Source organism: Mytilus galloprovincialis, chromosome 3 (assembly GCF_965363235.1).
Source record: "Mytilus galloprovincialis chromosome 3, xbMytGall1.hap1.1, whole genome shotgun sequence".
Taxonomy (NCBI): Eukaryota; Metazoa; Mollusca; class Bivalvia; order Mytilida; family Mytilidae; genus Mytilus; species Mytilus galloprovincialis.
The window spans coordinates 3,790,683-3,849,922 of record NC_134840.1 but is presented as its reverse complement, the minus strand read 5'-3'; the positions used below and the strand labels follow the sequence as shown (position 1 = coordinate 3,849,922).

The window sequence follows — 59,240 nt, the reverse complement described above, 5'->3', positions numbered from 1 at the left end:
ATTCATACAGACTTCGTCCCCATTTACAGGTAATGCCTGCCTCATATTAGTTGTTATCGACTTGTTTGATGTGTTTGGGCTTTTAATTTTGCCAATTGATTAGAGACTTTCCGTTTTCAATTTTCCTCGGAGTTCAGTATTTTTGTGATATTACTTTTGATAACTTCCCTTGTACTATATCGAACTGCATAACATAGTTATTTTTAGCGTATTTTAAATCACGTGATTGAGGCGTACTCTTTGGAATAGACTATAACTTACAGCATTCCGGAAGCGCATTTAGATCATATGGAGTCGATCAACCAATCAGATTGCTGCTTACAAAACATTTTGAGCAGCAGTTGACCTGAGAATATTGAGGCAAATACGACTCCAAATTTGACGATATTTTCATTAATTAGAAGTATATTGAAAACGTGTTCATATTGAACACTTTTGAAGACTGGAATAGTTTTATTTACAGTGTGCTAGATAGGATTTTGTGATTATCAACCACAGGTATAGACATAGGTATAAGATGTTTTTTTTATGCGAGATTTCTTTCACTTACACAGAATAACATAAATTATCTGATTTGTACTTGAAATTTTTACTGACATACTGTTAATGAGGTGTATCCCAGAATGAATACTATGATTACTGCAAATGCAATGTAGTTTATGGCGTTTGGTGAAAACGTTGTTGTGGTCGGTATTTAAATGGGGGACAATCTCAAAATGCAGAATGTTGAAGCTATTGCAAATCTCTTGTCTAACATGCTGAGTCCAAAGACTTAATAATAGAATAGAATAGAATAGAAACTTGTCAATTCAGTGCTGCCTACCAAACCAGTAAACATTTATGCCTGCCAGTCTTTCAGTGCTACTTCTTCTCTTCTTCTGGTAAGCGGCCACTATCAACTGGTTGCCTATTCTGCCACATTAGAATGTGAGCACATGAAATATTTTTGAAATTTAATCAACAAAAGAATGGGTGCAATTTAATGTATATACAGGAGCAATCAAAAACATGTTATTCAAATTTAATGTATTAAGTATACTAATTCAGGTAAATATTAAAGGGTCCCCTGTCCTCAGTTCCATTGACTTTTTTATAAAGGATACTAGTTTATTCACTTGTGTTGGTGTTAACGTTGATGGGTTAAGTTAAAGTATATCTATATAACTTTGTCATTCTCAGTGAGATTAGCAAATGAATTATTATACGACCGCAAAAAATGAAAATTTTTTGGTCGTATATTAGTATCACGATGGCGTCATCGTCGTCGTCGTCCGAATACTTTTAGTTTTCGCACTCTAACTTTAGTAAAAGTGAATAGAAATCTATGAAATTTTGACACAAGGTTTATGACCACAAAAGAAAGGTTGGGATTGATTTTGGGAGTTTTGGTTCCAACAGTTTAGGAGTTAGGGGTCAAAAAAGGGCCCAAATAAGCATTATTCTTGGTTTTCGTACAATATCTTTAGTATAAGTAAATAGAAATCAATGAAATTTAAACACAAGGTTTATGAACACAAAAGGAAGGTTGGGATTGGTTTTGGGAGTTTTGGTCCCAACAGTTTAGGAATTAGGGGCCAAAAAGGGGCCCAAATAAGCATTATTCTTGGTTTTCGCACCATAACTTTAGTATAACTAAATAGAAATCTATGAAATTTAAACACAAGGTTTATGACCATAAAAGGAAGGTTGGGTTTGATTTTGGGAGGTTTGGTCCCAACAGTTTAGGAATAAGGGGCCCAAAGGGTCAAAAATTGAACTTTGTTTGATTTCATCAAAAATTGAATAATTGGGGTTCTTTGATATGCCGAATCTAACTGTGTATGTAGATTCTTAATTTTTGGTCCCGTTTTCAAATTGGTCTACATTAAAGTCCAAAGGGTCCAAAATTAAACTTAGTTTGATTTTAACAAAAATTGAAACCTTGGGGTTCTTTGATATGCTTTATCTAAAAATGTACTTAGATTTTTGATTATTGGCCCAGTTTTCAAGTTGGTCCAAATCGGGGTCCAAAATTAAACTTTGTTTGATTTCATCAAAAATTGAATAATTGGGGTTCTTTGATATGCCAAATCTAACTGTGTATGTAGATTCTTAATTTTTGGTCCCATTTTCAAATTGGTCTACATTAAAGTCCAAAGGGTCCAAAATTAAACTAAGTTTAATTTTAACAAAAATTGAATTCTTGGGCTTTTTTGATATGCTGAATCTAAACATATACTTAGATTTTTGATTATGGGCCCAGTTTTCAAGTTGGTTCAAATCAGGATCCAAAATTATTATATTAAGTATTCAGCAATAGCAAGAAATCTTCAATTGCACAGTATTGTGCAATAGCACAAATTTTCAATTGCACAGTATTGGGCAATACATTGTAGCAAGAAATCTTCAATTGCACAGTATTGTGCAATAGCAAATATTTTCAATTGCACAGTATTGCGCAATAGCAAGAAATATCTAATTGCACAATATTGTGCAATAGCAAGAAATTTTCAATTGGAGTTATCTTTCTTTGTCCAGAATAGTAGTTGAATCAACTTAAATCATTGTTTTATACAATATACAATGTATATTCACTTTTACTACCATCTGATAAATTAAAACAATCTTTACCATTCAGTGATAACAAGCACTTTATTTTACATTTTAATATTTTATGATGTATTTAAATGAGTAGTTATTGTTGCAAACTCCATTAGGAATTTGAATTGAGATCAGTTTTGGAAAAAGGGAAAGGGGGATGTGAAAAAAAAAATGGGGGTGGGGGTTAAATTTTTCTCATTTCAGATTTCATAAATAAAAAGAAAATTTCTTCAAACATTTTTTTGAGAGGATTAATATTCAACAGCATAGTGAATTGCTCAAAGGCAAAAAAAATATTTTAAGTTCATTAGACCACATTCATTCTGTGTCAGAAACCTATGCTGTGTCAACTATTTAATCACAATCCAAATTTAGAGCTGAATCCAGCTTAAATGTTGTGTCCATACTTGCCCCAACTGTTCAGGGTTCAACCTCTGCGGTCGTGTATAGCTGCGCCCTGCAAGAGCATCTGGTTACGTTTGATTACACATGGTCTCCGGTCTTTTTAATTACATTTACAAAAACTGTACCAAAAAAATTGAAGTGTACCAACACGATGTTGTTAAGATATTTCATAATGACATAAATCTATTTTAATAACTTTATTGATTATGTGAAGTAAACTAAAACATCTTTATAACATTAAAGATATATAATTAATCAGGGAAAAACTTGATAGTCTTTTTGTTTTATAAACAATTGCCGTCATTATTAGAAAATTTAATGTGTCCGTGTTGGTCCACTTTCTTCTGGTTATAAGACAGATCGAGTTATCGGAACTATTGGGACTGGTTTTCATTTCTATTTCACTTCCTCAGGATAACTGTACAATTATCGATCTCGATAGTTTAGACTTCGCAACACATTGATTTGACGATCTTTTCTGCATTACTTGTCAATTTGAACTTCAAATATGGTCAAATTTCAAATAACATAGAAAGGACGTTATATTTCTTACTAGTCAGGTCGGGCTAGCGATAAATAAAATTTACTAGTCTGAGCTGAAAATTACTAGTCTGGGGCATCGGGCTAGTGGTTAACGTCTCAGACTGCTCTTTTTGGTCAGTTTTGGGTTGATTTTCTTGAATTTATGTAAAGTATGATACTTTGATGGGGTTATAAGTTTGTATTTGACTAAAATATATAATCTTCTGCTCATGAAATGTACAAAACCGAAGTGCTATGGGTAGTTTTCTTTTTTTGCGATTTTTCATTAAAGAAATTGCAAATTTGAAGCTTTTGTGACCATTTTGAAAAAATAATGTGAAAATTTGGTATTGTTTATATCGGAATGTTATTTTTTTTCAGCATCTTACTTATCTAAAGAAACTTTAAAACACAAAAAGAAGAATACATGCTGAATTATTTTGATTAAATTTGAGATTCTTTACCTTGACATACCTGGTATTGAAAAATTCAATAAATGGTCAACTAATGAATTACGAAATCTAGATTATAGCTTGATAAAAGATATGAAAACACATTTAGAGTTGTTTGTTATACTCTAAAGACCACTAAAAATACATTCTGATGAATGGAAGCGATAAAGTTATAATTTTGTATCAATTTTTATTGATATTTCTGCCTTTTTTCCAAGAGTTATCTCCCTTTTCAATGCAAATCTCCAAAGAAATTTTAAATGATGATTTTTTAAGTCTTCCTCAAGTAAGATTTTTTGGGACTTTTTTCTGTGTATATTTGGGGTATAATGCTAAAGATTAAAACTTAAAAATCTTCTGTTGCAATTACTTTCAGGTTAGGGTCAAATTTATGCTAGATTGACTGGCCATGGACTAATGGTCTTTCCAACGTGAAGATTAATAAAATAGCCTTAATCCTGCATATGTATTGTTTATGTTATAATTTCCAGCATAAAATCTGATAACTTAAAGGTGATTTATGTTGCAGATAGGATGAGCAGTCAGAGTAGTGGTGAAAAACCTCCAGATGATCCAGGAAAGACTGGTCAACCATTGAGAATTCCATCTAGTAAACCATCCCAAAGTAACGCACCATACCAGGTAACATCTTTGTTTACTGACTCATTAACTTGTCCATACCAAAAGTAACTCACCATACCTTTGATACCAGGTAACAAATATCAACTTATTGCACCCTTTCATTTTGGTGAACATAAAAACATTTACCTAGAATTTTTTTTACAAGAGTTTTCCTTGCATTACTATGAGTCAAAAAGGAAGCTGTGATAAAAACAGAAAGTTTAAAGCATTACATTTACTGAGTTTTTATACGACCGTAAAAATTAAAAAAAGATTGGTCGTACATTGGTATGACGTTGGCGTAATCGTCGTCCGAAGACATTTGGTTTTCGCACTATAACTTTAGTATAAGTAAATAGAAATCTATGAAATTTAAACACAAGGTTTATGACCACAAAAGGAAGGTTGGGATTGATTTTGGGAATTTAAACATGTACTTAGATTTTGATTATGGGCCCGGTTTTCAAGTTGGTCCAAATCAGGGTCCAAAATTAAACTTTGTTTGATTTCAACAAAAATTGAATATATGGGGTTCTTCAATATGCTGAATCTAACCATGTATTTAGATTTTTAACATTTGGGCCCGGTTATCAAATTGGTCCACATTGAGGTCTAAAGGATCTAAAATTGAACATTATTTGATTCATAAAAAATTGAATTCTTGGGGTTCTATGATATGCTGAATCTAACCATGTATTTAGATTTTGGATATTGGACCATAATAGGTAAATGTCCTTAGTGGAGTTGTAGTAATCAATGAGCCTCTAGCGCCATCTGGTTATCTTGTAAATTAGACTACGATTTTAACAGTAGATGCACATTTGTTCAAATGTTGATTTACTTAAAGAAATTCATTCATTCATATGTATGTTTTAATTGCAAGGTTATCATGGTAATTGTATGTATATATTCTATTCCAGACATTATCTAAAACACTAAACAGACCAGTTTTACAGATGCAGAATGTCGGTGGAGTTATTCCCCCTGCTCATTCGGCACAACCTCTCCAGTCTTTTTTACCAGCAGCAGCAGCAGCAGGACTCCCTCAGGGTAAATTTTGTTAAAATCTTTTACATGTTTTAAATATTTCATTTCTTACGCATGTATAGCACAGTCAGAAATGAAAAACGTAGTCCATTTCGGCAAGTACCGAGTCAATTACATGTTTATTTGCTTTGCAAGTTCTCGTTTAAGAATAAAGAAATGTAAACGTATGTAGCAAATCCAATACAAGTCAATACAAAGAGGACCCAATATAATTTTTGATCTGTTCAAGTTTTATGTATAAGTTACATGTACATCATGTTTTATTATACGACCGCAAATTTTGAAAAAATTTTCGTCGTATATTGCTATCACGTTGGCGTCGGCGTCGTCGTCGTCCGGCGTCCGAATACTTTTAGTTTTCGCACTCTAACTTTAGTAAAAGTGAATAGAAATCTATGAAATTTTAACACAAGGTTTATGACCATAAAAGGAAGGTTGGTATTGATTTTGGGAGTTTTGGTCCCAACATTTTAGGAATAAGGGGCCAAAAAGGGCCCAAATAAGCATTTTCTTGGTTTTCGCACCATAACTTTAGTTTAAGTTAATAGAAATCTATGAAATTTTGACACAAGGTTTATGACCACAAAAGAAAGATTGGGATTGATTTTGGGAGTTTTGGTTTCAATAGTTTAGGAATAAGGGGCCAATAAAGGGCCCAAATAAGCATTTTTCTTGGTTTTTGCACAATAACCTTAGGTTAAGTAAATAGAAATCTATGAAATTTAAACACAATGTTTATGACCACAAAAGGAAGGTTGGTATTGATTTTGGGAGTTTAGGACCCAACAGTTTAGGAATTAGGGGCCAAAAAGGGACCCAAATAAGCATTTTTCTTGGTTTTCACACTATAATGTTAGTATAAGTAAATACAAATCTATGAAATTTAAACACAAGGCTTATGACCATAAAAGGAAGGTTGGTATTAATTTTGGGAGTTTTGGTCCCAACAATTTAGGAAAAAGGGGCCCAAAGGGTCCAAAATTAAACTTTGTTTGATTTCATCAAAATTGAATAATTGGGGTTCTTTGATATGCCGAATCTAACTGTATATGTAGATTCTCAACTTTTGGTCCCGTTTTCAAATTGGTCTACATTAAGGTCCAAAGGGTCCAAAATTAAACTAAGTTTGATTTTGACAAAAAATGAATCGGTTGGGTTCTTTGATATGTTGAATCTAAAAATGTACTTAGATTCTTGATTATTGAAGTTTTTTGGTCCAGTTTTCAAATTGGTCTACATTAAGGTCCAAAGGGTCCAAAATTAAACTTTGTTTGATTTCATCAAAAATTGAATCCTTGGGGTTCTTTGATATGCCAAATCTAACTGTGTATGTAGATTCTTCATTTTTGGTCCTGTTTTCAAATTTCAAATTCTACATTAAAGTCCAAAGGGTCCAAAATTAAACTAAGTTTGATTTTAACAAAAAATGAATTCTTGGGCCTCTTTGATATGCTGAATCTAAACATGTACTTAGATTTTTGATTATGGGCCCAGTTTTCAAGTTGGTCCAAATCAGGATCTAAAATTATTATATTAAGTATTGTGCAATAGCAAGTCTTTTCAATTGCACAGTATTGTGCAATGGCAAGAAATATCTAATTGCACAAGATTGTGAAATAGCAAATTTTTTTTTAATTAGAGTTATCTTTCTTTGTCCAGAATAGTAAGCAAGAAATATCCTATTGCACAATGTTGTGCAATAGCAAGAATTTTTTTTAATTGGAGTTATCTTTCTTTGTCCAGAATCAACTTAAATCTTTGTTATATACAATATACAATGTATATACACTTTTTACTACCAACTGATAAATTTAAATAATCTTTACCATTCAGTGATAACAAGCAGTTTTTTTACATCTTAATATTTTATGATGTATTTAAATGAGTAGTTATTGTTGCAAACTCCATTAGAAATTTGAATTGATATCAGTTTTGAAAATGGGAAACAGGGATGTGAAAAAAAAGGGGGGGGGGGTTAAATTTTTCTCATTTCAGATTTCATAAATAAAAAGAAAATTTCTTCAAACATTTTTTTGAGAGGATTAATATTCAACAGCATAGTGATTTGCTCAAAGGCAAAAAAAACCTTTTAAGTTCATTAGACCACATTCATTTTGTGTCAGAAACCTATGCTGTGTCAACTATTTAATTTTAGATTTAAAAAGTTTGAAGAAGAAATCTTTAATTGATTTGTAAAATCTTGGCATTTGTTTTTTGTAAAAAAAAACCATGTAATGTCAAAAATTTGATCACAATCCAAATTCAGAGCTGTATTAATGCTTGAATGTTTTGTCCATACTTGCCCCAACTGTTCAGGGTTCGACCTCTGCGGTCGTATAAAGCTGCGCCCTGCAGAGCACCTGGTTTGTTTATGTACAAAGTTTTGATGACAGATAGTTTAATAATAATCTATCTTCTGTAACTGCAGGTCTTCTGGCTGGAAATATTGATGTGAACAAACCATCACTTACTGCAAACCCTATTAACTTTTCAACTTTGACCCCAGCCTCAACATCCTCCACGTCTATGATGTCCTCAACACAGATTGTAAGAGTGGCCACTCCAGGAACGTCACAGCCTAGTATTGTACAAATTAGTGCTCCAACATCCGTCACATCAACATCACAACATGGAACAGATGGATCCATCTTAAAACCACATATCCAAACTGCTTATCCATCTCACCTTCCTAGAGGTATGTTATCAACTGTAATTGTGAACAATTACATATCTTCTTATATACATCCACCACATCTCATTTTTTCTAACTATAGTGACATTTTTGTCGAGTCAAGCAAAACATAGTGATCATGTATTCAGTCGACGGCAGCATTCACAAATATTCACTCTTTGGTTGAAGTTTTTGAAATTTTGATAACATTCTTAAACTATACTGGATTTCTACCAAACTTGGAAAGAAGCTTGTTTATGATCATAAGCTAGTATCCAGAAGTAAATATTGCTTAAAAAATCCAGTTTTCTGTATTTTACTTTTAAATGGACTTTGTTTTTCCAACATTACATTCACTCTGTGGTAAAGTTTTGAAATTTTAATAACTTTCTTAAACTATCCTTGATTAGAACCAATCTGGACAGAAGCTTGTTTATGATCAAAATCTAGTATCTTTGTTTCAATGTTATACTTCAAAACTGTGTAAAGAGATTACAGCTTTTACATTAATGCTAGCAAGACAAATCTTTGTTTGGCTTGCTTGCTTTGTTTGTATCAATGTTTGCTCAAGCATGGTAATTAAGATAGGCGGGGCTTCAGCTTGTATACATCATACTTAAATTTCATTGGACGTTATGTCAGAGGTTAAGGACACTAAATTTTAAAACATCAAATGACATATTCTCACATGTTTCCTTACCTGTAAAAATACAATACAGACAGGATTCTACTTCGTCGAAATTATTTTCCTATTACGCCAGTTCATTTTCACAATCGTAGAAACGGAATACAATTTTTTTTCAGAGATCCAACTTAAAGACTGTCGTCAAGCACTTTTAGTAAAATAGCTATTCGAACACACCTACTCTGATTTTGTGATCCATTGGATAGGTATTTAACTTGACCCCTATATTTCATCTTTTAGTACTGTGATTTTTTTTATGTTATGAAGTCAACCTGTAGCTTTGCTATATAAAATGATAGAGTCTGAAGCGAGATGATGTATCAAATACTCTTGTTTTGTACATTTTCAAGACAAAATATTCATCTCAAACACACCCTAACATAAAAAAAGGTGCACTCGATTTTCTCTTTTCGATACAATTGTTTCCCATTTTTTGGAATATTTTCTTGAGTTGCATAATCGAAGGACAGACATGGAAATAACTGATTGAACTAATAGATTGATATGTTATAAAAACCATATTAGGTCAATTAATGTTGAAGGCCAGTTTCTCAGCCTCATACAAGAAAAAATTTATATTTTTCTTTCATTGACAAATTATTGTATTTTTACAGATGAGAAAACATGTGAGAATATTTGTCATGTGATGTTTTAAAATTAAGTGTCCTTAACCTCAGACATAACGTCCAATAAAATCTAAGTATGATGTATACAAGCTGAAGCCCCGCCTATCTTAATTACCATGCTTGAGCAAACACTGATACAAACAAAGCAAGCAAGCCAAACAAAGATTTGTCTTGCTAGCATTAATGTAAAAGCTGTAAAGAATTTTCTTTACTTATGAATGTCTTAAACAGTTAACATATTTTACATGTTATTCAGCAAACTTGTATATTGTATTTGTAATTTCTCTAGGTGCAGCGGCAGCAGCCTCTGTTTTAGCAGCACCAAAGTCTAACACAGCTGTTCCAATGTTACGACCCAGTCAACATGCTGTGCCAGCATCAAGTTCCACCACAGGAATCCATGGCGCTAGAGGCTCATTAATTACTACAACTCCACTTAGGACAACTACCCCACCATTGACTAGACCAATATCTCCTGCCATTTCAGTAGCAACCACACTTTCTGAAACCCACAGGTAATTATTGAAAAGTAAACACTTCATACAGTCTACACACTTGATAAAAGATAATTTATGTGCCTAAACATAATATTTACTGGTAATGAATAATTGCAATTCTTTTTTATTAATTTTTATACCACTGAAAACAATTTTTGCATCGTATAATGCTATCATGTCGTCGTCATTGTCGGCCAAAGACGCATTTAGTTTCCGGACAATTACTTTATTTTTAGTGAATGGATCTTTATAAATTTTAACCAGAAGGTTCAATACCTCTTAAGCAAGGTTGGGGTTGATTTTGGGGATTATGGTCCCAATAGTTTTGGAATTAGGGGCCAAAATAAGCATTTTTGTAGTTTTCAAACAATTACTTGTGTTTAAGTGTATGAATCTCTCTGAAATGATACCACAAGTTTCCAAACAATGAAGGGATAGTTAGTATTGACTTTCTGGGGTTATGGCTCAAAATGTTTTGGAATCAAGGGCAGAAAAAGGGGGAAAACTAGGTTTGTCAGGTCAATGGACAACCCATTAAGACAATTTAAAAGCAGTGTAAGGGAGTTACACTGAACATTTAACATACAATTTTGGGTATGTTCAGATTTACCTCCCTTACACTACTTGTAAAGTATGTATAAGGAAAAGTCAGGTTTTTGACTTTTTGCAAAAAAAGGGGGGTGGTAGTAGTTTTCAATTTTTTTTCCAAATTTCAAATTTTTGAAAAGTTTGAATGATAAATCTTTAATTTATTAAAGTATTGTGCAATAGATTTGTAAGATCTTGACATTTGTTTTGTATAAGAAATCCATAGTATGTCAGATCACAATCCAAATCCAGAGCTGTATCAAGCTTGAATGTTGTGTCCATACTAGCCCCTACTGTTCATGGTTCGACCTCTGGGGTCGTATAAAGCTGCGCCCTGCGGAGAACCTGGTTTTTTTTTGTAACATTCTAAAAATTTATGTACCTTAAAATGTACTGTGGATTTATTTTTGTTAGTACCAATTTTCTTTGATGAGATAAACTTGCATCTTCATGGATATTTGATTTCGCGGTTTTCTCAAAGTCTGCACATAACTCTATAGAAAATTTGTAATCCGTCAAACATTTAAATTTGCTGTCTACCTGCATCTATGAAATCCTCCAAAGTTGGAGTCTAACAAATGAAAATGAATCTACAAAATACAGAAAAAAGGAAATTTTAAGTGAATTCTAGAAATAGTTTCAATGTTCTAAAATGTTTGATTTCTTTTGTAGACACATGAAAGCATTGCCAAGTACTACAGCTATGAATACTGCTCCCAGTATACAGATAACACTACAGACAGCAAACAGACCTGACCTAACCCAGAAACAAATCATCACACATCAGCAACCAGTCCAGAAACCAGTTCACCTGTCTCATGGCATGGCATTATCATCGCCTAAAATTTTGATGTCACAACCCTCCGTAACCCAGCATTCTGTATTGTCAAACATATCCAAAACTAACAAGTGTGAGTTTCATTGTAATACATATTTCAAACATATGGCAATGTTCAGATTTTAGACATAAAAAAATAAGAATTAATGTACTGAAGATGTCAACTAACTCAAAACATAATTGATTGATAGATAATTGTTTTAATTCCCCCTGATATCAAGCAAATCACTTATACATGACAGAATAAGAATATTTTGATCAGGTTCAAACAATTAACGTCATAATAAAAAAAATCTATGATAATCTACACCTAAGATATTCAGTTTTATAGAAAAAGAACTCCACCTGTCACTAAAAAAAATTCCTACCATTCAATAGTCATAAGAAACCTATATTGAACATATATATATATGCATTCTTTTTAATTTATGGAAACTTGTTGTTATAAGAAACAGGTATCATAATCAGTTTCTGGGGCATATGCAATTAAAATCATATCATTTTTACACTGCACGTAGTTGCTAAAACAGGTTATTTTATGTGATACTTTTGATTTGAATTTTAGAGAATTTATCAGTTATTTGCTTATCAATATGCGAGACCACACATTTTGTCTTTGTGCAAAAGAATCATATGAAAAGATTTAATAGAAGTCAAAGAATGAATCTCGACATAATAAAGTTTTTAACCACATGGAAATGTAAAACTATCTTGCATTATAAGTCAGTCCAGAGTTACAATGCATGTTAACTGTATGTTAACCTTAATCACATTAATAATGGTTGTTTATCGTATTTCAGCAACAGTCCCAGTATCATCTATAGCCACATTTCCAGCATCAGCAGTTACCCTTAGTAATCTGACGTCTGCTCCTATATCTTCAATAAATGCTTTAAGTGCAGCATCATCAATCATTCCAGTTGGTAAGTAAAACATAATAAAAGAGCTCCATTAAGTGATAACTCTTTTTATGCCCCACCTACGATAGTAGAGGGGCATTATGTTTTCTGGTCTGTGCCTCCGTTCGTCCGTCCGCTTCAGGTTAAAGTTTTTGGTCAAGGTAGTTTTTGAAGAAGTTGAAGTCCAATCAACTTGAAACTTAGTACACTTGTTCCCCATGATATGATCTTTCTAATTTTAATGCCAAATTATAGTTTTGACCCCAATTTCATGGTCCACTGAACATAGAAAATGATAGTGCGAAGTTCAGGTTAAAGTTTTTGGTCAAGGTAGTTTTTGATGAAGTTAAAGTTACATCAACTTGAAACTTAGTACACCTGTTCCCTATGATATGATCTTTCTAATTTTAATTCCAAATTAAAGTTTTGACACCAATTTCATGGTCCACTGAACATAGAAAATGATAGTGCGAAGTTCAGGTTAAAGTTTTTGGTCAAGGTAGTTTTTGATGAAGTTAAAGTTACATCAACTTGAAACTTAGTACACATGTTCCCTATGATATGATCTTTCTAATGTTAATTCCATTTTAAAGTTTTGACCCCAATTTCACGGTCCACTGAACATAGAAAATGATAGTGCGAGTGGGGCATTCGTGTACTATGGACACATTCTTGTTTAGGTATTCCTTCGGGGGACAATAAAAACAAACCCAAAGAAACATTTTTGTTTAAAAAAAATAAATCATAGTTTCAATTAATTTTAATAGAAAACCTCTTTCTTTTAAACTTTTTGTTTTCTCACATAAAGACCACTATGCCTAAATTTAATTTTCATTAAGTCATAAAATATCTCCTTTCAATAAAACAGAAATAAGTTTTGTCAAAAAAAAAGTAATTAATTAAATGAGACAGAATCTCAGAAATATATTATTTTACTGCATCTCAATTGCACATCCTATGCTAGGTTTAGAAATAGAGATGATTTAGATCTTTTACATTAATAATCATTGCCATATTAGGGTTTGCCAACCTTTAAAATTTAGCATATTTTTTATTAATTATTTTTAGCCAAAGTGAATCCTGTTAGGCAACAACAACCATCATCTATATCATCACATTTACCCTCACGTCCAGTGACAACAACACACGACAGAACAGAACCTTTAACACAGGTGCAATCTACTGCAATGTTCATGCCTCAACCTCATCGACCAATTACTTCAACAATGACATTACCAGGGTCAGTCACTGGAGTTGATACAAGGTGAGAGAGGTTATTTATTTATAGGAACAGAAGATGACATGATACAAGGTGAGAGAGGTTATTTATTTATAGGAACGGAGTTGATACAAGGTAAGAGAGGTTATTTATTTATAGGAACGGAGTTGATACAAGGTGAGAGAGGTTATTTATCTATAGGAACAGAAGATGACATGATACAAGGTGAGAGAGGTTATTTATTTATAGGAACGGAGTTGATACAAGGTGAGAGAGGTTATTTATTTATAGGAACAGAGTTGATACAAGGTGAGAGAGGTAATTTATCTATAGGAACGGAGTTGATACAAGGTGAGAGAGGTTATTTATTTATAGGAACAGAGTTGATACAAGGTGAGAGAGGTTATTTATCTATAGGAACGGAGTTGATACAAGGTGAGAGAGGTTATTTATTTATAGGAACAGAGTTGATACAAGGTGAGAGAGGTTATTTATCTATAGGAACGGAGTTGATACAAGGTGAGAGAGGTTATTTATTTATAGGAACAGAAGATGATACAAGGTGAGAGAGGTTATTTATCTATAGGAACAGAAGATGACATGATACAAGGTGAGAGAGGTTATTTATTTATAGGAACAGAGTTGATACAAGGTAAGAGAGGTTATTTATCTATAGGAACGGAGTTGATACAAGGTGAGAGAGGTTATTTATTTATAGGAACGGAGTTGATACAAGGTGAGAGAGGTTATTTATTTATAGGAACAGGAACAGAGTTGATACAAGGTAAGAGAGGTTATTTATTTATAGGAACAGAGTTGATACAAGGTAAGAGAGGTTATTTATCTATAGGAACAGGAACAGAGTTGATACAAGGTGAGAGAGGTTATTTATTTATAGGAACGGAGTTGATACAAGGTAAGAGAGGTTATTTATTTATAGGAACGGAGTTGATACAAGGTGAGAGAGGTTATTTATTTATAGGAACAGAGTTGATACAAGGTGAGAGAGGTTATTTATTTATAGGAACAGGAACAGAGTTGATACAAGGTAAGAGAGGTTATTTATTTATAGGAACAGGAACAGAGTTGATACAAGGTGAGAGAGGTTATTTATTTATAGGAACAGAGTTGATACAAGGTAAGAGAGGTTATTTATTTATAGGAACAGAGTTGATACAAGGTGAGAGAGGTTATTTATTTATAGGAACGGAGTTGATACAAGGTGAGAGAGGTTATTTATTTATAGGAACAGAGTTGATACAAGGTAAGAGAGGTTATTTATTTATAGGAACGGAGTTGATACAAGGTAAGAGAGGTTATTTATTTATAGGAACGGAGTTGATACAAGGTGAGAGAGGTTATTTATTTATAGGAACAGAGTTGATACAAGGTGAGAGAGGTTATTTATTTATAGGAACAGGAACAGAGTTGATACAAGGTGAGAGAGGTTATTTATTTATAGGAACAGAGTTGATACAAGGTAAGAGAGGTTATTTATCTATATGAACAGAGTTGATACAAGGTAAGAGAGGTTATTTATCTATAGGAACGGAGTTGATACAAGGTGAGAGAGGTTATTTATTTATAGGAACGGAGTTGATACAAGGTGAGAGAGGTTATTTATTTATAGGAACAGGAACAGAGTTGATACAAGGTAAGAGAGGTTATTTATTTATAGGAACAGAGTTGATACAAGGTAAGAGAGGTTATTTATTTATAGGAACAGAGTTGATACAAGGTAAGAGAGGTTATTTATTTATAGGAACGGAGTTGATACAAGGTGAGAGAGGTTATTTATTTATAGGAACAGAGTTGATACAAGGTGAGAGAGGTTATTTATTTATAGGAACAGGAACAGAGTTGATACAAGGTGAGAGAGGTTATTTATTTATAGGAACAGAGTTGATACAAGGTAAGAGAGGTTATTTATTTATAGGAACAGAGTTGATACAAGGTAAGAGAGGTTATTTATTTATAGGAACGGAGTTGATACAAGGTGAGAGAGGTTATTTATTTATAGGAACAGAGTTGATACAAGGTAAGAGAGGTTATTTATTTATAGGAACAGAGTTGATACAAGGTAAGAGAGGTTATTTATTTATAGGAACGGAGTTGATACAAGGTGAGAGAGGTTATTTATTTATAGGAACAGAGTTGATACAAGGTGAGAGAGGTTATTTATTTATAGGAACAGGAACAGAGTTGATACAAGGTGAGAGAGGTTATTTATTTATAGGAACAGGCACAGAGTTAATACAAGGTAAGAGAGGTTATTTATTTATAGGAACAGAGTTGATACAAGGTAAGAGAGGTTATTTATCTATAGGAACAGGAACAGAGTTGATACAAGGTGAGAGAGGTTATTTATTTATAGGAACGGAGTTGATACAAGGTAAGAGAGGTTATTTATTTATAGGAACAGAGTTGATACAAGGTAAGAGAGGTTATTTATTTATAGGAACGGAGTTGATACAAGGTGAGAGAGGTTATTTATTTATAGGAACAGAGTTGATACAAGGTGAGAGAGGTTATTTATTTATAGGAACGGAGTTGATACAAGGTGAGAGAGGTTATTTATTTATAGGAACAGGAACAGAGTTGATACAAGGTAAGAGAGGTTATTTATTTATAGGAACAGAGTTGATTCAAGGTAAGAGAGGTTATTTATCTATAGGAACAGGAACAGAGTTGATACAAGGTGAGAGAGGTTATTTATTTATAGGAACGGAGTTGATACAAGGAAAGAGAGGTTATTTATTTATAGGAACGGAGTTGATACAAGGTGAGAGAGGTTATTTATTTATAGGAACAGAGTTGATACAAGGTGAGAGAGGTTATTTATTTATAGGAACAGGAACAGAGTTGATACAAGGTAAGAGAGGTTATTTATTTATAGGAACAGGAACAGAGTTGATACAAGGTGAGAGAGGTTATTTATTTATAGGAACAGAGTTGATACAAGGTAAGAGAGGTTATTTATTTATAGGAACAGAGTTGATACAAGGTGAGAGAGGTTATTTATTTATAGGAAGATGACATGATACAAGGTGAGAGAGGTTATTTATTTATAGGAACAGAGTTGATACAAGGTAAGAGAGGTTATTTATCTATAGGAACAGGAACAGAGTTGATACAAGGTGAGAGAGGTTATTTATTTATAGGAACAGAGTTGATACAAGGTGAGAGAGGTTATTTATTTATAGGAACAGAGTTGATACAAGGTGAGAGAGGTTATTTATTTATAGGAACGGAGTTGATACAAGGTAAGAGAGGTTATTTATTTATAGGAACAGAGTTGATACAAGGTGAGAGAGGTTATTTATTTATAGGAACGGAGTTGATACAAGGTGAGAGAGGTTATTTATTTATAGGAACGGAGTTGATACAAGGTGAGAGAGGTTATTTATTTATAGGAACGGAGTTGATACAAGGTGAGAGAGGTTATTTATTTATAGGAACGGAGTTGATACAAGGTGAGAGAGGTTATTTATTTATAGGAAGATGACATGATACAAGGTGAGAGAGGTTATTTATTTATAGGAACAGAGTTGATACAAGGTAAGAGAGGTTATTTATTTATAGGAACGGAGTTGATACAAGGTAAGAGAGGTTATTTATTTATAGGAACGGAGTTGATACAAGGTGAGAGAGGTTATTTATTTATAGGAACAGAGTTGATACAAGGTGAGAGAGGTTATTTATTTATAGGAACAGAGTTGATACAAGGTGAGAGAGGTTATTTATTTATAGGAACGGAGTTGATACAAGGTGAGAGAGGTTATTTATTTATAGGAACGGAGTTGATACAAGGTGAGAGAGGTTATTTATTTATAGGAACGGAGTTGATACAAGGTGAGAGAGGTTATTTATTTATAGGAACAGAGTTGATACAAGGTGAGAGAGGTTATTTATCTATAGGAACGGAGTTGATACAAGGTGAGAGAGGTTATTTATTTATAGGAACAGAGTTGATACAAGGTGAGAGAGGTTATTTATCTATAGGAACGGAGTTGATACAAGGTGAGAGAGGTTATTTATTTATAGAAACAGAAGATGACATGATACAAGGTGAGAGAGGTTATTTATTTATAGGAACGGAGTTGATACAAAATAAGAGAGGTTATTTATTTATAGGAACAGAAGATGACATGATACAAGGTGAGAGAGGTTATTTATTTATAGGAACAGAGTTGATACAACGTGAGAGAGGTTATTTATTTATAGGAACGGAGTTGATACAAGGTGAGAGAGGTTATTTATTTATAGGAAGATGACATGATACAAGGTGAGAGAGGTTATTTATTTATAGGAACAGAGTTGATACAAGGTAAGAGAGGTTATTTATTTATAGGAACAGAGTTGATACAAGGTGAGAGAGGTTATTTATTTATAGGAACAGAGTTGATACAAGGTGAGAGAGGTTATTTATTTATAGGAACAGAGTTGATACAAGGTGAGAGAGGTTATTTATTTATAGGAACGGAGTTGATACAAGGTGAGAGAGGTTATTTATTTATAGGAACAGAGTTGATACAAGGTGAGAGAGGTTATTTATTTATAGGAACGGAGTTGATACAAGGTGAGAGAGGTTATTTATTTATAGGAAGATGATATGATACAAGGTGAGAGAGGTTATTTATTTATAGGAACAGAGTTGATACAAGGTAAGAGAGGTTATTTATTTATAGGAACGGAGTTGATACAAGGTGAGAGAGGTTATTTATTTATAGGAACAGAGTTGATACAAGGTGAGAGAGGTTATTTATTTATAGGAACAGAGTTGATACAAGGTGAGAGAGGTTATTTATTTATAGGAACGGAGTTGATACAAGGTGAGAGAGGTTATTTATTTATAGGAACGGAGTTGATACAAGGTGAGAGAGGTTATTTATTTATAGGAACGGAGTTGATACAAGGTGAGAGAGGTTATTTATTTATAGGAACGGAGTTGATACAAGGTGAGAGAGGTTATTTATTTATAGGAACGGAGTTGATACAAGGTGAGAGAGGTTATTTATTTATAGGAACGGAGTTGATACAAGGTGAGAGAGGTTATTTATTTATAGGAACGGAGTTGATACAAGGTGAGAGAGGGTATTTATTTATAGGAACGGAGTTGATACAAGGTGAGAGAGGGTATTTATTTATAGGAACGGAGTTGATACAAGGTGAGAGAGGTTATTTATTTATAGGAACGGAGTTGATACAAGGTGAGAGAGGTTATTTATTTATAGGAACGGAGTTGATACAAGGTGAGAGAGGTTATTTATTTATAGGAACGGAGTTGATACAAGGTGAGAGAGGTTATTTACTTATAGGAACGGAGTTGATACAAGGTGAGAGAGGTTATTTATTTATAGGAACGGAGTTGATACAAGGTGAGAGAGGGTATTTATTTATAGGAACAGAGTTGATACAAGGTGAGAGAGGTTATTTATTTATAGGAACAGAGTTGATACAAGGTGAGAGAGGTTATTTATCTATAGGAACGGAGTTGATACAAGGTGAGAGAGGTTATTTATTTATAGAAACAGAAGATGACATGATACAAGGTGAGAGAGGTTATTTATTTATAGGAACGGAGTTGATACAAGGTGAGAGAGGTTATTTATTTATAGGAACGGAGTTGATACAAGGTGAGAGAGGTTATTTATTTATAGGAACAGGAACAGAGTTGATACAAGGTAAGAGAGGTTATTTATTTATAGGAACAGAGTTGATACAAGGTAAGAGAGGTTATTTATTTATAGGAACAGAGTTGATACAAGGTAAGAGAGGTTATTTATTTATAGGAACGGAGTTGATACAAGGTGAGAGAGGTTATTTATTTATAGGAACAGAGTTGATACAAGGTGAGAGAGGTTATTTATTTATAGGAACAGGAACAGAGTTGATACAAGGTGAGAGAGGTTATTTATTTATAGGAACAGAGTTGATACAAGGTAAGAGAGGTTATTTATTTATAGGAACAGAGTTGATACAAGGTAAGAGAGGTTATTTATTTATAGGAACGGAGTTGATACAAGGTGAGAGAGGTTATTTATTTATAGGAACAGAGTTGATACAAGGTAAGAGAGGTTATTTATTTATAGGAACAGAGTTGATACAAGGTAAGAGAGGTTATTTATTTATAGGAACGGAGTTGATACAAGGTGAGAGAGGTTATTTATTTATAGGAACAGAGTTGATACAAGGTGAGAGAGGTTATTTATTTATAGGAACAGGAACAGAGTTGATACAAGGTGAGAGAGGTTATTTATTTATAGGAACAGGCACAGAGTTAATACAAGGTAAGAGAGGTTATTTATTTATAGGAACAGAGTTGATACAAGGTAAGAGAGGTTATTTATCTATAGGAACAGGAACAGAGTTGATACAAGGTGAGAGAGGTTATTTATTTATAGGAACGGAGTTGATACAAGGTAAGAGAGGTTATTTATTTATAGGAACAGAGTTGATACAAGGTAAGAGAGGTTATTTATTTATAGGAACGGAGTTGATACAAGGTGAGAGAGGTTATTTATTTATAGGAACAGAGTTGATACAAGGTGAGAGAGGTTATTTATTTATAGGAACGGAGTTGATACAAGGTGAGAGAGGTTATTTATTTATAGGAACAGGAACAGAGTTGATACAAGGTAAGAGAGGTTATTTATTTATAGGAACAGAGTTGATACAAGGTAAGAGAGGTTATTTATCTATAGGAACAGGAACAGAGTTGATACAAGGTGAGAGAGGTTATTTATTTATAGGAACGGAGTTGATACAAGGAAAGAGAGGTTATTTATTTATAGGAACGGAGTTGATACAAGGTGAGAGAGGTTATTTATTTATAGGAACAGAGTTGATACAAGGTGAGAGAGGTTATTTATTTATAGGAACAGGAACAGAGTTGATACAAGGTAAGAGAGGTTATTTATTTATAGGAACAGGAACAGAGTTGATACAAGGTGAGAGAGGTTATTTATTTATAGGAACAGAGTTGATACAAGGTAAGAGAGGTTATTTATTTATAGGAACAGAGTTGATACAAGGTGAGAGAGGTTATTTATTTATAGGAAGATGACATGATACAAGGTGAGAGAGGTTATTTATTTATAGGAACAGAGTTGATACAAGGTAAGAGAGGTTATTTATCTATAGGAACAGGAACAGAGTTGATACAAGGTGAGAGAGGTTATTTATTTATAGGAACAGAGTTGATACAAGGTGAGAGAGGTTATTTATTTATAGGAACAGAGTTGATACAAGGTGAGAGAGGTTATTTATTTATAGGAACGGAGTTGATACAAGGTAAGAGAGGTTATTTATTTATAGGAACAGAGTTGATACAAGGTGAGAGAGGTTATTTATTTATAGGAACGGAGTTGATACAAGGTGAGAGAGGTTATTTATTTATAGGAACGGAGTTGATACAAGGTGAGAGAGGTTATTTATTTATAGGAACGGAGTTGATACAAGGTGAGAGAGGTTATTTATTTATAGGAACGGAGTTGATACAAGGTGAGAGAGGTTATTTATTTATAGGAACGGAGTTGATACAAGGTGAGAGAGGTTATTTATTTATAGGAACGGAGTTGATACAAGGTGAGAGAGGTTATTTATTTATAGGAACGGAGTTGATACAAGGTGAGAGAGGTTATTTATTTATAGGAACGGAGTTGATACAAGGTGAGAGAGGTTATTTATTTATAGGAAGATGACATGATACAAGGTGAGAGAGGTTATTTATTTATAGGAACAGAGTTGATACAAGGTAAGAGAGGTTATTTATTTATAGGAACGGAGTTGATACAAGGTAAGAGAGGTTATTTATTTATAGGAACGGAGTTGATACAAGGTGAGAGAGGTTATTTATTTATAGGAACAGAGTTGATACAAGGTGAGAGAGGTTATTTATTTATAGGAACAGAGTTGATACAAGGTGAGAGAGGTTATTTATTTATAGGAACGGAGTTGATACAAGGTGAGAGAGGTTATTTATTTATAGGAACGGAGTTGATACAAGGTGAGAGAGGTTATTTATTTATAGGAACGGAGTTGATACAAGGTGAGAGAGGTTATTTATTTATAGGAACAGAGTTGATACAAGGTGAGAGAGGTTATTTATCTATAGGAACGGAGTTGATACAAGGTGAGAGAGGTTATTTATTTATAGGAACAGAGTTGATACAAGGTGAGAGAGGTTATTTATCTATAGGAACGGAGTTGATACAAGGTGAGAGAGGTTATTTATTTATAGAAACAGAAGATGACATGATACAAGGTGAGAGAGGTTATTTATTTATAGGAACGGAGTTGATACAAAATAAGAGAGGTTATTTATTTATAGGAACAGAAGATGACATGATACAAGGTGAGAGAGGTTATTTATTTATAGGAACAGAGTTGATACAACGTGAGAGAGGTTATTTATTTATAGGAACGGAGTTGATACAAGGTGAGAGAGGTTATTTATTTATAGGAAGATGACATGATACAAGGTGAGAGAGGTTATTTATTTATAGGAACAGAGTTGATACAAGGTAAGAGAGGTTATTTATTTATAGGAACAGAGTTGATACAAGGTGAGAGAGGTTATTTATTTATAGGAACAGAGTTGATACAAGGTGAGAGAGGTTATTTATTTATAGGAACGGAGTTGATACAAGGTGAGAGAGGTTATTTATTTATAGGAACGGAGTTGATACAAGGTGAGAGAGGTTATTTATTTATAGGAACGGAGTTGATACAAGGTGAGAGAGGTTATTTATTTATAGGAACGGAGTTGATACAAGGTGAGAGAGGTTATTTATTTATAGGAAGATGATATGATACAAGGTGAGAGAGGTTATTTATTTATAGGAACAGAGTTGATACAAGGTAAGAGAGGTTATTTATTTATAGGAACGGAGTTGATACAAGGTGAGAGAGGTTATTTATTTATAGGAACAGAGTTGATACAAGGTGAGAGAGGTTATTTATTTATAGGAACGGAGTTGATACAAGGTGAGAGAGGTTATTTATTTATAGGAACGGAGTTGATACAAGGTGAGAGAGGTTATTTATTTATAGGGTTATTTATTTATAGGAACGGAGTTGATACAAGGTGAGAGAGGTTATTTATTTATAGGAACGGAGTTGATACAAGGTGAGAGAGGTTATTTATTTATAGGAACGGAGTTGATACAAGGTGAGAGAGGTTATTTATTTATAGGAACGGAGTTGATACAAGGTGAGAGAGGTTATTTATTTATAGGAACGGAGTTGATACAAGGTGAGAGAGGTTATTTATTTATAGGAACGGAGTTGATACAAGGTGAGAGAGGTTATTTATTTATAGGAACGGAGTTGATACAAGGTGAGAGAGGTTATTTATTTATAGGAACGGAGTTGATACAAGGTGAGAGAGGGTATTTATTTATAGGAACAGAGTTGATACAAGGTGAGAGAGGTTATTTATTTATAGGAACAGACTTGATACAAGGTGAGAGAGGTTATTTATCTATAGGAACGGAGTTGATACAAGGTGAGAGAGGTTATTTATTTATAGAAACAGAAGATGACATGATACAAGGTGAGAGAGGTTATTTATTTATAGGAACGGAGTTGATACAAGGTGAGAGAGGTTATTTATTTATAGGAACAGAGTTGATACAAGGTGAGAGAGGTTATTTATTTATAGGAACAGGAACAGAGTTGATACAAGGTGAGAGAGGTTATTTATTTATAGGAACAGAGTTGATACAAGGTAAGAGAGGTTATTTATTTATAGGAACAGAGTTGATACAAGGTAAGAGAGGTTATTTATTTATAGGAACGGAGTTGATACAAGGTGAGAGAGGTTATTTATTTATAGGAACAGAGTTGATACAAGGTAAGAGAGGTTATTTATTTATAGGAACAGAGTTGATACAAGGTAAGAGAGGTTATTTATTTATAGGAACAGAGTTGATACAAGGTAAGAGAGGTTATTTATTTATAGGAACGGAGTTGATACAAGGTAAGAGAGGTTATTTATTTATAGGAACGGAGTTGATACAAGGTGAGAGAGGTTATTTATTTATAGGAACAGAGTTGATACAAGGTAAGAGAGGTTATTTATTTATAGGAACAGAGTTGATACAAGGTAAGAGAGGTTATTTATTTATAGGAACGGAGTTGATACAAGGTGAGAGAGGTTATTTATTTATAGGAACAGAGTTGATACAAGGTGAGAGAGGTTATTTATTTATAGGAACAGGAACAGAGTTGATACAAGGTGAGAGAGGTTATTTATTTATAGGAACAGGCACAGAGTTAATACAAGGTAAGAGAGGTTATTTATTTATAGGAACAGAGTTGATACAAGGTAAGAGAGGTTATTTATCTATAGGAACAGGAACAGAGTTGATACAAGGTGAGAGAGGTTATTTATTTATAGGAACGGAGTTGATACAAGGTAAGAGAGGTTATTTATTTATAGGAACAGAGTTGATACAAGGTAAGAGAGGTTATTTATTTATAGGAACGGAGTTGATACAAGGTGAGAGAGGTTATTTATTTATAGGAACAGAGTTGATACAAGGTGAGAGAGGTTATTTATTTATAGGAACGGAGTTGATACAAGGTGAGAGAGGTTATTTATTTATAGGAACAGGAACAGAGTTGATACAAGGTAAGAGAGGTTATTTATTTATAGGAACAGAGTTGATACAAGGTAAGAGAGGTTATTTATCTATAGGAACAGGAACAGAGTTGATACAAGGTGAGAGAGGTTATTTATTTATAGGAACGGAGTTGATACAAGGAAAGAGAGGTTATTTATTTATAGGAACGGAGTTGATACAAGGTGAGAGAGGTTATTTATTTATAGGAACAGAGTTGATACAAGGTGAGAGAGGTTATTTATTTATAGGAACAGGAACAGAGTTGATACAAGGTAAGAGAGGTTATTTATTTATAGGAACAGGAACAGAGTTGATACAAGGTGAGAGAGGTTATTTATTTATAGGAACAGAGTTGATACAAGGTAAGAGAGGTTATTTATTTATAGGAACAGAGTTGATACAAGGTGAGAGAGGTTATTTATTTATAGGAAGATGACATGATACAAGGTGAGAGAGGTTATTTATTTATAGGAACAGAGTTGATACAAGGTAAGAGAGGTTATTTATCTATAGGAACAGGAACAGAGTTGATACAAGGTGAGAGAGGTTATTTATTTATAGGAACAGAGTTGATACAAGGTGAGAGAGGTTATTTATTTATAGGAACAGAGTTGATACAAGGTGAGAGAGGTTATTTATTTATAGGAACGGAGTTGATACAAGGTAAGAGAGGTTATTTATTTATAGGAACAGAGTTGATACAAGGTGAGAGAGGTTATTTATTTATAGGAACGGAGTTGATACAAGGTGAGAGAGGTTATTTATTTATAGGAACGGAGTTGATACAAGGTGAGAGAGGTTATTTATTTATAGGAACGGAGTTGATACAAGGTGAGAGAGGTTATTTATTTATAGGAACGGAGTTGATACAAGGTGAGAGAGGTTATTTATTTATAGGAACGGAGTTGATACAAGGTGAGAGAGGTTATTTATTTATAGGAACGGAGTTGATACAAGGTGAGAGAGGTTATTTATTTATAGGAACGGAGTTGATACAAGGTGAGAGAGGTTATTTATTTATAGGAAGATGACATGATACAAGGTGAGAGAGGTTATTTATTTATAGGAACAGAGTTGATACAAGGTAAGAGAGGTTATTTATTTATAGGAACGGAGTTGATACAAGGTAAGAGAGGTTATTTATTTATAGGAACGGAGTTGATACAAGGTGAGAGAGGTTATTTATTTATAGGAACAGAGTTGATACAAGGTGAGAGAGGTTATTTATTTATAGGAACAGAGTTGATACAAGGTGAGAGAGGTTATTTATTTATAGGAACGGAGTTGATACAAGGTGAGAGAGGTTATTTATTTATAGGAACGGAGTTGATACAAGGTGAGAGAGGTTATTTATTTATAGGAACGGAGTTGATACAAGGTGAGAGAGGTTATTTATTTATAGGAACAGAGTTGATACAAGGTGAGAGAGGTTATTTATCTATAGGAACAGAGTTGATACAAGGTGAGAGAGGTTATTTATTTATAGGAACAGAGTTGATACAAGGTGAGAGAGGTTATTTATCTATAGGAACGGAGTTGATACAAGGTGAGAGAGGTTATTTATTTATAGAAACAGAAGATGACATGATACAAGGTGAGAGAGGTTATTTATTTATAGGAACGGAGTTGATACAAAATAAGAGAGGTTATTTATTTATAGGAACAGAAGATGACATGATACAAGGTGAGAGAGGTTATTTATTTATAGGAACAGAGTTGATACAACGTGAGAGAGGTTATTTATTTATAGGAACGGAGTTGATACAAGGTGAGAGAGGTTATTTATTTATAGGAAGATGACATGATACAAGGTGAGAGAGGTTATTTATTTATAGGAACAGAGTTGATACAAGGTAAGAGAGGTTATTTATTTATAGGAACAGAGTTGATACAAGGTGAGAGAGGTTATTTATTTATAGGAACAGAGTTGATACAAGGTGAGAGAGGTTATTTATTTATAGGAACGGAGTTGATACAAGGTGAGAGAGGTTATTTATTTATAGGAACGGAGTTGATACAAGGTGAGAGAGGTTATTTATTTATAGGAACGGAGTTGATACAAGGTGAGAGAGGTTATTTATTTATAGGAACGGAGTTGATACAAGGTGAGAGAGGTTATTTATTTATAGGAAGATGATATGATACAAGGTGAGAGAGGTTATTTATTTATAGGAACAGAGTTGATACAAGGTAAGAGAGGTTATTTATTTATAGGAACGGAGTTGATACAAGGTGAGAGAGGTTATTTATTTATAGGAACAGAGTTGATACAAGGTGAGAGAGGTTATTTATTTATAGGAACGGAGTTGATACAAGGTGAGAGAGGTTATTTATTTATAGGAACGGAGTTGATACAAGGTGAGAGAGGTTATTTATTTATAGGGTTATTTATTTATAGGAACGGAGTTGATACAAGGTGAGAGAGGTTATTTATTTATAGGAACGGAGTTGATACAAGGTGAGAGAGGTTATTTATTTATAGGAACGGAGTTGATACAAGGTGAGAGAGGTTATTTATTTATAGGAACGGAGTTGATACAAGGTGAGAGAGGTTATTTATTTATAGGAACGGAGTTGATACAAGGTGAGAGAGGTTATTTATTTATAGGAACGGAGTTGATACAAGGTGAGAGAGGTTATTTATTTATAGGAACGGAGTTGATACAAGGTGAGAGAGGTTATTTATTTATAGGAACGGAGTTGATACAAGGTGAGAGAGGGTATTTATTTATAGGAACAGAGTTGATACAAGGTGAGAGAGGTTATTTATTTATAGGAACAGACTTGATACAAGGTGAGAGAGGTTATTTATCTATAGGAACGGAGTTGATACAAGGTGAGAGAGGTTATTTATTTATAGAAACAGAAGATGACATGATACAAGGTGAGAGAGGTTATTTATTTATAGGAACGGAGTTGATACAAGGTGAGAGAGGTTATTTATTTATAGGAACAGAGTTGATACAAGGTGAGAGAGGTTATTTATTTATAGGAACAGGAACAGAGTTGATACAAGGTGAGAGAGGTTATTTATTTATAGGAACAGAGTTGATACAAGGTAAGAGAGGTTATTTATTTATAGGAACAGAGTTGATACAAGGTAAGAGAGGTTATTTATTTATAGGAACGGAGTTGATACAAGGTGAGAGAGGTTATTTATTTATAGGAACAGAGTTGATACAAGGTAAGAGAGGTTATTTATTTATAGGAACAGAGTTGATACAAGGTAAGAGAGGTTATTTATTTATAGGAACAGAGTTGATACAAGGTAAGAGAGGTTATTTATTTATAGGAACGGAGTTGATACAAGGTAAGAGAGGTTATTTATTTATAGGAACGGAGTTGATACAAGGTGAGAGAGGTTATTTATTTATAGGAACAGAGTTGATACAAGGTAAGAGAGGTTATTTATTTATAGGAACAGAGTTGATACAAGGTAAGAGAGGTTATTTATTTATAGGAACGGAGTTGATACAAGGTGAGAGAGGTTATTTATTTATAGGAACAGAGTTGATACAAGGTGAGAGAGGTTATTTATTTATAGGAACAGGAACAGAGTTGATACAAGGTGAGAGAGGTTATTTATTTATAGGAACAGGCACAGAGTTAATACAAGGTAAGAGAGGTTATTTATTTATAGGAACAGAGTTGATACAAGGTAAGAGAGGTTATTTATCTATAGGAACAGGAACAGAGTTGATACAAGGTGAGAGAGGTTATTTATTTATAGGAACGGAGTTGATACAAGGTAAGAGAGGTTATTTATTTATAGGAACAGAGTTGATACAAGGTAAGAGAGGTTATTTATTTATAGGAACGGAGTTGATACAAGGTGAGAGAGGTTATTTATTTATAGGAACAGAGTTGATACAAGGTGAGAGAGGTTATTTATTTATAGGAACGGAGTTGATACAAGGTGAGAGAGGTTATTTATTTATAGGAACAGGAACAGAGTTGATACAAGGTAAGAGAGGTTATTTATTTATAGGAACAGAGTTGATACAAGGTAAGAGAGGTTATTTATCTATAGGAACAGGAACAGAGTTGATACAAGGTGAGAGAGGTTATTTATTTATAGGAACGGAGTTGATACAAGGAAAGAGAGGTTATTTATTTATAGGAACGGAGTTGATACAAGGTGAGAGAGGTTATTTATTTATAGGAACAGAGTTGATACAAGGTGAGAGAGGTTATTTATTTATAGGAACAGGAACAGAGTTGATACAAGGTAAGAGAGGTTATTTATTTATAGGAACAGGAACAGAGTTGATACAAGGTGAGAGAGGTTATTTATTTATAGGAACAGAGTTGATACAAGGTAAGAGAGGTTATTTATTTATAGGAACAGAGTTGATACAAGGTGAGAGAGGTTATTTATTTATAGGAAGATGACATGATACAAGGTGAGAGAGGTTATTTATTTATAGGAACAGAGTTGATACAAGGTAAGAGAGGTTATTTATCTATAGGAACAGGAACAGAGTTGATACAAGGTGAGAGAGGTTATTTATTTATAGGAACAGAGTTGATACAAGGTGAGAGAGGTTATTTATTTATAGGAACAGAGTTGATACAAGGTGAGAGAGGTTATTTATTTATAGGAACGGAGTTGATACAAGGTAAGAGAGGTTATTTATTTATAGGAACAGAGTTGATACAAGGTGAGAGAGGTTATTTATTTATAGGAACGGAGTTGATACAAGGTGAGAGAGGTTATTTATTTATAGGAACGGAGTTGATACAAGGTGAGAGAGGTTATTTATTTATAGGAACGGAGTTGATACAAGGTGAGAGAGGTTATTTATTTATAGGAACGGAGTTGATACAAGGTGAGAGAGGTTATTTATTTATAGGAACGGAGTTGATACAAGGTGAGAGAGGTTATTTATTTATAGGAACGGAGTTGATACAAGGTGAGAGAGGTTATTTATTTATAGGAACGGAGTTGATACAAGGTGAGAGAGGTTATTTATTTATAGGAACGGAGTTGATACAAGGTGAGAGAGGTTATTTATTTATAGGAAGATGACATGATACAAGGTGAGAGAGGTTATTTATTTATAGGAACAGAGTTGATACAAGGTAAGAGAGGTTATTTATTTATAGGAACGGAGTTGATACAAGGTAAGAGAGGTTATTTATTTATAGGAACGGAGTTGATACAAGGTGAGAGAGGTTATTTATTTATAGGAACAGAGTTGATACAAGGTGAGAGAGGTTATTTATTTATAGGAACAGAGTTGATACAAGGTGAGAGAGGTTATTTATTTATAGGAACGGAGTTGATACAAGGTGAGAGAGGTTATTTATTTATAGGAACGGAGTTGATACAAGGTGAGAGAGGTTATTTATTTATAGGAACGGAGTTGATACAAGGTGAGAGAGGTTATTTATTTATAGGAACAGAGTTGATACAAGGTGAGAGAGGTTATTTATCTATAGGAACGGAGTTGATACAAGGTGAGAGAGGTTATTTATTTATAGGAACAGAGTTGATACAAGGTGAGAGAGGTTATTTATCTATAGGAACGGAGTTGATACAAGGTGAGAGAGGTTATTTATTTATAGAAACAGAAGATGACATGATACAAGGTGAGAGAGGTTATTTATTTATAGGAACGGAGTTGATACAAAATAAGAGAGGTTATTTATTTATAGGAACAGAAGATGACATGATACAAGGTGAGAGAGGTTATTTATTTATAGGAACAGAGTTGATACAACGTGAGAGAGGTTATTTATTTATAGGAACGGAGTTGATACAAGGTGAGAGAGGTTATTTATTTATAGGAAGATGACATGATACAAGGTGAGAGAGGTTATTTATTTATAGGAACAGAGTTGATACAAGGTAAGAGAGGTTATTTATTTATAGGAACAGAGTTGATACAAGGTGAGAGAGGTTATTTATTTATAGGAACAGAGTTGATACAAGGTGAGAGAGGTTATTTATTTATAGGAACGGAGTTGATACAAGGTGAGAGAGGTTATTTATTTATAGGAACGGAGTTGATACAAGGTGAGAGAGGTTATTTATTTATAGGAACGGAGTTGATACAAGGTGAGAGAGGTTATTTATTTATAGGAACGGAGTTGATACAAGGTGAGAGAGGTTATTTATTTATAGGAAGATGATATGATACAAGGTGAGAGAGGTTATTTATTTATAGGAACAGAGTTGATACAAGGTAAGAGAGGTTATTTATTTATAGGAACGGAGTTGATACAAGGTGAGAGAGGTTATTTATTTATAGGAACAGAGTTGATACAAGGTGAGAGAGGTTATTTATTTATAGGAACGGAGTTGATACAAGGTGAGAGAGGTTATTTATTTATAGGAACGGAGTTGATACAAGGTGAGAGAGGTTATTTATTTATAGGGTTATTTATTTATAGGAACGGAGTTGATACAAGGTGAGAGAGGTTATTTATTTATAGGAACGGAGTTGATACAAGGTGAGAGAGGTTATTTATTTATAGGAACGGAGTTGATACAAGGTGAGAGAGGTTATTTATTTATAGGAACGGAGTTGATACAAGGTGAGAGAGGTTATTTATTTATAGGAACGGAGTTGATACAAGGTGAGAGAGGTTATTTATTTATAGGAACGGAGTTGATACAAGGTGAGAGAGGTTATTTATTTATAGGAACGGAGTTGATACAAGGTGAGAGAGGTTATTTATTTATAGGAACGGAGTTGATACAAGGTGAGAGAGGGTATTTATTTATAGGAACAGAGTTGATACAAGGTGAGAGAGGTTATTTATTTATAGGAACAGACTTGATACAAGGTGAGAGAGGTTATTTATCTATAGGAACGGAGTTGATACAAGGTGAGAGAGGTTATTTATTTATAGAAACAGAAGATGACATGATACAAGGTGAGAGAGGTTATTTATTTATAGGAACGGAGTTGATACAAGGTGAGAGAGGTTATTTATTTATAGGAACGGAGTTGATACAAGGTGAGAGAGGTTATTTATTTATAGGAACAGGAACAGAGTTGATACAAGGTAAGAGAGGTTATTTATTTATAGGAACAGAGTTGATACAAGGTAAGAGAGGTTATTTATTTATAGGAACAGAGTTGATACAAGGTAAGAGAGGTTATTTATTTATAGGAACGGAGTTGATACAAGGTGAGAGAGGTTATTTATTTATAGGAACAGAGTTGATACAAGGTGAGAGAGGTTATTTATTTATAGGAACAGGAACAGAGTTGATACAAGGTGAGAGAGGTTATTTATTTATAGGAACAGAGTTGATACAAGGTAAGAGAGGTTATTTATTTATAGGAACAGAGTTGATACAAGGTAAGAGAGGTTATTTATTTATAGGAACGGAGTTGATACAAGGTGAGAGAGGTTATTTATTTATAGGAACAGAGTTGATACAAGGTAAGAGAGGTTATTTATTTATAGGAACAGAGTTGATACAAGGTAAGAGAGGTTATTTATTTATAGGAACAGAGTTGATACAAGGTAAGAGAGGTTATTTATTTATAGGAACGGAGTTGATACAAGGTAAGAGAGGTTATTTATTTATAGGAACAGAGTTGATACAAGGTAAGAGAGGTTATTTATTTATAGGAACAGAGTTGATACAAGGTAAGAGAGGTTATTTATTTATAGGAACAGAGTTGATACAAGGTAAGAGAGGTTATTTATTTATAGGAACAGAGTTGATACAAGGTAAGAGAGGTTATTTATTTATAGGAACGGAGTTGATACAAGGTGAGAGAGGTTATTTATTTATAGGAACAGAGTTGATACAAGGTAAGAGAGGTTATTTATTTATAGGAACAGAGTTGATACAAGGTAAGAGAGGTTATTTATTTATAGGAACGGAGTTGATACAAGGTGAGAGAGGTTATTTATTTATAGGAACAGAGTTGATACAAGGTGAGAGAGGTTATTTATTTATAGGAACAGGAACAGAGTTGATACAAGGTGAGAGAGGTTATTTATTTATAGGAACAGGCACAGAGTTAATACAAGGTAAGAGAGGTTATTTATTTATAGGAACAGAGTTGATACAAGGTAAGAGAGGTTATTTATTTATAGGAACAGAGTTGATACAAGGTAAGAGAGGTTATTTATTTATAGGAACGGAGTTGATACAAGGTAAGAGAGGTTATTTATTTATAGGAACAGAGTTGATACAAGGTAAGAGAGGTTATTTATTTATAGGAACGGAGTTGATACAAGGTGAGAGAGGTTATTTATTTATAGGAACAGAGTTGATACAAGGTGAGAGAGGTTATTTATTTATAGGAACGGAGTTGATACAAGGTGAGAGAGGTTATTTATTTATAGGAACAGGAACAGAGTTGATACAAGGTAAGAGAGGTTATTTATTTATAGGAACAGAGTTGATACAAGGTAAGAGAGGTTATTTATCTATAGGAACAGGAACAGAGTTGATACAAGGTGAGAGAGGTTATTTATTTATAGGAACGGAGTTGATACAAGGAAAGAGAGGTTATTTATTTATAGGAACGGAGTTGATACAAGGTGAGAGAGGTTATTTATTTATAGGAACAGAGTTGATACAAGGTGAGAGAGGTTATTTATTTATAGGAACAGAGTTGATACAAGGTAAGAGAGGTTATTTATTTATAGGAACAGAGTTGATACAAGGTGAGAGAGGTTATTTATTTATAGGAAGATGACATGATACAAGGTGAGAGAGGTTATTTATTTATAGGAACAGAGTTGATACAAGGTAAGAGAGGTTATTTATCTATAGGAACAGGAACAGAGTTGATACAAGGTGAGAGAGGTTATTTATTTATAGGAACAGAGTTGATACAAGGTGAGAGAGGTTATTTATTTATAGGAACAGAGTTGATACAAGGTGAGAGAGGTTATTTATTTATAGGAACGGAGTTGATACAAGGTAAGAGAGGTTATTTATTTATAGGAACAGAGTTGATACAAGGTGAGAGAGGTTATTTATTTATAGGAACGGAGTTGATACAAGGTGAGAGAGGTTATTTATTTATAGGAACGGAGTTGATACAAGGTGAGAGAGGTTATTTATTTATAGGAACGGAGTTGATACAAGGTGAGAGAGGTTATTTATTTATAGGAACGGAGTTGATACAAGGTGAGAGAGGTTATTTATTTATAGGAAGATGACATGATACAAGGTGAGAGAGGTTATTTATTTATAGGAACAGAGTTGATACAAGGTAAGAGAGGTTATTTATTTATAGGAACGGAGTTGATACAAGGTGAGAGAGGTTATTTATTTATAGGAACAGAGTTGATACAAGGTGAGAGAGGTTATTTATTTATAGGAACGGAGTTGATACAAGGTGAGAGAGGTTATTTATTTATAGGAACGGAGTTGATACAAGGTGAGAGAGGTTATTTATTTATAGGAACGGAGTTGATACAAGGTGAGAGAGGTTATTTATTTATAGGAACGGAGTTGATACAAGGTGAGAGAGGTTATTTATTTATAGGAACGGAGTTGATACAAGGTGAGAGAGGTTATTTATTTATAGGAACGGAGTTGATACAAGGTGAGAGAGGTTATTTATTTATAGGAACGGAGTTGATACAAGGTGAGAGAGGTTATTTATTTATAGGAACGGAGTTGATACAAGGTGAGAGAGGTTATTTATTTATAGGAACGGAGTTGATACAAGGTGAGAGAGGGTATTTATTTATAGGAACAGAGTTGATACAAGGTGAGAGAGGTTATTTATTTATAGGAACGGAGTTGATACAAGGTGAGAGAGGTTATTTATTTATAGGAAGATGACATACTGTAAACCAACTTATTTTCACATCTGTTAAGTTGTGATTATCCCGCTCAAGTTGATTAACTCCTAGTTAAGTTGTGATTATCCCGCTCAAGTTGATTAACTCCTAGTTAAGTTGTGATTATCCTGCTCAACTTTATTCATTATTGTTTCTTGTGTAATCATGAGATAAATATCTTGATGTTTAAGGTTAAAAACTCTTCCACTAAACCTTACACTTTTTATATTTCCATCTTCATTTATTTCTTTATGATAAGATTAATTCCCCTAGTGTCACAATGTCTATGAGGAATAGTTACCAATAATGATATATAATTGTATACAGGCAAGGAGCAGGAATGAACTTGTCACAGTTACAGCTACAGTATATGATCTCCCCTGAATATCATCAATTAATGTACCAACAGATGGCAGCAGCTGCTGCAGCACAAGCAACAGGATTACCCATATCATCAGCTTCATCAGTTAGACCTGGTCTCAGTAAGTTTATTTTCCTTTAATTAATAAGTAGATATATGTTTAAATATAGTTATATATAAAAGATGATATGGTATGATTGCCAATTAGACATCTATTCTCAAGAAACCAAATCAGATGACACAGAAATTAACAACTATACTGCCTTCAACAATAAGCAAAGCCGATACCCTATAGTAAGCTATAAAAGGCCACTAAATGACAAATGTAAAACAATTTATATAAGAAAATTAACAGCCTAATTTATGTACAAATAATGAATGTAAAAAAAGATGTGGTATGATTCAGGGATCTCCATGGATGAAAATTGAACGATGGAGGAACTTTCACCATTACAAACCGTGTCTACGCTGTACAGTGTAGCGCGATCGGAAGTATTTTATCCCTCCATACAAGGAATGGTGAACATGCTAATTCATTGCTTATTTAAATTATATTTATTTGAATTTTCATTATAGAATTAGAAGTATCAATATTTTCATTTATTGCCGTTTTTAACCATTCAAATGCCCAGTCTTCATGGTCTCCCTTAGTCGAGAATGACCAAAAGCTGTCATGAAGGTCCCCATGTAGATTTCTTGTATTTTTATACGACCGCAAAATTTGAAAAATTTTTCGTCGTATATTGCTATCACGTTGGCGTCGGCGTCGTCGTCGTCGTCGTCGTCCGGCGTCCGAATATTTTTAGTTTTCGCACTCTAACTTTAGTAAAAGTGAATGGAAATCTATGAAATTTTAACACAAGGTTTATGACCACAAAAGGAAGGTTGGTATTGATTTTGGGAGTTTTGGTCCCAACATTTTAGGAATTAGGGGCCAAAAAAGGCCCAAATAAGCATTTTCTTGGTTTTCGCACTATAACTTTAGTTTAAGTTAATAGAAATCTATGAAATTTTGACACAAGGTTTATGACCACAAAAGAACGGTTGGGATTGATTTTGGGAGTTTAGGTTTCAACAGTTTAGGAATTAGGGGCCAAAAAAGGGCCCAAATAAGCATTATTCTTGGTTTTCGCACAATAACTTTAGTTTAAGTAAATAGAAATCAATGAAATTTAAACACAATGTTAATGACTACAAAAGGAAGGTTGGTATTGATTTTGGGAGTTTAGGTCCCAACAGTTTAGGAATTAGGGGCCAAAAAGGGACCCAAATAAGCATTTTTCTTGGTTTTCGCACCATAACGTTAGTATAAGTAAATAGAAATCTATGAAATTTAAACACAAGGTTTATGACCATAAAAGGAAGGTTGGTATTGATTTTGGGAGTTTTGGTCCCAACAGAATAAGGGGCCCAAAGGGTCCAAAATTAAACTTTGTTTGATTTCATCAAAATTGAATAATTGGGGTTCTTTGATATGCCGAATCTAACTGTCATGACTGTGTATGTAGATTCTTAACTTTTGGTCCCGTTTTCAAATTGGTCTACATTAAGGTCCAAAGGGTCCAAAGTTAAACTTAGTTTGATTTTGACAAAAAATGAATCAGTTAGGTTCTTTGATATGCTGAATCTAAAAATGTACTTAGATTCTTGATTATTGGCCCAGTTTTCAAGTTGATCCAAATCGGGGTCCACAATTAAACTTTGTTTGATTTCATCAAAAATTGAATAAATGGGGTTCTTTGATATACCAAATCTAACTGTGTATGTAGATTCTTCATTTTTGGTCCTGTTTTCAAATTGGTCTACACTAAAGTCCAAAGGGTCCAAAATTAAACTTAGTCTGATTTCAACAAAAATTGAAATCTTGGGGTTCTTTGATATGCTGAATCCAAAAATGTACTTAGATTTTTGATTATGGGCCCAGTTTTCAAGTTCGTCCAAATCAGGATCTAAAATTATTATATTAAGTGTTGTGCAATAGCAAGTCATTTCAATTGCACAGTATTGCGCAATGGCAAGAAATATCTAATTGCACAATATTGTGAAATAGCAAATTTTTTTTTAATTAGAGTTATCTTTCTTTGTCCAGAATAGTAAGCAAGAAATGTCTACTTGCAAAATATTGTGCAATAGCAAGATTTTTTTTTAATTGGAGTTATCTTTCTTTGTCCAGAATCAACTTAAATCTTTGTTATATACAATATACAATGTATATTCACTTTTTACTACCAACTGATAAATTATAATAAATAACATTCAGTGATAACAAGCAGTTTTTTTTACATCTTAATATTTTATGATGTATTTAAATGAGTAGTTATTGTTGCAAACTCCATTAGAAATTTTAATTGAGATTAGTTTTGGAATAAGGGAAAGGGGGATGTGATTAAAAAAATTGGGTTCAATTTTTCTCATTTGAAATTTCATAAATAAAAAAGAAAATTTCTTCAAACATTTTTATGCCCCACCTACGATAGTAGAGGGGCATTATGTTTTCTGGTCTGTGCGTCCGTCCGTCCATCTGTCCGTTCGTTCGTCCGTCCGTTCGTCCGTCCGTCTGTCCCGCTTCAGGTTAAAGTTTTTGGTCAAGGTAGTTTTTGATGAAGTTTAAGTCCAATCGACTTCAAACTTAGTACACATGTCCCCTATGATATGATCTTTCTAATTTTAATGCCAAATTAGAGTTTTTACCCCAATTTCACGGTCCACTGAACATGGAAAATGATAGTGCGAGTGGGGCATTCGTGTACTGAGGACACATTCTTGTTTTGAGAGGATTAATATTCAACAGCATAGTGAATTGCTCTAAGAGAAAACAAAAATTTTAAGTTCATTAGAACACATTCATTCTGTGTCAGAAACCTATGCTGTGTCAACTATTTAATCACAATCCAAATTTAGAGCTGAATCCAGCTTGAATGTTGTGTCCATACTTGCCCCAACCGTTCAGGGTTCAACCTCTGCGGTCGTATAAAGCTACGCCCTGCGGAGCATCTGGTTGGTAATTGTTATGGGGGTTAAAATCATATGATGTGGAGCTTATTTTTCATGGACACTGTCAAATTCAGAACCCATTACTGGTACGGCTGATTTGCAGCAGCAACAAAACGATTCGTACGGGTTATGTAAAAGGTTAAAGAGATTTGTAAAGCTAACGTTAACAAATGAAAAGGTTTTTAACCGGATTTTTGTGACAAAAATGTCGGTTATTGATTTGGGGATGTACGGCGGGCGGTCGGTCGGGCGGGCGGGCGGGCGGGAATTAAATGTTGTCCGTGCATTAACTCATGAACCGTTCAACCAAAGCTTTTAAAATTTTAAGAGTCATTCTCTGTAAGCATCAAAGGATTTCAAAGAAATTGAGAAATGCATACTCATGGATATCCTTTATTTTCATATCATGGGTTAGTAATGGTGCACTGACAACAAAAATAATAATCATTTAAAAATTTGAAGTGTTGGTTGCCATGGAAACAAGTTGCTCTGATTTTAGTTGAAAAACGTCAAAAATGCTCGATGAAAACTCCATTTTTACCCTTTTTTATCGCTTTTTTTCCAATAGACTGGACACATCTATCCCCAGTTTTCTTTTGCTCTACAACTATTATCTATTAGTGTTTCAAAATACATTTGAAAGTTTCGAAAGTTTTTTCATCTAAAGTAAAAAATTTGAAATTTAAAATTTGATGTTTTTCAAAAAATCAAGATTTGCAAAAAATCACAAAATAACCCAATTTTATGGCTTCAAATTTTTTTTTTCCAGATTTTTTGGCATAAACGAAGATCATCATTATAAAATATTGCATCTGATGCATTCTTGACAAAAATATCTCAGAGGGTATATTTTTTATTTTTTTTTTAATTTTGTTTGAAAAAAGATCACTTCTGAATTTTTGGATTTTTTTTTTTTTAATTTTAGGGAAAAAAAATCCAGGCATAAATTTCATTATTGCAATCCTTTTATCAGATGATCAAATAAGAACATGAAAATAAACTACACACATTATGATACCTTACATACTAGTACATGTAGACAATGAAAAAAAAATGAGATATAAATATCATGTTTTTTATACGAAAAATGACCAAAAAAAATCCTTCGAATGATCTTGTCTGTTAACTTTTTCCATACATTCCCTGATTAGACAACTGAAATCTACATTTTGCATGCAAGTTGTTGGAAACTGGTAACTTTATAATGAACGACTGAATTGCAAGCTTTCAATTATCTGCCTTTTCTTTTTACATTAGTATGTGTCGCAATTGTTTTCATAACCATACTTAACTATTGCTATCAAAACATATGTTTCGATAACTTGACGTGATGGAATTAACTTGCATTATTTATTGTGCTATTGACAACTGATCTCTGTCAAATAATGCATACATTTCTTGATCCATATACTATAATAGGTTTTAATCCAACATAGTAAGATTAAGATATTGTAGTTTTTATTCAGAGAAATATTTTTAATTTCTACAAAGTACAAAAATACAGCAATGATTATAGTAAGATAAAAAGTAAATGAAGCAAAGAATGAATAACGAGTAAGCTAAGTTGTTATAACGAGTGAAATTAGCTAAGTCGTTAAACAAGTTAGCTAAGTTGTTTAAACAAATAAGCTAAGTCGTTAAAACAATTTAGCTAAGTTGTTATAACAAGATAAATATGCTAACTCGTTATAACAACTTAGCTAAGTTGTTTAAACAAGTAAGCCAAGTCGTTAAAACAAGTTAGCTAAGTTGTTATAACAAGTTAGCTAAGTTGTTATAACAAGTAAGCTAAGTTGTTTAAACAAGTTAGCTAAGTTGTTATAACAAGATAAATATGCTAAGTCGTTATAACAACTTAGCTAAGTAGTTTAAACAAGTTAGCTTAGTCGTTATAACGACTTAAAAATAAAAATCTACCCTGACACTTACCGGTTTCCGTAGATTGGTTTACCCTAAAACAGACACATTTCCCTCGGACACTGACTTCAGGGGAAACATGGTGAACAAATTAACATATCTCCCTTGGGCAAGGTAACCAATTGTAATTTGTATAATATTCAATGTTGATTCTGGTTGTTTGAGAACTGATATTCATGACATCTAATTGCATCCAAAACGTCTCGAAATATCACAATATTGCTGAAAGCGGCATACAAACCATCAATCATTGTTAACCTAGTTAATTTTATAATGCTTTAAATGATAAATTGATCTTTCAACCTTTTCAAAAAATAACAGTGGGCAAATTATACATTTAATCTTCAGTGAAATTATAAATTAAATCTACAGATATGAATATAGAATACAAATTCATCACCGGTCTTCGTCCACATATGGCGATTTTTAGGAAATGTTTACCGCAAAGTGTAACATGAAAGCAATGGTTTTTTTCCCGTTATTTAAATAAATTCCATTGGACACATATACTGACCTCGCTTGCATAAAGTTATAAACAGACATAATTGAGGGATGTTGAAAGTGATGTAATATGTACTTGGTCCGATTATGTGGCAATAAGTTTTGAGTATACAATTCATAACATTTTTGTCGAGCCTGCAACTTTTGTTGCAGAAAGCTCGACATAGGGATAGTGATCCGGCGGCGGCGTTAGCTCACTTTTTAAAAGCTTTATATTTAGAAGGTAGAAGACCTGGATGCTTCATACTTTGTATATAGATGCCTCATGTTACGAACTTTCCGTCAGTCACATGTCCAATGTCCTTGACCTCATTTTCATGGTTCACATGGTTCAGTGACTACTTGAAAAAAGAGTTAAGATTTTTTGTAATGTTAAATTCTCTCTTATTATAAGTAATTGGATAACTATATCTGGTATGTGCGTACCTTGCAAGGTCCTCATGCCCGTCAGACAGTTTTCACTTGACCTCGACCTCAATTCACGGATCAGTGAACAAGGTTAAGTTTTGGTGTTCAAGTCCATATCTCAGATACTATAAGCTATAGGTCTAGTATATTTGGTGTGTGGAAGGACTGTAAGGTGTACATGTCCAACTGGCAGGTGTCATCTGACCTTGGCCTCATTTTCATGGTTCAGTGGTTGTAGTTAAGTTTTTGTGTTTAAGTCTGTTTTTCTTATACTTAATGCAATAGGTGTACTATATTTGGTGTATGGAATGATTGTAAGGTGTACATGTATAGCTGACAGGTGTCATCTGACCTTGACCTTATTTTCATGGTTCAGTGGTTTAATAGCTAAGTTGTTGTGTTTTGGTCTGTTTTTCTTATACTAGATGCAATAGGTCTTCTATATTTGGTGTATGGAATGATTGTAAGGTGTACCTGTCTAGCTGACAGGTGTCATCTGATCTTAACCTCATTTTCATGGTTCAGTGGTCAAAGTTAAGTTTTTGAATTTTGGTCTATTAGTCATTTTTTCTAATACTTTATGTATAAGGTCAACTATATTTGGTTTTTGGAAATATTTTATGATATATTTGTCTGTTACGCAGGTTTTACTTGATCTTGAACTCATTTTCACGGCTTATTGCTCAGTGTTAAGTTTTTGTGTTTTGGTCTGTTTTTCTGAATTTATAAGCAATAAGTCAACTATATTTGTTGTATTGAAGAATTGTTAGCTGTACATGTCAGCCTGGCATGGTTCATCGATCAATGTTTTCTTGGTTAATGTTGAGTTTATGTGACAGTTGTAATAAAGCTTTACATTTGTTCTATCAACATAATATCTATGATTAGTAAAGAAGGCGAGACATTTCAGCGTGTGCACTCTTGTGTTTAAGTAAACTTACATATAAGGTGGAGAACTGAATTGAAAAATTTAGAAATTCTTCTATATGTTAAAGGACATAAAACTCGCAGTCTCTGCACTAAACTACAAGTAAAATTCTTCTATTCCAACTAAACTTTTAAAATAATTAATCTTCCGGCTTGTGTTCTCAAAAGTTTAGCATACAGGCAAAACTCTTGAATAGTTAAAGTGACATCACAAAAATTTAAAATTGATCTGTATTTTGTAGTAATTATCATTGTGTATAAGTTTTATCACATTTGGTTGAGGCTAACTTTAGAGAATGGAAATACATGTCCTGACCACATGATACGCTCGTCACGTTTTCAAAGCATAAAGATCAATAACAGCTGTTTAGTCAACAACATAATTGTGCTACTTTTTATACGCCTGTTTACAGGATGTATTTTGGTATACTGCATTGTAATTTGGTTTATGAGAATAAAGATATATATATATATATATACGACTCATTGCTGACCATCAGCTTTTGTCTACTCTATGGTTGGGTTGTTGTCTCTTTGACACATTTTCAGTCCCAATTTCATTGTCCGTCCGTCATCAACATTTGGGACATTTAACTCAAAAACGCTTTTATCAATTTGCATAAAACTTTGGTGAATTGTTTTTATTTATTGACCTGAATTCCCTTTCGTTTTTAAAATTTTTAGATTTTACCTTTCTAAGTTTATCGGGTTTTATTCATTAAAAAAGGAGAATTTTCCAGTTTTCAGACAAAAATCAAAAATGCTTTTACCAACTTGCAAATAATTTTAGTGAATTGTTTATATCTTTTCACATGGACTCCTTTTTGTTTTGTAATTCTAGATATTACATTTCCAGTATCATACCTGCCAACTTTTCAAAATGCCCATGGCAGTTTAGCGTGCAATATTGCTTTAACAATATTTTAATGTTGTTTTTGAGCTTCTTCATTCTGTTACAAGCCTATAGCCCTTGTAAAATCAAATGTTTTGTTTAAAATTGTTAACAAAATTGCTCTTTCAAAATTTCCATTTAGGAGCTTTCATGGGGGAAAGCCCCGCAAATAGTGACAGTTGGCAGGTATGCAGTATACAGGATTTTATTCATAAAACCAGAGGCTCTAAAGAGCATGTGTCGATTACCTTGGTATATGTGCATGTTAAACAAAGGACACAGATGAATTCATGACAAAATAGTGTTTTGGTGATGGTAACGTGTTTGTAGATCTTACGTTAATGAACATTATTGCTGCTTACAATTATCTCTATCTATAATGAACTTGGCCCAGTAGTTACAGTGGGAAATATTTTGTAAATATTTTTAAAAATGTATACAATTCATGAAAATTGTTTAAAAGTGAATATAAAGGGCAATAAATCCTTAAGGGACCATCTTGGGTATGTTGACTTATTTTTAGGTCTTACTTTGCTGTTTATTATTGATGATTACAGTTTATCTCTTTCTATAATAATATTCAAGATAATAACAAAAAGCTGCAAAATTTTCTTAAAATTACCAATTAAGGGGCTGCAACCAAACAACAGGTTGTCCAATTCATCTGAAAATTTCAGTGAAGATAGAACTTGACCTGATTAACAATTTTTCCCGAAGGTCGATTTGCTCTAAATGCTTTGGTTTCAGAGATATAAGCAAAAATCTACATTTTACCCCTATGTTGTATTTTTAGTCATGGAGGCCATCATGGTTGGTGGGCCGGGTCACCGGACACATTTTTTAAACGAATACCCCAATGATGATTGTGGACAAATTTGGTAAAATTTTGTTCAGAGGAGAAGATTTTTTTAAAGTTAACGACGGCAGGTGACGGACGCCGGACGCAAAGTGAAGAGAAATGCTCACTTGGCCCTTCGGGTCAGGTGAGTTAAAAAGGGGGATTTTTCACTTTTCAGACAATATCTCAAAAATGCTTTCAGCCATTCTTATGAAACTTTGATGAATTATTTATATCTATTGATGTAAGCTTCCTTTATAATTTTACAAATTTTACAATTTACATTTCCAAGTCATAAGGTTTTATTCATAAGAAAGGGGGATTTATAAGTTTTTTTTTTTATAATAACTCAAAAATGCTTTCGGCAATATCATGAAACTTTATTGAATTGTTTATATCTATTGATGCAAGCTAACTTTTGATTTCATACATTAGCTAATATAACATTGAGAAGTAATTGAGCTTTATTCTTTGAAAATATGACAGACGTATCATGCACTCATGGCGCAGCTGTTTAATAGACAGGTAAATACTGCTATAAATGGTGATCTTGGCTTGAAGTCCTGTTCCTTGTCCCAACCCCCACATCAATAATTTCATACAGTTAAAGATTTGATATTGTTTTCGTGTCACAAGTATGTCTCTTTCTGGCAGAACTTTTCCTCTTGTCATCAGGTTCACAGCAAGTACTGCTCGACCCAATCTCTTCTTTTAATTGTCTACATGTTTGGTGTGTTCCAATTTCACTCAACACCAGGCAAAGATTTTTCCTTTTCCTTTCTCCATTAAATGGCATTTTGCATGAGCAATTGTTGGGAATGTGTTAAACATTACAAAAAAATCATTTGTAAAATTTCAACTTAAATAATTTAGCACAAAACCAATTGATGGAATGATTTCATTTTCACAAGTTCAGTAGAGCACCGGGAATGTTTTCAACAGTCTTATTTGTGATTAAACCGTGAGCGGTAAACAAAACACATTCTATTGTGTTTATAGTACTTTAAATACATTTGTCACGGTCCTACAATTGGAATTGTTTTCTGTAGACAAACAAAAACGTTTGTGTCTTCTTGTCTGAAGAGTAATTCAGGGGAAGCTACTCCTGCTACACAGGGGTAATTAAAAGGGGCTTTAAATTGAGATTTTAGTGTTCAGCAGTTGTTATATTTAATTTTGATTACATGTATTTTTTTCTGAGATCAAGATTAAGTATTTGCAGACATTTAAAGCATTTTTGTCAATTTCAATATTATTTTTGTAACAATATAAAAAACGGTAATTTCGAAAACCATGTTTTCAAAAAATTGAATTTACCAAAATTTTCAAATATACCCCTCCCAATTTTTTGTATTTTGATTAAGCAATGGTTAAACTATTTAAAAATAATTTTAACCATATTGGGAAAATCTGGGTTGAAAATTTTCGAAGCTTTCAAAACAGGGTAAAATTGGATTTTCAATACACATGGAATTTGACCCTTTTTGGAGCTAGGTTCTTGACATACATGCTATTAAATATATTTTTTTAAATGCAATTTTTAAATATGTCGTTACCATACTTATTCATAATAGCAAATACAATTTTCTTTTTTATTCTCTTGAAGGCCGTATTTATCTGACTAAAATTGCACATTTTTAGCCTTTTTTCCTTGCCAAAATTGACCAAAAAGTGTTCAAGCCGTTACCATAGCAACCAAAATTTTTTACACGAAACTGGTTGTATTTTTCAGTATATCTCAACTGTTAGATCATTTTTACAAATTTTTAACTAATTCTGTGACATGTCATTTCCACATGATTTTGATGCTTACAGAGAATGACTCTTAATATGTTGTTACTGACAACTAAATGAAGGTCAAGTTCAATAATGGCGATTTTGACTTTTACCGTTCAGGAGTTATGGTTCTTGAAAGATTGAAAAATGGAGTTTCCAGTCGTGTCCGTGCATTTACGCATGAACTGTTCTACCTAAGCTTCCCAAATTTTAATATGTTGTTACTGATGACAAAATGAAGGTCAAGTTCAATAATGGCGATTTTGACTTTTACCGTTCAGAAGTTATGGTTCTTGAAAGATTGAAAAATGGAGTTTCCAGTTGTGTCCGTGCATTTACGCATGAACTGTTCTACCTAAGCTTCCCAAATTTTAATATGTTGTTACTGATGACAAAATGGAGGTCAAGGTCAATAATGACGATTTTGACTTTTACCGTTCAGGAGTTATGGTTCTTGAAAGATTGAAAAATGGTGTTTCCAGTCGTGTCCGTGCATTTTCTCATGAACCATTCAACCAAAGCTTTTGAAATTTTTATATGTTGTTACTGATGGCAAATTAGAGGTCAAGTTCAATAATGACGATTTTGACTTCTACCGTTCAGGAATTATGGTTCTTGAAAGATTGTGAAATGGCGTTCCATTCACGTTGTTGCATTTACTCATGAACCATTCAACCTAAGCTATTCAAATTTTAAGATGTTGATACTGATGACAAAATGGAGGTCAAATTTGATATTGACGATTTTCACTTTCACCATTCATCAGTAATGGTTCTTGTGATATTGCCAGGACACAAATAAATATTAATAAATCCGGTTTGCTGTCGTTGTGACAGCCTCTTGTTAATGACTTTATCTGATAAATTGATGATGTGCAACATGCATCTTTCGAGTCTGAATAGAAACCGGAAACGCGGATGTATCAATTTGATTGTAATATACGAAATGAATTCGGAATTACGATACGATATTTCTTTTACAGGAAATATTTATAAGTTTTTACTTTTTTAACTTTTAAAGTAATTCTTAATTATCGTTACAGCAGTACTCGAGTTATTTGCGATGAAATAATATGTACTGTTTTGCGTCTTATTTTGTACTCCTTAAAAAAGGGGGATGCTAATTGCGTAAGTTAAAAAATAAAGCACATGTTCGACTTGGTAACTGGAATATTAATTTATTTATTTAATCTAAATTATCATAATCATTTGCTGAAACTTAGTTGATTAATTCGACAAATGGATCGTCTATCTTCAGACAGTATTCTCCTGTCTGGTTTGTTGATCTACCTGTACAAGCTCAGGTACAAGTGATTAGCGATCTTAATCCGGATATCCCTCAGGCGTTAGAACTGCATTGGATTATAACATAAAAAGCCTACGGGTTATGCAATTACATGCATTTGATTATAATTGATAAAAAAATGGCGTCGGGCTACGATTATAATTGATAAAAAAATGGCGTCGGGCTACAAAAAACGATGAAGTTTTGAACGTTGGCGGAAGACAATTTAACAATGGCGCAAGACAATTTAACGATGGCGCGAGTCATTTGACGATGGCGCAAGACATTTGAACGATGGCGGGGCGCCATCGTTAAACAGGCCATGGAGATCCCTGATGATTGCCAATGAGACAACTCTCCACAAAACACCAAAATGACACAGAAATCAAAAACTATAGGTCAATTTACGACCTTCAATATTGTACTATTTTCTCCTATAGAATAACATGCTAACAGATCATTCTTGTTAACACAAAGGTAAAGCTCTATGGAATACTTCCAGTTTATATTTTCAAGTGTCCTGCCAATGAATGAAAGCAAAAACAAACAAATGAAGACCATCCTAGCTTTTCAATGTGATGTCTTAGGAAAAAGTTAATCTATCTTCTCTGAATCTCATTACAAGTGTGTCTTGCTGACAATGTTATTTTTATTTCTTAACAGTCAATCAAACACCAAATTTATCTGCAACATTACAAGCAGCAGTCCATGGTTTGGTATCAACAACCCAGCCTCTAGTGGACCACAATACGATGTTAATGAGGCAAGGACCTCTTTCCCTGTTTACTCCACATTCTGCTGGTACTTCTTATACTACATCTTCTGATGGTAAGTCCAATATTAGTCTTCATATTTGTTAATTTCTAAAATATACAATACTTATGAATTTAATAAAAAGAAACATATTCAAAATGGTTTTTAGAAAATATTTTTCATGAATTTATGGTGAACTTTTATTTAGTTTGTGTAGAAAATTGTACATATTACAGGTTAGGTGGACCTTAACAAATATTACATATACATTAAAATTAGCTGATCGTGAATTCAAAATTCAAGCATGTGTTAACAGCCTAAGTGATTTATTGTAATGTTCTGTGATTTTAAGGGGCAGTTTAACCCAAAATTCTAAGGTCAAAAATTGAATCATGCAATTTTATTTCTCTCGTCAGTCTATTCCAAAGGAGGAGGTAAATGTTGTAAAGAATGTCATAAGTAGCTGATAAAGAAGGCAAGCTTTAGAATAAAGAGTAGATTGAGCCCTGTGACATTTCTTTTTTTATATTTTAGGAAATGTGATAAGGCCTACAACTCCAAAAGATTCCTCATCTGGATCTATCCCATCTACCTCTGTTGTCATGGCAACAGCTTCAATACCGGTCAATGTTCCAGCTTTATCAGCAATGGCCATAGCCAGCAGTAATATTCACAGTTTAGCTACAGCGTCCAGTAATTTGTATATAAATGCAGCACAGGCTACAGGTGTTCCACAGTTTCAGAGTAGTCAACCAACAAACATACCTGTAACTAATGCCAACTCTTCACCCAGACCAAGTATACTGAGGAAACGCACAAACGAAGGGTAGGCTAAAAATTTAATTCTTATCAGTCCTTTGCCATTTCAAAGAAACTTAAAACTATTTTTTATACCATTAACATCATATTGAACAATATAGAAAAGGGAAATGGGTCTAAATGACATTCAAACCAAAGCATATTCAGGTGGAACAAAAAGTCTTAATGTTATGTCTCTATTTTGATACCTGCAAAGACCAAAAATAAAGGCATAATCTTATTTCAGTATGACAGTGGTAAAGAAACCAGTGTGTGGTTTAAATACAGTACAAGAAAAGTTACCAGACAATAACAGTCCTCGGCCTGATTCTCGGACAGACTCTGCCCCTCAATCAAATACAAGTTCGCCTAAAACACCAGCTACACCTGCAGGGTGAGTCTTGAGTCAGATTTATTAATAGAACATTGCTGCATGGGCCAGAATTATAATTTATTGTGATGACTGTTGCAGACACAACTTATTCAAAGTTAGATACTGTGGATTCATTTATTTTCGTCATATAAGGAAAACTTACATGTTTAATAGTGGATATTTAATTTTGTGGTATTGCCGAGCTCTGCATACAAATCTATATTATATTTCTTATTCGTTGAACATTTAATTTTGTGGTTCATCTGTACCCACGAAATCCACGAAAATTGGGTATTTTAGGAATAATGATAAATCCACATTAGTTTAGGAATTTTGTAGATCATGAATAAACCATATCTTGTAAACTGTAAAAGATAGTGAAAATCTGTAAACTTCAATCACAAAAAAAACAAGATCTACAAAAATCCCAATATATACGATCAGATGAATCGCTTACAGGAGTTATTGCCCTTATATGTAGAAAGTGGAAACAGTAATTAGGTTATTGAACTAAAAGGATTGGTTCTTATTAGTTTTTAAGTGTTAGCCTATTATTACAATTTTTGATTAGTGAGGTATTCAGGCTCTTTTGAATCATGGTCCATATCTGTCTTTAATATACATTTAAATATTAAAAGGAAATGAAATACCACTGGTCAAGTTCTGTTCATTTTATTTTTCAGTGAAAGCCAGTCTTCAACAGATACAGCTTTATCGAGTGAAGCAACCACACCTACCCAGAATGCATTGTCTGATTTACGAATAAAACAAGAACCACCAGATACAATAGAAAATGGTAAAACTTTTAAAACTGAAAGAGATATTTAGGAGTGATTTATATGAAATGAATTTAATCCATTAGATATGACATCCCTTAATGGAGCTGTTACCCTTTAGTTTTGTGATTTGAGCAAAAAGTTTAAGAAGATAGAAAGAAATTGTGAACATTAATTTTTTCCACCAATATCAGATCATTAAAAAAGAGATTTTTGTCATGAATTCTATTCTAGTCCAAAATGTTGGAGAGTGTTTATTGTTGAAGATGCACATAGACCTAGGTCCTCTAAGTTAATAGATATAAAAAGATGTGGTATGAGTGCCAATGAGACAACTCTCCATCCAAGTCACAATTTATAAAAGTAAACCATTATATAAATGAATGGAAAACAAATTGAAACACCATGGCCTTATTTATGTTTTAAATACTTTTATTTTTTTTTCAAAAATACAAAGTGATTTCTTACATTATCTTTATTAAGTTACTATCTTCTGTACAGGGTTGTAGTATTTCATTTATCTCTAATTCCTAAGATTATTTTTCAGGTTTTCCAAATAGCTCTTCATTACCAAATAGTACTGAAACTTCACCTAGAAAAAAACCTAGAAAACAACTTTTGTAAGTTATTTGATATTACAATTCAATTAAAAATTCAAAAAGATAACTTTATTTTTTTTTTTTGCATTGTATTTTAAGAGAACACATTTATCAAGGTTCAGTGACGTATAATTATGTAAACACAAAATTTTAATTTGATTTGAAATTTTAAAAACCAGTATTGATAGGACTTAAATTACAAAAACTGTTATTTTTGGAACAATTTTTTGATTCCCTATAATATTACAGAATAACCCTTTGAAACCTTTAATAGTAACCAGAACACTCTCAAAGCATTATAAAGGAGTAGGTTCAATAAGTCCCTAAATTAGCCCCCAACTACAATTTCATATTAGGATTAATTGGCCAATATCAAAATGAATCTTAGCTTATACAATGACTAGATAGGAAATATGTCTTTTTGTTGGAAATTTACTTACTTGCTTTCTATTCAGGAAGTTCAAAAATAGTTCTATTAACTTTCTCACATGTCTTTTCATTAATTTAAATATTTTATCCTTAGAAAACTTACTCCTATTTATGATCTCTTGTTTTCAAAATAAATGATTTACTGTATTTTAGACAATTTATATTCTTACTCTTTGAAGGTTTAAGCATATAATCACATTTCATTTCTTTCATTATAAATAGACATGTGAATGAAGAATTAAAAGACAGTTCAACATCAGAAGATGACGACTTTGAAGAAGATAAAATAGACATCAGAGAGGAAGATATAGAATTCAGAGATGGTAATTATCATTTGTTTTATTACCAAAATAGACAATTTCTGTCTTAAATAAAAATTTCCGTTACACCATTTTATAATGAATTGGCATATAAATATTTTCCATGGAAATGTTAACAGGGAGAAATGAAACATGTTAAACAGTTTTAACAAAAAAAACATACAATGAGTTTGTAGATTTTTTGTGTGCTTTATGTCCAGAGGCAAGAATTTAATGCATGTTTTGCAATTTAAAATAAGGAAATATGACACGAGTATGATTCAAACAAAATTTTAATTGCAATTTAAAATAAGGAAATGTACAGTAGTATGATTGACAATTGGACACCTATCCACCATAGACAATATGATGTACATGTAGATGTTAGCAACTTTATGTCGACTTACAGCCTTCAACAATGAGCAAAGCCCATACTGTATAGCAAGCTATAAAAAGCTGTGGCATGAAAAATATGTACAACAATTCTAATGAGAAATCCAAAGTGCTTATTTATGCTAAAACAATAAAAGAAAATCTAATATGGCAATTAGCAAGTAAAATTACAATATGAACAAGTTTTTAGTAGGAAAATTAAAATTGATTATTAAAGTTTTTATTTGGATTTTTTTTTCAGAATATGTGGATGACGAAGGAGTCCGGTGGACGTTGGAAAAAAATAGACCAAATATTTCTTTATTGAACTTTTATAATTTTACATGGAAGTCTCGGAATAATCATTTCCAAAGATATACTGATGTTAAACCAAAAGGTAAATCTAGTCATTGTATGAATAAATGAACTGTCACTAGAATGAGAGAGATACAGCAGATTTACACAAATAGATATCTGTGAAATGACAGGATTAGTTTTTGTGGTATAAACGCATCTAGCTATTTCCTGAGTGGTTATACATTTAATATAAGATATATGAATATGCTTAAATCATACAAAGACTAACATGGATCAAATTGTTTAAAATTCCACCGTTTCAATGACAACAAACTAATATTGGTTGTATAATTCATAACAGTAACTCAAGTATGCTTCACAAATCAAATAAAATCATTATTCAATGAACCCAGAAAACGAGATATAGCAAGAAGGCAATCATGTCCTATGGACCAAATTGTGAAAAAATAGATTTTACAGTGAATCTAAAAAAAATTTTCCAACAGTGATGTATTAGAGGTTAAGCTAGTTAAATATAAAAAAAGAAGATATGATATGATTGCCAATGAGAAAACTCTCCAAAAGAGACCAAATGATAAAGCCAGGTTTTATCCACAATTTCTGCATAAGAAAATGCCTATACCAAGTCAGGAGTGTGACAGTTGTTATCCATTCGTTTGATGTGTTTGAGCTTTTGATTTTGCCATTTGATTACATGCTTTCTGTTATTAATTTTCCTTGGAGATCAGTATTTTTGTTATTTTACTCTAACCATGAAACATGACGATTTTAAGATCTGTTAATTTCATTTGTTGATAATGACTTTTCCTATTACTTTTGTGTAAGAGAAAATTTTATGAATTTGTTTTTCAGATGAAAGGCGACCTACTGTAAATGAGCTATCAAATCAAAGAGCAGTGACACAAAAGGCCAGTGGATGGAAGTTATATCATATGGCTGCACAGATGGAAGATCTGGTAAACATAGTTTTTGAAAGATTGGAACAATTGTTCCCATGTTATTGGTTCTAAAAAACAAAGAAGATAATATACAACAAATATGAAGTTGGCAATCTTATTTCATTTGATTTAAACAATTGATTTGTTCCAATAGCAAAAGAAGGAACTATGCCATTCCATCTAATGTAGAAATATTTATCACATGGTCATCAATACTCCCAAGAATAGCATGTGGGTTTCACTGAAGATGATAATTGATTGGTGTTCCATCAGCAGAAGCAAGGACTATTATTATTACTAATTTGTCTTTTAATTTGATAACCCAGTTTAGAAACACAGCTTCAACCACTTGAATTAATGTTAACATAAAAAAGAAGATGTGGTATGATTGCTAATGAGACAACTGTCCACAGGAGACCAAAATGACACAGAAATTAACAACTATAGGTCACTGTACGGCCTTCAACAATGAGCAAAGCCCATACTGCATAGTCAGCTATATAAGGCCCCAAAATGACAATGTAAAACAATTCAAATGAGAAAATTAACGGCCTTATTTGTATAAGAAAATGAACGAAAAACAAATATGTAACACATAAACGACAACCACTGAATTACAGGCACATACATAAATAAGATCACTTGGGCAGAAGTTGACCTAAGCAATGGGAAAATACAGAAAAATACAAAACTTTGCAGTCAGAACATGTATATTCACTCTTGCACAAATTAAAATAAAACCAGATTTCATGAATTTTCAGTTCTAACAATTATGATAGTAAGGCATTTTTATTTACATGTTAAGAATTCCTCATTTTCAGACAGGACTAGAAAAAACATTACATCAGAAAGTGCTGTCACTGCAAGAGTCAATAGCTCCACAACCAGTCCGACAACATGCTCCAGAGGATGACTCAGGACTCTTACACGAATTAACTCAGGTAAGACAAGACTAAAAGTTGTCATATGTGTGCTTTCAAGTTGAAAAAAAGGTATTTATTAATTTCATCTTACTATACTAGAATAAAACACTTCTTATGATTAACATTTAATGTAAAGCAGTTTTAATGAGAACAATATTTATGTCTGCAGCTTGCCTATTGTTTACTGTAATCAAGTATTTCCACTTTTTTCAGGCAAACTTACAGAGAAGCAAATTAATAGCGGATCAGTTAGACGAAGCAAAGACTTCTATGTTAAAAGTGCTGGACCATAAAACCAAAATATTTGAGATTATAAACAAACATATGAGTAAACGACCAATCAAAAAGAAAGAGAGATCATAGCAATAGTTTTGTGTTTTTATATTACACATTGTGTTCATATGTTGTTAGTAGAGAGATTGGCGGAAAGCAGATAACAGTTGGAATTGTTAACAGCATGTTATTTTGATGGAAGAATAATTACAGAATGGAATATAATTATTAGATCTATAGTTTGTATGATCTTCTATTTTATGTAAACCTGTTATTGCATCAGAACTAATTATGTAATGAGAGATAAATATGTGCATTCAATAAAGAAGGAGATATTTTACAGGGTCACATTATAGTAATGTGACAACATTTGTTTGTATCATGTGACAGGTTAACTATCTTCCAGTCTCTTGATGCCATATACTTTTATTTGTTTGTTGATGTTTTTATTAGGTGCAACATCAGTGCTATAACAGATGACCGGTGTTTAGGGATTAAATGGCAATGTGTTTACGAGCTAAATCTAACACAAGTATTGTGAAAGGAAATGTCATTCAGTCTTCTCAGTATATTGCTAGACCTACTAATATAAAGATAAGCTTGAATTCAAAAGTTAGAATAAACATTCTTTACAGTACAGTATGAAATCACAGTAACCAATCATATACAAGCAATGATAGTATTTAGTTTGACAGAACTATATTGTTAATGAATATGTATCTTTACCATTTCATGCTAAAAAGTTAATAGTAGTCACCAGATCTTAATGAATAAAGTGATGTCATTGAAAACATCAAAACAATTTATGAAGGCTATTTATTTTACATCACTAATAACATCTTTTTTTTAATTCATTCAAAGCATTTGGTAACTAAATAACATGAAATTGTATTGTCTTATAACATTGTATTGATAATAGGTTAGCATGTATAGATGGTTATTTTTATATGCATTATGTTGCAATTGTTATCTGATGAAAATTAGATAAAGAACAATGAAATTTAACAATCTTTGTTATTGTTTTATATCTTTAAACACCAAATGTTTTCCAGCTATCGTCTTTGTTTTATCTACTAGTTGATGACCAGAGAACATTTGCAATTTCAGTTATGATTTGGTGATATTTATCTCTTCTCGTTTTAAACTTGCGTGTGGTCATTTGATTCTTGCATCACTTTTGTTTTTCTTGGCAATTCTTTAAATCTGAGTGACAGAACGAAATAAAACTTGCACATTCTGCACCTTCTACTTTTATCTAAATTGTCATCAAATCAATCTCAGCTTAAAAAATGATGAATGTCATCTGAATCAACATTTGATTTTTGATCTTTGTAAGACGCAGACAAAGATAAGGGACATATAGACACAGTAGGAATGGATTGGAGGAACATAACGACAAGAAAGAGAATAAAACATCAACTCTTGTAAATTTAAGTATAAATTTTCCTATTTGACAAGTATTTTTGATTGTTTTGTCTCACCTTGGAAGAAAGTTGTAGAATGCGAAACATAGGAATTTCAATCTGGCATCAACCATTTGTTAAAAGCTTTATATTTCAGAAGACCTTGATGATTTATACCTTGTATACAGACGCCTAATGTTACGATCTTTCTGTCCATTATATGTCGTTTATCCTTGACCTCATTTGCACAATTTTTGTTTCTCATGAATTTCTCACTAACTATGATCAATAGGATTACTATATTTATAGTATATTGCTTATTGCGAAGATCTACATGTTCATCAGACATGGTTCACTAGATCTCAACTTCATATCATGGATCAGTGATTACGGTCAAGTTTACACAGTCAATAGTTATAAGAAGATTTGGTATGAGTTCCATCGAGACAACTCTCCATCCAAGTCACAATTTGTAAAAAAGTAAACCGTTCAAGGTCAAAATACAGCCTTCAACACAGAGCCTTGGCTCAAACCAAACAGCAAGCTATAAAGAGCCCCCAAAATGACTAGTGTAAAACTTTTCAAACAAGAAAACCAACAGTCTAATGTATATAAAAAATTAAAAACTAGAAACACTTATGAACCACATAAACAAACCACATTCACTGAACAGCTTCCCGACTTAAGACCAGTGCAAACAAATGCAGTGGGCTTGAACGTTTTAACAGGTGCCCACCTTCACCCTTACCTGAAACAGTGGTGTAAAGTTACAATATAGAAAGACCATCTATAAAATATTAATTGATATGGCTTAACTCAATCAAAAACAGGTAAACATACACTGAATGAATAAATTTGATCTATGACACTATAAAAATAATATTCATAAATATGGGAGGAGATGTAAAACAATATCAGAAAGACAACTACCTTATAACCTTAGACAAAATGGTGTTCAATAAATAACATACACATGCACATGTAAATATAACATTTAAGTTGTAATGAGTACATGGAGTACAGAAATATTTTTCAAGTCTGGTTTCTCAGATACTATAAGCAAAAGGTTATTTAGTGTATGAAATGATTATAAGGTGTACATGCCTGATTGATGAACCCTGCCAGACCGGTTCATTCTTCAATGTAAAGTTTTCATGGTTATTGTCGAGCCTGCAACTTTTGTTGCAGAAAGCTCGACATATGGATAGTGATGCGGCGGCGGTGTTAGCTCACTTCTTAAAAGCTTTATATTTTAGAAGGTGGAAGACCTGGATGCTTCATGTTACAAAGTTACCGTCCGTCACATGTCCAATGTCCTTGACCTCATTTTCATGGTTCAGTGACCACTTGAAAAAAAAGTTCAAATTTTTTGTAATGTTGAATTCTCTCTTATTATAAGTAATAGGATAACTATATTTGATATGTGCGTACCTTGCAAGGTCCTAATGTCTGTCAGACAGTTTTCACTTGACCTCAACCTCATTTCATGGATCAGTGAACAAGGTTAAGTTTTGGTGGTCAAGTCCATATCTCAGATACTATAAGCAATAGGGGTAGTATATTCTGTGTATGGAAGGACTGTAAGGTGTACATGTCCAACTGGCAGGTGTCATCTGACCTTGACCTCATTTTCATGGTTCAGTGGTTATAGTTAAATTTTTGTGTTTTGGTCTTTTTTTCTCATACTATATGCAATAGGTCTACTACATTTGTGGTATGGAATGATTGTAAGATGTACATGTCTAGGGGGCAGATGTCATGTGACCTTGACCTCATTTTCATGGTTCAGTGGTCAAAGTTAAGTTTTTGAATTTTGGTCTTTTTATCTAATACTATATGCCATAGGTCAACTATATTTGGTGTATGGAAATATTTTATGATCTTTATGTCAGTCGCGCAGGTTTTATTTGACCGTGACCTCATTTTCACGGTTCATTGCACAGTGTTAAGTTTTTGTGTTTTGGTCTATTTTTCTTAAACTATAAGTAATGGGTCAACAATATATGTTGTATAGAAGCATTGTTAGCTGTACATGTCTGCCTGGCATGGTTCATCTGACCTTGACCTCATTTTCAAGGTTCTTTGGTCTTTGTTTAGTAATCTTGGTTAATGTTAAGTTTATGTGACAGTTGTAATTAAAGCTTAGCTTTATACTTAGGACTATCAGCATAATATCAATGATTAGTATAAAAGGCGAGACATTTCAGCCACGGGGGGGTAACTTCGATATTTTTTTGGTAGGGGTGTGCCATTTTTGCCTCAAAAAACATACCCATTTTAATATAACATTCACTGAAATTCAGTACCTATAGTTATATAAATATTTAAGAAAGAATGACCTATACTTATATACAATATTTAAAATATGACCCATGCTTATATAAGAACTAACTCATCGTCACTCATAATTCATAAATATACCAGCTACCCTTAAGTTTTTATATATGAATTGACATCGTTTGGTGAACATATATTTTAACGTTATATATACGCATGGATTGTGGGATTAACTGCATGTTTAAGTGGGTGTGAGATTTTAGTGGGTGTGGGTGTATTTAGCGCATTTATATATGATATGTAGATCATACCCCAAATCAATATACAGTTATCAAACGTAAATGCATTTTAATATAGAATGTCATTAAAAAGGAGGGTCATTTTTATATAAAATCTCGCAAAATTATGACCCATATTTTTGGCACATCCCCGTATACCCAATAATAGGAAGTTACCCCCCCGTGATTTCAGCATGTGCACTCTTGTGTTTATATTTTCCAATACTGTATGCAAAAGGTCAAAATTATTTTGTATACAACTTGATTCACTGTGAAGCACTAGTCCTTGAATGAAGAAAATCAAAATTTCATTGATAAGAACTTCTATGATCTTCTATAATCTGTACATAAATGACCTAACCATGAAAACTTAGTGTTGACCAATAAACTATCAAAAAGATCACAAGGTTGAATGAACCCTGCCAGATGGACATGCACACCTTACAATAACTCCTATTATTTAATATCATTGACATTTTAAATCAGGCTAATTTCCTTTGTTTAATTTATGTGAATAAAAATAGAATTTATTAAAAATGTCAAGCACAAGAAATTATGCAAATTCCATTATTAAGAATAATTCCAAGTTGAAGTAATAGCCTGTTAATTGTGATATAAGGTCTTTTATTGTCGACCTTCAACAATGAAGGCTGTACAGTGACCTGTAATTGTAAACTTCTTTGACATATGGTCTCGTGTGCTTTACTTACAACGAAAAACTTTTTAAGGAGAGGCACACAATTCGTTCCCATAGGATGGCCATTGGTTCCTATATGAAGCATGTTTCAACTTTTATTCAATATTAACACAATATGCTGTATATGCAGGGACTTTCTATAGTATAGAAAGTTTTGGTATATGCTAACTACCTATTTTGGAAATGGTGGATTTAATATTTCTTTTAGATGATTTTTTCAATTTCCCATCCTGACCCTTACTTAAGACTAGTATACATTTAATTCATTTAAGCACAATAAAGATGTGGTTTCCAAAGTAACAGTTTTTCATTAAATTCTGATGTAAACGAACAATGTTGTTTTATTTGATAACGACCCATGGTAGGTGATCAGATATATCTCTGTAATGGGGGTTACACTAAAGACCTGAAAGTGGACCTGAAAAGACCTGAAAAGACCTGAAAATATACGACTAAAATTATTCAAATTGCAATAACTTTTTTATTATTGGATGGAATTTCTTCAAGTTGAAATTTTATTAATTGTAAATATTTATATTTCATTAAAATTTTAAAATTAAAAAAAAAAAAAAAAAAATTGATGCCAAAAGTTGGACCTGAACGGAGAAATGAAAAGACCTGAAGGGACCTGAAAATCTATGTCGGACTAATTCTAACTACAATAACTTTTTTAATATTCAATGGATATCTTTCAACTTTTGATTTTGTGACACAAAAAGTTTAATTTAATGATAATATAAAAAAAAATATGTGAAAAATATTGTTGGGGTGTCAAAACTCGGACCTGAACGGAAAATTCAAAATCTGAATGAGCCTAAAATTCCACATTTTTTTAAAACGAAAATAATAAACAAAATATGGTTGATAACTTTTCATGTTCGATGTCATTTGGTCTCTTGTAGAGATCTGTCTCATTGGTATCACACCACATCTCTCTAATTTTTATTGACAGAAGATACTAATATGATACGCAAAACTGATACAAGTAAAAAAAGATGGAAGATACCAAAGAATAATCAAAACTCGGATGTCAAAACTTATAAGTCAAAGAGATATACCATAGAAATAAATAATTCAGAAAAAGGTTTGGTGTCTTTAAACTACAATAACCCCGTCACAATTTTTGTGGTGTCCCAAACCTGCACTTTGTGACAAATGTCGGACCTGTTGAATGAAAATTGAAGTCCTGAATGAACCTGGATATATATATAGTTAATTCAACATAGCTTATAAAACATTTGCATTTTCATTCAAGAAGAGTCAAAAGCAACTTGTGATAAAAATATTTAATGTTAACGATTAGCTTAAAATGATTTTTTATCAGTTACACATAATTACATGATTATACACAATTAATTCACATTATAAATAACAATGAAAACACTAATTGAAACAAATATTATAGAACAAATTTATTAATTGTCATGTAATTACGCTTATAAAAACAAAATGATAATACAAATCTAAAAAAGTTTAATCCTTGAATTTCATCAAGATTAATAGTCCTCTTAAAAATACTTAAAAAATGATTTTTGTTCATTAAAAAGAAAACTGAGTGACTCAACATACTGTAAAATTATTTTAGAATAATTGCGTATTTAAAATACTTAATCAAAATATTGAATAAAAAAAATCTGCCTTTAGAAAAATGCGTTTACATACTGTAAAAGTACACAAAACTAAAAAACATTAAAATGCAATATTATTCACAGTCTACTTTAATCACATATAACTTGACTCTTACTCTAATATAATATTTGTATATTCATGAAGGTAAATACACTGCC

General features: G+C 32.7%; 1 protein-coding gene across 2 annotated transcripts; it reads left to right on the top strand.

Moving 5' to 3' along the window:
- The first annotated feature begins 325 nt into the window (after window positions 1–325).
- Window positions 326–53,806, top strand: LOC143066991 (uncharacterized). 2 transcript variants are annotated; one of them, XM_076239904.1, is made up of 19 exons: window positions 326–498; window positions 4,493–4,601; window positions 5,501–5,630; window positions 8,056–8,322; window positions 9,899–10,124; window positions 11,367–11,605; window positions 12,333–12,455; window positions 13,500–13,695; window positions 34,377–34,531; window positions 46,611–46,775; window positions 47,235–47,526; window positions 47,746–47,892; window positions 48,555–48,667; window positions 49,195–49,267; window positions 49,898–49,998; window positions 50,609–50,743; window positions 51,517–51,620; window positions 52,424–52,543; window positions 52,739–53,806. In XM_076239904.1, the coding sequence occupies exons 2-19, from the start codon at window positions 4,494–4,496 to the stop codon at window positions 52,886–52,888; spliced, it is 2,844 nt and encodes a 947-aa protein (XP_076096019.1). In that variant the 5' UTR covers window positions 326–498; window position 4,493; the 3' UTR covers window positions 52,889–53,806. The 2 variants fall into 2 exon arrangements, with proteins under 2 accessions (XP_076096019.1, XP_076096018.1); XM_076239903.1 differs by having other exon boundaries at window positions 4,489–4,601.
- Window positions 53,807–59,240: the final 5,434 nt, after the last annotated feature.

Excerpts from the sequence above, each read along its gene's own strand:
- LOC143066991 (XM_076239904.1), top strand. The coding sequence starts at position 4,494 with ATGAGCAGTCAGAGTAGTGGTGAAAAACCTCCAGATGATCCAGGAAAG. Across the intron at positions 34,532-46,610 it reads ATCAGTTAGACCTGGTCTCA|TCAATCAAACACCAAATTTA; the intron begins GTAAGTTTATTT and ends ATTTCTTAACAG. Across the intron at positions 52,544-52,738 it reads TCTTACACGAATTAACTCAG|GCAAACTTACAGAGAAGCAA; the intron begins GTAAGACAAGAC and ends CACTTTTTTCAG.